The 60,948-nt window shown below is 43.4% G+C and overlaps 1 protein-coding gene across 4 annotated transcripts; it reads right to left on the bottom strand.

Annotated features, from left to right (window-relative positions):
- Positions 1 to 1,024: 1,024 nt before the first annotated feature.
- On the bottom strand, positions 1,025 to 44,359 carry LOC117426478 (synaptotagmin-6-like). Of its 4 annotated transcripts, none has more exons than XM_034044075.3 (7): positions 43,990 to 44,359; positions 14,117 to 14,477; positions 12,946 to 13,504; positions 4,015 to 4,135; positions 2,755 to 2,926; positions 2,330 to 2,480; positions 1,025 to 1,606 (listed from the first exon to the last, which is right to left on the bottom strand). In XM_034044075.3, the coding sequence occupies exons 1-7, from the start codon at positions 44,144 to 44,146 to the stop codon at positions 1,535 to 1,537; spliced, it is 1,593 nt and encodes a 530-aa protein (XP_033899966.3). In that variant the 5' UTR covers positions 44,147 to 44,359; the 3' UTR covers positions 1,025 to 1,534. The 4 variants fall into 4 exon arrangements, with proteins under 4 accessions (XP_033899966.3, XP_034773417.2, XP_058860050.1 ...); XM_034917526.2 differs by having other exon boundaries at positions 14,117 to 14,394; XM_059004067.1 differs by lacking the exon at positions 43,990 to 44,359 and adding an exon at positions 29,574 to 29,949 and having other exon boundaries at positions 14,117 to 14,394.
- Between the last annotated feature and the right edge of the window lie 16,589 nt (positions 44,360 to 60,948).

Below are 60,948 nucleotides of genomic sequence, written 5' to 3'. Positions count from 1 at the left end.
ATACAATGCAATAATTAGGCAGGTTGAAATAAGGCAAGTCAACCCTGATATTGTCACACACCCCTCTTTCAAATGGGCAGCCATGCGCGCCCGTTCATGAAACCTCATTTTCCCCTCGCATGCTTCAAATGTATTGAAATGTATAATCCTGAAGACGTGAGGGAGGTAGATCTTTCATAAAGAGGGTCCGCTGAGGTTGACGAGATTCCTTTACTACAGATTTTTCAAGGACAAAAAAACAAATGTAAAGAAACTACTGCTTCCTGGTAACTGATCACTTGTGTTGTGCTGTAGGTCATACATAAAGCTGGACCTCTTTTTAGTGAAAGTGACCTGAAGTCCAGGAAGATGATTAGGTACCAGGATGCAACTTTTTATTCGTTTATTTTAAATATCTGTGTATCGCAACTTATTATGAAAGAAAAGCAAAGGACCAAAAGAAGATAAGAAAAAGGGAACAGAAGAGTGATGGAGCTCAAATTGATTTCCATTCCCTGGTTATCACTCCCTTTTTAAAGCATTTCTTTCAAACACATAATCCCTTCTGTCAAACCCAATCAATTCTGTGAGCTATGAATTTCCTTCTCCATCCGTGAAAGAGCTCAATGTGGAGATTGATTCTACAATCAAATGTTAGCAACGCTTCCCAGGAGCCAGGCCCTGTTTCTGCCACAGGTAACCTTCCCCGGTCTCCTAAAACTGATTCCTCTCTTCTCTCTGTCCCTTTAGACCCCTCGGGTGCAGACCAGGTGGGACGTCTGTCCTCTTCCCAAGGCCGAGTCCAGCGGGGTGGGAAAACATGTCCACCTGATTCCACTGTCTGGCAGCAGACACAAACCAAGGCTTCAGTGGCCATTCAAGAGCTGTAGTCTCCACTCTCACAGCAGTGCCCAGCTTGGAGCGGAAAGATTTTGAACAGGCCCTATTCACAAAGCTTATTACTTATTTAAAAGACAAAACTGCTAAATTTCTAAGACAAATGTTATTTATTTATTTATAGGTACCGGCAGAAATCTACAGCTAGTTTAATAAAAATCCAAACTTTTATTTAATCCATCAAGAACAACAAAAACATTTTTAAAACACTTTCTTTAAATAACTCGCTAGTTTGTGAACAGAGCCCCGATATAGGAAGAAATACTTTGAGAGAGAAGATTCTCCTGTAATACATGAGCTTGGTCCTGGGAGAGATCTACAGGCCTTTAAAATGAAATTAAAATTACACTTCTCGCATTCAGGATTAATGAAATACAAAAATATCCACTCCGAGTGCAAACGTGGGTTCTCAAATGATTCCAGCTCTCGTTGCTGCGCTGCCAGGAGCAGCACGTGTTGAGGGTTCAGTCTGCGATTTCCTTGTGCTTGAGGAGAGTTCTGTGGTCTCTCTTTGGAAGTGAAGCTGGGATGGGTAAGGAGGGAGTGTTTTTCCTTTTTCCTCAGACAGACAGGGACACTGTATAGTATGTTCACAGCCGTGCTGGCGGCGATGGCCAGGGCAGCTCCTCTCACTCCTCCTTCACTCTCTGGGTCTCTCTCAGGGGGTGGCAGGAGGCTTGGGGGAAGGGCAGGAGCACTGGCTGTCGAAGCTGGCAGTACGACCCTGCCACTGCGGGGAGGAGAAACAGCAGAGATGAGCGATTTCATTACGAACTTTAAAAAGCATAAAATGAATCAAACTTGAAGGGTGCTTTAAGAACCACTTGTTTTCGTTTTCACTTTAAATTTGCAGGCTTTGCAGCTTAAAACAGCTACGTTTGCGTTACATTTTTTTGTAATGTTTGAACTTCAGTACGAAACATGTTGAAACTCCTTGGGAATGCTTTCTATAAATGTTTTTTTAATTGTATAAGGAAAGGACAGTGAAGTAGCATTGCATGTGAAATGACCTGCACTGTACTCTTCACACTATATAAAACACTAAAGCTCACACCTATATTTTGCCTGCATATTTTTGACAATGGTTTAACGTCTAGTTCATTCCACACACTTCCATTAGCTCTTGCACTGTGGCATTGTTAAACGCTGTACATTCTTAAGGGTGACAGGTTGTGATTTATAGAGTTTGATGCAATAAAGACTGAACTGTAACGGCTGAAAGAGAAGGATTTAAATTAGTATTAAACCTGGTGGGAATGGAGTCCCTGTCTGCTAATCTTATTGGAGAGGACTGATCGTTGGTCATGTTGTCAGTTTTTTAATTAATGTACTGGCTTTTAAAATCAGAGGAGACTGCATGGTCTTGTTTGCGGCATACAAATTTTATTGAGAACAGAAAACATGCACAGCTTCACCCAACTTGGCGGTATTTGAGGATCTATTTGGAACAAACCTCTTTGACAGATTTCTTGGACTCCACCAGGGAGTGCCAGTGAGCGATGGGTTTGCGGGGGTACGCCAGCATCTCGTTCCAGTGGTCTCGGCCCAGCCCCTCAGCCGTAATCCCCACGCGGTTCACCCCGATGATCTCATTGTGCCCCACCCTGCATAGAGAGGGAGACAGCGACAAACATCAGCCCTGTGTCATCTAAACATTTCAGTTTCATTGACCCCTGGCGAAGGAGGCCCGGTCTGGCTTGACTTCACCAGCAGGGGTCACTGAAAAAGGACTTCCTCCCCAACCCACTGGAGTGCAAAGGCCAAAGCAATGTCCCTATGGGCCCCTGTGCCAATATCAGCAACTCTGCATTTCCCCCCAGCACTCCAAACAGCAGTGATTGAAGTAGGATGCGTTGAGCAGGGTGGAGAGAAGGCTACCGGTCGTAGTCCATGACGGAGATGAGCAGGCTGACTTGGTCCATGTTCTCAGGAGGGATGTCGAAGATGATGGCCTCGTTGTAGGTGGGGTTCAGTGTGTTCTTCTTGATCGTTGTCTTCTTCTTCTTCAAGCGTCGCCCGTCGCAGAGCAGGGACACCTTCACGTACGGGTCTGGAGACAGAGACAGAGACAGAGACAGAGACAGAGAGTAAAGCCCAGATTTAGTTTTTATTGTTCTTAATGTTCAACAGGTACAATGTTTTATTTTCTGCAATGAAACGGAACAGTTTGTTTAGAAATCTTAATCTCGCAGTGTTCAAGGACAAGGCTTTTCAGCAGTTTGCGGTGTGTCTGTGGGTTGATTCTGTTCTTACTATAGACTCCTAATTAGAAGGTTTTTTTTTTTTTTTTTTTAAACAAAGAGTAAGCAGCTTTAAAAGGTTTTAATTTCTTTTCCCATTTCACTTCAGCAATGAATAAATCTTGCATTGCAACTGGTCTATTTCTGTGATCCGAAGCCCAGAGATGTTACCATCTACCTGCTCAGCAATATAACCGAAGTGTCACAGCTATCCACAGTCAACACCACACACTGCTGATGAAGAGTTTACTGCAAAAAAACAGGCTGCTCCAGGGCGCAGTTTAATTGCTGTAGTTCTGGTTCATGATTCCAATTAAAAACAAATTCAAAGCTGTCACATCTTCAAAGAGTTGTTGTAATAATGTGTGCAGAAAGAGGAGAGTATTACTACCAGTGTTCAAAATGATCGAGGGAGCTGCTGAGACTGCACTGTCACAGTCATTACATGGAATATTGCAGAATTCCTTTCAGCTGGTTTCGCAGATCCCAGTTTGCACCAAGCGTTGCTACCCTCAGACCACCGTGGCAAAACTCCATTTCCTTATTAGTTCCTAATAAAGTGGCCACGGTGTTGGTTTAAAAGCTAGTTGCATTTTGTTCTTGCGCGTGAGTCTGCAGTAAATAATTCAGGACCCTCTCCCATTGCTGTGCTGCTGGTGCACTTTGAGGCACGGGATTGGACAGCACACGGAGAGTAAAGCCTTCTATTCTAGCTGTAGGATGGATGTGTGGATCAGAGGCAGGCATTGTGATGAATTCAGTGTTCATTGGAAGAGGGAATGACAGCCTGTCAGGGGCGGAGGCTTGCAATCAATCCACACGCCGCACAACAGGTATGTGAAACACAGGTGATCACTACCATAGCAAGTGCTCCTTAAAGCACCAGCCTGCTCCATACCTGAGTATCCAGTGATGTCCATGGCTTTGAGGTTTCTGCACTTGATGACAGTGAGGGTGAGTCTCCCAGCAGTGGGCAGATAACACAGAGAGAACATGATCTCCCCCAGGTCCACACTCTCCTGCAGAGACACAGGGAACACAACACCGATTCCTTATAGACACAGCAAACACACACACCGATTCCTTATAGACACAGCAAACACACACACCGATTCCTTATAGACACAGCAAACACACACACCGATTCCTTATAGACACAGCAAACGCACACCCCGATTCCTTATAGATACAGCAAACGCACACACCGATTCCTTATAGACACAGCAAACGCACACACACCGATTCCTTATAGACACAGCAAACACACACACCGATTCCTTATAGACACAGCAAACACACACCCCGATTCCTTATAGACACAGCAAACACACACCCCGATTCCTTATAGACACAGCAAACACACACACCGATTCCTTATAGACACAGCAAACACACACACCGATTCCTTATAGACACAGCAAACACACACACCCCGATTCCTTATAGACACAGCAAACACACCCACCGATTCCTTATAGACACAGCAAACACACACACACCGATTCCTTATAGACACAGCAAACACAACACCGATTCCTTATAGACACAGCAAACACACACCCCGATTCCTTAGACACAGGGAGGTGAAGAGTTGCAACAGTAATCAAATTTAAATCCACATGTATATTTTTAGGTTCACAGAGGAGGGAATAAGATCCAATAGTCAATATTCATCATTCCAATCTGAGCCGCTGTGCAGCAGTGAGCTGACGCTTTCTTTATCCTGTCTGAACAAGCTGAAATTCTGCTAGGGAAGCTAGCCCCCCAGGATTAACATCTCATAACAGGTTGACAGACACATTTGGCTAGAGGGGTCAAGTCCTCGCACACAGAAGACTTTCAATTCACTTTCATCCAAACCGCAGCTCAAAAATAATTGCCTTAACTCTGCCCTATACTTTCTTTCCACTCGACGTGAACTTGCATTGACCTCAGAATTACTTATTTTCATCTTGTATGAGAAGGCACTGTAATGACACAGAACGTAGCCCTGGTCCAGTAGACATGTCTAAATCTCATTCCAGCTTACAGACTTTTCCTGCTTGAAACCTATTATTAGCTTTATTAATATTATTGCTGTGGAGAATTCAGGAAAGTTTGAAAAAAAGCTATCCACTGCTGGTACCGTGCTGTAGGTCATGTGATCTGCGGGCATCTACCATCGGAGTTTGAACACATGAAGTGATTAGGTACCAGGAAGCAGAAGCAGCTTCTCATCTCTAGCGCAGCCTTTGAAACATGTGGATATCCCAAACTGAAATCCAAACTACAAGCAAGGAAGCGAAAGACCTTCGAGAGAGTCGAGGAGGAGGCCAGGGACTGTGCTGCCACCAGGCGTGAAAATGGATTTTGAGACCTTGGTTCGTACTCCTTTAAGGTAGAAGTTAAGATAACATTTATGAAACAGGGCCCCTGAGATGTACAGTTTCAATGACAGGCTGATCTTTACATGAGAAGTGGCTGAGATGCTTGCAGGCCAGTGTAATAATCATCTTGTCAAGTCAACGGTGACAGCCTATTTTCCGTGTTGGCGCTCTCCCCTCGCTTTTGTATCTCTGCCGATTTTGCAAGCCGGGTCACCCTGGGGGAGCTTATGAAGCACACAGCGTTACAGACAGCTAGTGAAGCCTAGCAGGTACTGTATACAGGACAGGACTGGGACAGTTATACTTCCATCCGATACGAATTGTAAACGCTGCCCATAGGTATTGCCCCCTGCGTTTTCAATCAGCACATGTTACGAGTTGAAGTTTAAAATGTCTTTTTTTTCTGTAAAGCTACTCGGTGCTGAAAGAATAAAATGTTCTTCTGTTAGAGCTACAAAGAGTAAAAAAAAAAAATCATTTTTTTCCCCCACTGAACAGCTGACTGCTGATTGCTAGCTGTTCACTGCGCAGTTTAAGGTTGCAATTAAACTTAGGAAAAGGTCAACGCTTGGCCACCAGTAACTAGCATTATGGCTCTTGATGGCAGATTCATGAAAAGGTCTTTACTGGTAAAGGCCAATAAAGAAATTAGCCCCGGGTTATGAAAGAAAAGCTCTGGAAATGCCACTGGCTGTCCATTTCCTGTATATTACTTTCTTAGAAGTCATGATAATTTGATCCCCCACTGGCTGTGTAAAGAGCACAGTGGATGAGTAGCATTGGAAAACCCGAGGCTGTCTTTTCAATGGCAGCTTCGTTTTGATTGTGATGTCACAAGCTATTCCAATGAGGCTGACCTGTAATCTCATTGCTGGAACGTTGTCTTGCTTGATAAATCAAGGGATGCTGTATCTCAGTAAAAACAGAAAGCGCTGCCATAACTCTGTCAACGTGGTGTAGGGCCACCATGGGCTCCCACAACCCCCCTGATTCAATGCAGGGAGCGCTAATGAGATACAAGACCGTTCCTCATCAAGGAGGCGCATCTCGGATTCTTTCACTTCCAATTTCCACGACAGTCTCTGCTGGACTGCCTCAGTTTCCTTTGTTTGTACGATTATTGAGTGTCGATCGATAACAATCTGATGGTGTTATTTAATGTATAACCTGATCAAACTCAAACTCATTTATATTGATAAGCAATTATTGGACTTGCCTTTCTTTTATACTTTTGATATGAAATCATTTTGAAATCACTTTCCTTGGAAAGGAGCCATGTCTGCAGTGAGCTTAATTACGTGGGTTCCTGGCTTGCTGTTTTGTTTTGTTTTTAATTATGCTGCAATTAGCACTTGTAGGGGAAAATTAGTCTCAACACAAAACAATAGGCTTCTACGGTAGGCCTGTTTCCTTCTTAAAGGGCAGTCATTTTCTTTTGTCTTTTTTTAAAATCAATTTACCAATGATTTTTTTTCTACAGGGCTGGGACTGATCAATTTCAAAATCAAATGTGATGGAAGTTAAATACCTTTATAGCCTTCTCACAGAGATGGATTTACCACGTCAATAATGGGGTCTATTGTAATTATTTAAACAGCACCAGTAATAATTAAAATGAAAGATCCTGTTATTTTCACTTATTTAAATTGTCTTTAAAAAGATGTTAATAACACGGATCAATAGATCAGAGTCATTGAGTTAAGTGCTCATATATAATATTGCCGCTAGCGATAATGAAAGAATTTTTTTTTTTTTACAATTATGCAGATAATTCAAAGAAAGGTCATATAATTCAATGACAGCCGTTTCCAATTGAAGAGAAAAACATGATCCTGCTGCGAGGATGTTGCAGTACAACACATGATAAACTGTGAGTCGTATAAAAACATCCAGCTGCTGCCTCTTCAATAAAAAGTGATCTAACCTCCTAATCTAATCTCGCCACACACACACACACACACACAGAGCCCAGCGAAGCCCCAGTCCTGTTTGTGAATCACTGCCTCTCCCGGGTGCCATGTATCCTAGCTCCCCGTGTGCCTTTGTTTCCGGCTGACAGAACGTCATTACTCTCTCTGTTCACACAGTGTCGCACTACTTAGTCCAAATAGCTCTGCCATCCCCTGGCACTTCATCATGACCCTACAGACTGTAGCTGTTGCATTTTCAGCTCTGTGATTGCCACACAAAGACTGCTTCACGGGCTGACATCTCAACCTCAGCAGTACTGATGATGCTAACGATGGGCTGTGCACGCTCGCCGAGGTCCTAGGGGTCTCCTAGCCTCACATGCACAAGTCATTATTCTGCTCATACAGTGGACTTGTGCGATTGACAGGAGCTGCCCTGACTTGCAACGCAGCTTGCTAGCGCAGCTCTTTTTCTCTTGTCAACACCTGCTTCGTGCTCATTATTAAGGTTTGGTTAATGATAGAAAGCCGAGAATGGAGAGTTAAATGAGGAGCACAGGTCTAAACACTCCCTTCTCAGATCTCCACCACTGTCATTACCCTGCACCTTGATAACGAGCACAGGTCTAAACACTCCCTTCTCAGAACCGCTCGCCTCCAGGACAGTCTAATTGTTCCTTGAATGACCCCAGTGTTTTAGCTGCTACAACCTCACTCACTGCTTCCAAACTTCTAAAAACAGTTTCCCCTCTGCTTTCATGTCCTCTAGTCCCGTTTACAGAGACTGGAAAACTGACCTTTCCTAGGAATTTATTACCTGTCCTCGCAACCCATACCCTCTGCATGCTGGCGTTTTATTCAATCATGCCGTGTGTGTGTGTCTATGTGTGTGTCTCAAACTCTCCGAGACTTTGATCGTTTCACATTTGTGATCTTCAAAAAGGGTTTTCACAAAACCACCTTAAGCCGACTCAGTCCGATGAAAGGCTTGTGTCTATAGCCTCCCCGCGCTGCTCGCTCGGATCTCCATAGTGCTCTTTGTGAAGCCGTGAGAAGCGCTCTGTTATTGATGCATCAGCGGCAGTGTTTATGCAGGTTACATCCAGGCTGTGGAGAGGTCGTTTGCTGGCACCGCACGCGTCAGATCTGACTGCTTTTCCATCTTGATGCTTTGATAGAGGTTCTTGAAGCCTGAGCCACTGGACACCACCACAGAAAAGAGTCTCCGATTCAAATGTAAATACAATTGGAGATGCAGCAGCAGCAGCAGCAGAAGCCTCCCAGCCCTTTGTTTGGTTTGCATCTCAATTCGTTCCCAATCAGCAGGTGCATTTTCAAAGCCTGCGTTTGTCTTTGTCTTTGTCTTTGGAAGCTGTGAATCTCGAATGCTCTCCCCCACTCCCCTGGCAGATTAGCCGTTTCAGAACGTTAGGGAGTTCTCAGCCCCCCTGTTTTGCCTCGACCTCAGCTCTTAAAGTCTTAGAGGGTGCGTTTCAGTCACAACACTACTGTGCTATATGAATGAATATGGTCATTGTTACCACTGTGTATTTATCAAGCAGGGTTTGTTTGAATATTCATGTATTCGTCTCAACACTGAGCGGTCATTTGACAGCTTATAACAAATGGGGAAAAAAAACAGTTTTAAAAGATGTCAAACCACTGATATATAAATATAATTAATCTTAAATGAGAAGTCTTGCATAACCTTTAGGCATCAATATATTTATAGAAACATGTTGAATGTGCTGTTTTTTCTTGAAGGATAGAAAACCCTTTTTAATAAAAATGGATCCGTCAAATACATGACTAACATGACATTAAGCACATTTTCAGACTTCATTCAGAGAAAAATCACGGATATTATCGGCAAGCAGACAATGGTATTCGACTCGATGGTAAAAAGGCTTTTAGTGAATTTGCAGTGCTTTCCCGTGGTCGACGCGAGCTGAAACATGAACCACTTTGACATGATGCATTAGCTCAGGAAGGAAGAGTAGCACATTCCTCTTCAAATCACTGATAGTTATGATAAAGGGGTTGAACTGCCTCTTAAGCAAACCTTCATCACAACTGTCCGAGGCATTCATTACTGGTTATAGATTTATACAACGGTTGGACAAAAAATTGGAAGCACCCGCTACATGTAGCAAATACTTGTGTGTCTCAATTGGAACCCCATTGTATGCAATAGATAAAGGCTTTGCTAAGTGTGTGTTAAGATGCTGCTCTGAAGTTGTCGTTGCTGTCAGACGCGTGTAACGTAGTTTTATTTGACAGCACTGCCTCGTAATATAACCCAGTTACGTCTCCATTAAAATGAAAGCCTGGGCCGGCCTCTTGCACCCGTGTGTCACAGCATACTTTATGGCACCAATTAAAAGGTCCATTTTGTGTCTGCGGCAAATCGGGCTTGCTCAATAAAAACGAGCGCAGTGTGCAAGAGCCTAACTGCTTTCTGCCACTTCAGCAACAACTACAAGATTACTGAGCTCTCTCCCAGGCTCCGGGACGGGTTAGCATCTCTGTGATGAATGTGTCGCCGTGGAGAAATGACGAGGAGTGCAGTGAGGCGAGAGTGCAGAGATCACAGGCTGTAATCCATCCAGAGCTTAGCATAGACCTCCTGTCAAAAACCAGACTGGGACTCGGATACACCAACATGTAGCGTACTGTGCAATCATCATTCCAATAAGAACAATAATCATAATCATAAAACAATTATGAATTGTTATGTATGTGTTTTAGTAGAAGATTAGTTGGCTAAGCAGTGTGGAGTAGTGGTTAGGGCTCTGGACTCTTGAGCGGAGGGTCGTGGGTTCAATCCCAGGTGGGGGACACTGCTGCTGTACCCTTGAGCAAGGTACTTTACCTAGATTGCTCCAGTAAAAACTGTATAAATGGAAGGGAGTTTTACAGCTAACAACTTGATGCATTTTAATCTTGTTTTTAAATGTCAAATTCAAGAGAAGAATCACTTAACATAACTCTAAATGCAGGGTAAAAGCTGCTTGGATTGGGTTTTCTTAGTTGGGTCGCTACAAAAGAAACAGAGTTTCATTTCTCAGGTGCAGTAACTGATGAGCAGGGTGGGGTAGGTTTATCAACGGTTTTTATACTTTCACCATTATCTGTGAAAGTCAAATAAAAAGGGATGAGGTTATACAACAAATCACAACGTGGGCAACCTTGAGCACTTGAATTAACTGAAGAATGCATTTTGATGTGAATAAATAGCTGGTGAATCTGGTCCACATGGTTACCCATCCTAGATCCATCCCCCCCAACTCGTTTAATAAGGTGATAAGCGAGAGAGCTAACAAACTGAAAATCAATACCTTCCCTCTAATCAGGACAGGAGCAGGGCGGCCCGTCCCAGCTATCATTGTGTGCAGTCTGGGGCTGGATTGATTTATTATCAGTGCTATCTCCGTCTGGCCACTTGTGCACTGAGTGGGATAAAACGAGCCGGCCTCCAGCACACACAGTTCAGAAAGAAGATATTGATAGATCTGTTCATTTCATAATATTTTTATTTATTTATTTTACTTCTGGATAAAAGGTTAGTGGCTATTTTGAAGAGATTCGACTTGGTGTAAGACAGGTTAGATCTGCAAGAGTCCTTCTTCAAGAGCCAGTATCACGTCCATATAAAACAGTTACAATACCTGGAAGATGTATTGGACCTTGCTGTGCTGTTTCCCGGATCACGTGAAATAACTCACAGTACTTTTCCAGCATTATTAACTTGATAGCTTGAATATGAAACTGCTTACACCCTGTGCTGCTGCATTCTACGATTCCCGTAATGAAGTTCCATTGCGACTATGAAAGGCGCTATATATAAATAATGATGAAAGACTTTTTATTAAAATGAAGGAGTTAGGAGAGGGTGGCTCCTTGTATATTCAGTGTCACAGTACCCGATCCTCTAATCGGATTAGGTGAGACACACTGACCTGAGCTGTAGCTGTCTGAATACCAATGCTTGTTAATACAAACAGCCTGGGCACCACTAAATTCAGCTGGGCTGGCAGAAATTAATTCAGTCTGAGACAGCCAGAGAAAGAAAAGACAACTGTAACTGAACCAGTATATCAGTGACGTGCAGCTCAGCCTACATCACAATTAGATCAGAACCATGTAGAAGTGAATCACCACCACCTGCATCAACAGCAAGCATAGCACAGTACAGTACAGGAGCAATTTGAAGGGGGAATTAAGCGGTGAAAGCAGGGGGTCATTATAAATGAAATAATTGCATGTCATTCAGCTCTTAAGCCATTGTGCAGAATCGCGTGTCAGTTTCACTTGCGAACAGCTGGGTTGGATCCAGGGGTGTGATAGATTATGAATGTGCCACCTACTCTTCTAATGACAAACAGCAATGTGAAAACCATCTCGCATTTGAGCCAGCATCACCTACACTTTATAAAATCAGTCCTGGTCTTCACTGGTGAATAGAACACGCAGGCGCTCGGCTGAAGCGACCTTTTGTTCCGGTCAGGGTCCTTCGCAGACTGAAATGCAATTTGCAGAAATGCATTCTCCAAGCTGTAATCGGATTCACGGGAGAGATCTCATTGATTTTTGGATGTAGCGCGTTATTTGGCTCCATCTTTAATGAGAAACGAATGGCATGTTATTAAATGTTACAATGTAACAATCCTGGGTGGATTGGGTTTTTTTTTTTTGTTTCCAAGAAGTCTTTGTGCTTCTGATACAAATGCTCAGCGAGGTGAGAGCTTGTTTCCTATTCAATATGTTAGTTTCATTAGCGGAGGTAGGTCACGCATGCTAGTGCCAGCGACAAGGATCAAGTTTGATTTAAAAATATATATATATCTTTCCAGCAGGGATGGAAATAAGACTCCTATTGCATAGCAGTGTCAGCCCCAGTGTGTCTAGGCAACAAGCTCGGGTGTGTCTTATTATTAAACTCTTGGGAGACTCAAATGAGATTGTGACTGCTATCATACTTTATATACACACACACTAAATAAAAATCAGTAAAAAGATTCAGCACCAAAATCTATAATCCTGTGACCCAGCTGACAGGGATATTTATGGGTTTTTAATGAATAACCGCACAACAATGCTCATTCTCAATAAAGGAACTTCCAAGGTTACCATGGCGACTGGCTCACAGCCTCATAGCAACAGAACCTCCGAGTGAAGCCACACAATGACCGGTGAGACGCCAGCATTCTAATGCTATTCCATGCCTTCCGCACATGCATGAGGAGAGTGCAGCACAGTGAATGCGGGTGGGGGAGAGGTCAACAGGTAAATATTAAACTAGGACCAAGCCCGTCTTTTCACGTTCAAAGACAAAAATATAGAGCAGTGTCCAAGCCCTCTTCTTGAAATGATTTAAAAGGACGCCTGGATTCAGATTCACCAATTTTTAGATCAACCGAACCCACAGCCTGCAATGGCTCTAATTCAACAATACTGTATCATGGATACTAACTCAGACAGTCCTACAATAAGTGCCAACCCCAGCATCACCCCTCCCCCAGCGGAGCCCATTATAGAAAGCAGCGATCTCACCGTGGTGGCGTACTGGATGTCCTTCCAGAGCGACGTCTCCCTCGACAGGTCGGAGGCCTCGAACAGGTTCTCCAGGATGACCTCTCCGATCATGTCGTGCCTGGAGAAACGGTCGAAGTCGAAGACGCTGAGGTGCAGCTTGCGGTTGGCAAGCTCCTCGTAGGGCAGGGGGAAGTGGAAGGCCTCGTCGAAGGTGGGGTTCAGGGTCTTGCGATGCACGCGCGTCTGGAACTTGCACTTGCGGTCGGGGAGCAGGTAGATCTTGACGTATGGGTCCGAGCTGCCGCACAGGTCCTTGGCGGGCAGGTCTAAGGCCTTGAGGATGCGCACGACCAGCGCCTCGATCTCGTAGTCGTACTGGAGAGAGAAGTTGATGGTGCCGCAGGGCTTGAGGTTGGCCTTGGTGGACTCCTCCGCCTCCACAGATTTCTGCTTGTACAGCTCCGGCTTGATGCGACCGATGCTGGTGGGCTGCTCGTTGACATACAGGAGGTCCGTGTCGTCGTCCAGGCTGGAGACCTGCATCTGCCGCGGGAGGTGCCTCTTGAAAGAGCTGTGCCTGTGGGGTTACAATCCAAGACATCATCACAGCACTAAACTCTGAGCTTTATAACAGGTGACATTGTAGGGACATTGTATGATCCTTTACTAATTACACCACCCTGAATATAATTCAGTTGTATTGCCCTGACCCTAGCTCCAGTCCTAACCATTATTAGCAGTTATTGTACACGTCAAGTATTCTCATAGTTCTCGTCTCACTCGATGCAGTCAAAACTGCAGAGTATTGGATGAAAGGTAACATCCACAGCTGGGAGTCACTTTTTTGTCTAATGGGAACAACACACAACCTTATTCTATCTATCCAGGATAAACAGGCTAGAACCTTTTCAATGAAGTCACTACATAAAGAAGTCTAACATGCAGTATAACCCCAAAGTTACTAACACATCAGGGTGTATACCATGTGTACTGTGTTCAGAAAAAGGTCTACATCTTTAATATTAGGAATAAGATGAACAGCATAAGCCTGGTGAACCGTTCAACTTGGTCCTAGACTGCATGCATTTTACAGCAGGTCAGAGCCCCGTTTCTGGTTTGAAGAGGTATGTTTGGTTGAGCGGTCAGTTTGATTGTATTGCAGGTGTTCAGTATGAAGCGGGGCTCTGACCTTGTGGAGGAGGCTGGCTCAGTCGACTGCCTCTGGATGCGGGTGTGCCTCATGATGTGCCCCTTCATGGAGAGCTGCACCTCAGCAGGGATATCCGGGGAGGTGTGGCTGATCTTCACCGCTGCCTCCAGGAAGCCCATTCCGCTCTGCTCCTTGAGCTTGTCCGTCGCCATGCTGTCCTTCTCAAAGTCTCCGCCTCCAGCGGGGGCCTGGCAGGGCGGGGCGAGGCCGGTGTCGCTCGACGAGAGGGCCTTGTTCCTCCAGGGCACCCAGCAGAGCTTCCAAAAGAGAAAGAGAAAGACTGCCACCAGGGCCAGGCCACACACGATAACTACCACAGCGAGGAGGGTGATCGAGAGCTCTGCAAGGGAGGAGGTGCAGGAGGTGGGATGAGGGAGGAGAGGAAGGAAGGAGGTGGGATGAGGGAGGAGAGGAAGGAAGGAGGTGGGGTGAGGGAGGAGAGGAAGGAAGGAGGTGGGATGAGGGAGGAGGGGAGGAAAGGAGGTGGGATGAGGGAGGAGAGGAAGGAAGGAGGTGGGATGAGGGAGGAGAGAAAGGAAGGAGGTGGGATGAGGGAGGAGAGGATGAAAGGAGGTGGGATGAGGGAGGAGGGGAAGGAAGGAGGTGGGATGAGGGAGGAGAGGAGGAAAGGAGGTGGGATGAGGGAGGAGGGGAAGGAAGGAGGTGGGATGAGGGAGGAGAGGAAGGAAGGAGGTGGGATGAGGGAGGAGAGGAAGGAAGGAGGTGGGATGAGGGAGGAGGGGAAGGAGGAGATGGGATGAGGGAGGAGAGAAAGGAAGGAGGTGGGATGAGGGAGGAGAGGATGAAAGGAGGTGGGATGAGGGAGGAGGGGAAGGAGGAGATGGGATGAGGGAGGAGAGGAAGGAAGGAGGTGGGATGAGGGAGGAGAGAAAGGAAGGAGGTGGGATGAGGGAGGAGAGGAGGAAAGGAGGTGGGATGAGGGAGGAGGGGAAGGAAGGAGGTGGGATGAGGGAGGAGAGGAAGGAAGGAGGTGGGATGAGGGAGGAGGGGAAGGAGGAGATGGGATGAGGGAGGAGAGAAAGGAAGGAGGTGGGATGAGGGAGGAGAGAAGGAAGGTTGTGTCAAGTGGAGGGGGAAGGAGCATCGTGAGGAAATTGGGTCAGATGGATCAGAAAGAAGGAAAAGGAAGCATGGAAAGTGAGAGGGACAAAGGGGGCAATGTAGGCAAAGGGGAAGTAGAAAGTGCAACAGGGAGACAGGAACAGAGCAGTCAAAGTGTGGACCAGAGAAATATGAGGTGCAGAAACAGGTGGAAGGAACAAGAAGTAAATGAAATGAAAATGCAAGGGGAGGAATGGAGGGCGGGGTTATGGGCATTGGCAGGAGAGGTTGGTAATATTTCATACAATAGGGAAGCAGAGGACAAGAGGGAAGGAAAAGGACAGAGAGAGAGAGAGAGAGAGAGAGAAAGAGAGAGAACAGAAGAATTGTAAGGAAACAGGAAGATAAGATTTGCTGCAGCAATTACAATACTTGGCCACCCAGAGGTACTGTCTAGTATGCAAAACAATATTATTATTATTATTATTATTATTATTATGCAATAGTTGCTGGTCAGATGACAGCATGCTGAAGACGCTTCTTGTGCATCTTATTTCTTTGTCTAATTGTAAATCATGAACGCTTGACTGGATCGCTGCTTTTACCCTTTTGCTTGCTTAATAATATCTTGGTAACCCCTCAACAGACCCTCACGCCTGTAGCGACATCCCTCAGGTAAACCTTGCTTGAACTTGAAAAGGTCACTGAGCAAAAAGACAAAAAAGAACCGAAGGAAATAGGGTGGAAAGACTAAAGGTCTTATTTTAAAAAAGTGCCCAACTGGAACACTCAGCACTAAGCACGCTTGACAGAGGTATGAATGTATTCGAACCCAGTGCATTGTGGGACAAGGTCCGAGCAGAAGAAACATGAGAGAGGTCTCAAAGCACAGCGAGCCGAAGTGAGGTCTGGAGCGTTCTTTACTGCAGATATTGGAAGATGTCAGATGGCAAGGGTGTATATTAAAAAGAGAAAACGAAGAAAACACTTGTTTTGTTTTTTACATCCGATCCTTCAAATGGAATTATGATATTAAAAACGGTTTTGATTAATTAAGCTTACAAATCGCAAAGCCTTTTTTCAGTAGGTTTAGAGAAGTTTATTCCTGGTTTTCAAAAACAGTCCTTAACAAAACATTCCTCAAAACGGTCCTTAAAATGTGTTGTGAAGAGAGCCCACTGAAGAATTATAATAGGTATTAATAAAAAAAAATAAAAGTGACGTTTAAACACTCTTCCTGGCATGAAAGTTTGATCCTGTTCTCTCATTTATCTCAACTGATCTCAATCGATATTTGCATTTAAAATGAATTCTGCTTTTCAAAGTAAGTGGAACGTACTGCAATTTGAACAGCTCTCAGTGGAGGGGCTGCAGTGGCTCTGGATGAGCACAGAGTCTTTCAGACTCCACAGTTTATTAATGCGCTCACAAGAGAAGCTACAAACACACTGCCTGGGCTGGGAGGCTTGCCAGAGGTGGGCAGGATCCGAGACGTTTCCATAGGCCATGAAAACATCTAATGGTCCTCTGAGCCTTTCAATTAAGGGTGCAGGAATGAAGGTTTACATTTCTGTTTCTATCCCTAATAAGCTCCTGCATAATTCTCACACAGCCTCTGTCACTATTCAGTTCAGCTGACAGCAGGGTAGATTGCAATAGTCTGTTGCTACCCTGAAGCAGACAGATCTCCCCTCGTCTCTGAAACCCTGCCGCTGTCACAGAGCTCAGAATGACTGCTGGTGGGCTCAACGTCTTCGCTATCTTCCTCACCCATTAGTCTGGCCACATCTCCTCAGACCGTCTCAGATCCTTTTACATTGGCTTTGGACTGATTTGCACGTTACCAAAGGTATTGTAGGAGGCATGCCCACTTCTGTTTAAACCTCTTTCAAGGACAGGATTGATCTCTTCCTCCCAGCACGTCAGCTGTGCTTGTGTTTTGTGATCCGATTAGCCAGGCTTTTCCCACTCCGGCAACATCTCAGATTGCAACCAGCGTGGATCAATCTGAGGTCAAGTGAGGGTTTTCTAGGAAAACTCGGAGGATTCTGCCGACGAATGGACGATCGGTGTACCCAACATCTCCCTGAGGCAACGCAGCATGCAGCATAAATACTGTATCAGCAACATTAAGAAACAACTTGAGTCTCCTTTACAAATAAAGTCACTAAAGTCTTACTCTGCCCGATCAATGTCCTTTTATTTCTCAATTTGAAAAAAAAGCAATTAGTTAAAGGTCACAGGAATGATCAGAGCGTTGACCTTAAGAAATATACAAATGTGGCCGTTGCCAAAAAACTGTGCGGAGCGCTGATAGCATTCTTACAGATATCAACAGAAAAACTACAGGGTCTATCTCAGTAACATACATCCCTCCCCACCATGGCTATTCAAAATGAGAGCTATCAGTGCGACGAGAAAGACAGCCAGCAGCAGCAGGTACAGAAGATCTGGAAATAGATCGTTGTATCGAAGATGTCATTAGGGATATATATTATAAAATAGATCTGGATAGGAAACTTAACATGGTGCAGTTGTGCACACAGTGACTAAAGGGGATATGCACAGACTTCACTGTAGTTTCTCTCCCTGATTTCAGTCCCTCAGACGCTGGGTGCTCCATTGAGCACAGAGGTGAGATTAGAGGAAACAAGAGGCTTTTTCAATAAGACAAAACGCAGACAGAGGAATGATTGATGCTCGCCATGTCATCATTCTCTCTTATCTGTGTAATGGAATTGACCACAGTCTCGTGTAATCACACTGGTGTGCAGTTTATGGCAATCCTGGGCAACTGATGTAATTAAACCCTGTGACCCTCTCAAATCCCTAGACCAGTAAAGCAATCCGCTCTCTCTATGAGGGGTGCCAGTGCAAGCACTGCATCTACACAACAGTGTAACAACCCCCTGTCTATCAGGGGCGCCAGTGCAAGCACTGCGTCTACACAACAGTGTAACAGCCCCCTGTCTATCAGGGGTGCCAGTGCAAGCGCTGCGTCTACACAACAGTGTAACAACCCCCTGTCTATCAGGGGTGCCAGTGCAAGCACTGCATCTACACAACAGTGTAACAACCCCCTGTCTATCAGGGGTGCCAGTGCAAGCACTGCATCTACACAACAGTGTAACAGCCCCCTGTCTATCAGGGGCGCCAGTGCAAGCACTGCGTCTACACAACAGTGTAACAACCCCCTGTCTATCAGGGGTGCCAGTGCAAGCACTGCGTCTACACAACAGTGTAACAACCCCCTGTCTATCAGGGGTGCCAGTGCAAGCACTGCATCTACACAACAGTGTAACAACCCCCTGTCTATCAGGGGTGCCAGTGCAAGCACTGCGTCTACACAACAGTGTAACAACCCCCTGTCTATCAGGGGTGCCAGTGCAAGCGCTGCGTCTACACAACAGTGTAACAACCCCCTGTCTATCAGGGGCGCCAGTGCAAGCACTGCATCTACACAACAGTGTAACAACCCCCTGTCTATCAGGGGTGCCAGTGCAAGCACTGCATCTACACAACAGTGTAACAACCCCCTGTCTATCAGGGGTGCCAGTGCAAGCACTGCGTCTACACAACAGTGTAACAACCCCCTGTCTATCAGGGGCGCCAGTGCAAGCACTGCGTCTACACAACAGTGTAACAACCCCCTGTCTATCAGGGGCGCCAGTGCAAGCACTGCATCTACACAACAGTGTAACAACCCCCTGTCTATCAGGGGCGCCAGTGCAAGCACTGCATCTACACAACAGTGTAACAACCCCCTGTCTATCAGGGGCGCCAGTGCAAGCACTGCATCTACACAACAGTGTAACAACCCCCTGTCTATCAGGGGCGCCAGTGCAAGCACTGCATCTACACAACAGTGTAACAACCCCCTGTCTATCAGGGGCGCCAGTGCAAGCACTGCATCTACACAACAGTGTAACAACCCCCTGTCTATCAGGGGAGCCAGTGCAAGCACTGCATCTACACAACAGTGTAACAACCCCCTGTCTATCAGGGGCGCCAGTGCAAGCACTGCATCTACACAACAGTGTAACAACCCCCTGTCTATGAGGGGAGCCAGTGCAAGCACTGCATCTACACAACAGTGTAACAACCCCCTGTCTATGAGGGGAGCCAGTGCAAGCACTGCATCTACACAACAGTGTAACAACCCCTTGTCTATCAGGGGTGCCAGTGCAAGCACTGCATCTACACAACAGTGTAACAACCCCCTGTCTATCAGGGGTGCCAGTGCAAGCACTGCGTCTACATTTGACATTTCTTACACAATAGGCTGGCTCACACACCGGCACACAGCAGCGTTTTGAATAAAATAGATATCATTCACCTTTCATTCATGCCAATAAAGTGACTAGACGGTACATAGATTAACATCATACCACGACTGACAATGTAATGAAGGCTGTGGGCTTCTACAGCACACACAGTTCCATTGCTGTCTGTTGTATTTTTTATTAGTATTTTCTTAGCCGGTCAGAGTCGGGCAGCCAGCTGTTTATAATCTTGCGTAACAATACAAGTGTGGAATTTGTATTTGAAAATACATCGTTAATGGGGGTCTTGATCTTTAAATGTATTATTCATAACATCAACGATATTTAAAAACAGTACAACTACCAGACCATTTAGACCAGTACATTCCTGGGATGTCAGGGAAGGAGAGACATCACCTCTTTTTAAACTACTCTTTGGTTTTCTGCGCTTTCGTGAGGCTGAAACTGAAAATGACTGAACAGGAATTAAAGTCTCCCCCTTGTCAGGCCGCAGGGCGCATTACAGGACGCTGATATTAATTGCAGTTTTTAAAAATCATAAAAATGTACAAAAGCTCTTGCCAAATACTCTGAGAAATAATGAACAAATTGCTCTTGGTTGCAAAAGGTCTAACTTTCCAAGCTGAAGCTGTTTGGCTGGTGGGAGGCAGCGGGTGCTACAGGAACTCAAGTGGTCACATTGAACTGCCTCTCCACACACTCTCCAGAAGGGCAGCTAAGGGACTGTTCAAAACATTACAGTGAATAGCATTTCAAAACCTTTTCATTTACACTCACTTGATAACGGACTATTAAAAAGGACAGCAGGGACGCCCAGTTTTCACCGCTCGGGCTCTCATGCACAGACATTTCCAGTGATAATAATAATAATAATAATAATAATAATAATAATAATAATAATAATAATAATAATAATAATAATAATAATAATAATATCTGCTGAATCCCAGTATTGCAAGCAGGAGAACATTCTCCACTCCGAAACCTTATGAAAATCTCACTTTAATTCTGTGCACCCCTTCAAATCTTACAGACTGTCCCACCCCCATTCAGAGCCGATCTGTTACTCCTTCACTAAGCTTTGAATCGAGTAATGCTTGTTAAGTACTCCAATGTGAATGTGTAGATTTAAAAACAATTTCACAGCAGCAACAAGCAGGTGAGCCAGCTACACACAAACAGATAAATCAATTAACAGAGCGATCGGTCTTACTGATGAAAAACAGCCCCATGATCTACACCAACACACACATGAAGAAAGGGAAGTGGGACAGATGCACGTGCATACTGACAGACTGACTTTCCATGATAACAGAATACATTTCATCCTAAGAGGATAAGCTGTTCTCTAAACCCACAACATGTAAAGGATCATCATTCAGACCAACGTGACACCCACATTCTCTGTAGTGCAAGAATCCATGTAGTTTGCATTTAACCAGGGGCTCATTTGAAGGTCTTCTAGATCAATTAAAATATGCCATGTTGTCTCATCTATCTGCACAGATCATGACACTGCCTCGCTAATACTGCTGAACTAACAGATTGATTGGCACGCTGTGGGTCCGTAGGTTATTCTCCTAAAGCAAAGTGAGACGCACATTTCCAGGCACTGCTGTTAATATGAGAGCCTGAGATCGCTCACAGTACAAAGTAAGGGTTCGCAGGACAGGATGGGAGAAAGCAATGAGGTGCAGTTGATGGGTTTTGAACAGCTCTCAGAATGCTTCAATACTTCAAAACCACTCAAGAGGCATAACAAGGCAATAACAGAAAGATCCGGTCCATTCACTTTTCAGAAGGAATGAAAAACGTTCCGGTGGTCTACAAAATGCTCGCGAATTTCTCAAACTAATAATAATGAACGAACCCAGAAAAACTGTAACCCTACACATACAGCATTGCCGTGACCGTTGTAAACACAAAACGCCTTTGACATTCCTGCCCACAATTTATAATCTTTTATCTAAACAATTTATAGAGCTCTGTGTGCGAGCAATCCTTCCTGCCGAGGGACTTGCCCGGACTTGTTTTTAAACTACAATGACCAATCAGACAAGGCCCCAGCAGTCAGCAGCGCTTACCTTTAAAAAGCTCAGGTGCCTAATTCCACACGAAATCCTTAATGGATTCACTTAAAAGCCATTGCTTGTGGCGCGTTTGCTAATGGGATGTTTTAAACATTCAAAGCCGGGAGGGAAGACTGAGAATTTTAATTAAGCAGCGGAAGATAATTATGAACACATTTGCTAATGTTTCGGGAGGATGTCATCATAAGCAAGTTTGTATCCTGGGGTGACAAGTACAAGCTGTCTCGTGGATGTTTTGTTGATGCTGTTTTTGTTACTGCAATTAATGAATAACGTATCTCAGAGTTGCATCAGATTAACAGCTGCGTCAATATAATCAGTACTTTTAAAATCAATTTTGGTAGCTTTTATTAACACCATTATCACTGAACTCCCCTTTTCTCATGCTGAAAAGCTTCTGGTTCTTCGCTTGTTCTAGAATCGGGGATACGCTGATGTTTGAAACGGTAGCTTATCACTTCACGTGCTGCAGTTTAAACTCAATCCAGTAGTGGAGCTGTGATCTGCAACACGGGTACGAGGATGCAGCATTTGCATTAAAAAAAACAAACAAGCAAAGTACCACAAGGTTCTCAGCACAATAACCCTGTGCAACAAGGAGCCCTTATATAGTATAGTAATGTATCATATAGAAGGAAGAGGCTGCATGTTCTACGCATGGAATGACATGAGTACTCAGGATAAGACGCACTGGCATTTTGACAAACCCTTCACTGATTTTCCCGATACGATTTACAAAAAAAAAACACACAAATGAATTCCTCATGTGCTACAGATGGTGGTACTTTTGTCTAACCACTGCAGACCAGCAGGTCACCACCTCCTCATCTGTGCTTCTCAGCAAAGCAAGCGGTATATATTTCAGCGACAGATGGTTGGGCCAGTTGCTGAACGACGTTGGAAATCCATACAGCTTGCTTAGAAGTTAGAGTCCCTAAACTGGCACTTTGTACTCTGTGCTCACACCATTGTAAAAGTCGCTGAGCTTCGTGAGTCCTTTCTTGAGGCAAGTGAAAAGGGGCTGGAAGGAATGCTTTTTCTCTCACAATAGTGGGGCTGTAGCTGCTAATGCAACAGGCTTGTGTGAATTCGTTTTTTGGTTGTAGCAGATTACATGGTGTGAGATTGAGTGCGATGCAACAGCTTCATTCAGCTGACCTGCTTATGTCTGTAAATGAAAGAAAGGCATGTGGATGAAATGTAAGAGCTGTGAGATCGATAGTAATGGAATCTTTAAACCCACAGCTTCCTGCACAAAAACACCACGAGCCGCCACACTGATTTAACACACCACAGAAACTAATGTAGTCACGCAAGTTCCAGCCTTCAAGCCATACTGAAGACAACTGCAGGACAGTCATGTGCACATGTATTATAACCCTCAGGGTGTGAGAATTTCAATTTTGGGTCAGTAATCAGTGATATAGAAACAACAGGCACTCATGTGTGAAAATGTTAGACCGCTTTGTGCTTTAATTAGGCATGTTAAAGAACTTCTAAAAAGTCTCATGCATTTTCACTTACTATTTTAAATGAATTCCAGGTGTGGCATATTAAAGACTTCAATTAAATTAGACAATCAGTGATTTGCCTGTTTTGACAGTTCCAGTGGTATCATTTCATGTGCACAACAAATCAAAGGTACAGAAGCAATGGGGGTGTTCACAGTGTGCACACTGCTGTATTGAAGATCTCGTACTATGATCCAGTGAGCTCTTCATTTCTTAGCAGACGGTAGGCAAGATGCTCTGTTAATCTGTTCGGTTTCTGCCTAGCAATCAATGCATTTTAAACCAGGCTTCTGATACGCCTCATGCATACCAGTTATTAAGAATAGTGCTAGTAAGAGGCGAGAACATTTTAGGGGCCACGTTAAAAGATGGGGGATCCTTATCCTCCGCTGGCATCAGCCTGTAGCACGATATCTGTTTTTATTTTGCACCTGTCTTCACTGCTTATAGCCTAGACGGTTCGGATTCCATTTTGCCATCATCCAATAGAATCTGGATTTTATACAAATATTTGAATCCTTTCAGGCGCTGTGCAGCACTGGTTAAAACCAAGACCAATCTGCCTAGCACTACAGCATTAACCCCTGTCCATGGTGCTGAACACAAGACTGTATCCAATTGCTGCTGGCCACGGTGCTGAAATCCAGCTGGCTCAGTGCTGTCCGGGGCTATAAAGCTGCAGAACCTGCTCATTATCACTCTAGGATTTACAGGCTCTCACACAAACAGCTGCTGTAGCAGGATCGGAAATTACATTTTATCTCCTGAGCAGATAAATTCGCTTTTTTTTTTTTTGTTGTTCCCTCTGCAGATATTTCTCAAAAGAATGCACATCAGCAGAATTTTTTTTTCAACCTTATCTCCAGTGTGTGTTTAGATACCCTTTTTATTAGTGTTTGTTCCTGCCATGCACCCGTTGCTAGCCACGTGTAGTGTGTAATCTGTACTGCCGATTTCTGCACCTGCTTTTATGAGAACATCCGTACACTGTACATACGGCCACTTGACTTTACTGTTTTTATATCACCATTTCACTCATTATAATAGAAGTTACTCAGTCCCTGTGCCAATATTATATAGATGTTGGGATTTTCATGAATGGTCAAATACGATAGAGTTTTTCAGGCTGGGAACTAGAATGTGTGATGATCTCACTTAAATGCATTGAAAAAAAAATGCCACGGCATGAGAAAACTACATAATGCGAACATGGAAGCCAAGTTGTACTTGAATATGGAAATGGTCACATGTCAATCATGTACCTCAATCTGACCTCACGCAAGAGATAAGCTAATAAAGCAAGCTGATGTCTAATGAACCTCTGCACTGTGGTTTAGTATTCCTTCACTTCTTACAGCGGCGCTACTAAAACCAGACTGGTTTATACAGCCCTAAAATGAACCCCAAGATTCTCTACACTATAAAAGGGGGGTAAATAAGAGTGAAGAAAGCGGATTTTAGACCATCAGTTAAGCATCCCTTTAAGATGAGATTTACAATATAGCATTTATTGTAAGATTTAGCAGATTTCACACACACAGCATGCATCAACCCCATTTTAAAATCTCAATTAGTTTCAAATCCAGCCTAGGGCTCATTTTAATATTTCTTCTGCAGTAAATGATACCGGATGAAACATTTCGAGCCAGGACAGTCAAACTGATTTAACTGAGGTGTAGCCCCACATTTAAAAAATTGTTTGTAGATTTCACAGTTCATTATGGATGGAGTACATACAAATGTGTGTGTGCAATACAAGGCAGCTACGCATGTGTGTCTATAGCCTTTAAAAAAAAACAGCTCTTTGAAATATTCAGTCACTACGACCTCCAGCACAACCAAACAAGCAGCTTCCAAGAAAACAGCCAAAGCGTGCTTAGAGAGGCATCCTGCACCACGCTGCTGTCGCGGGGGTAGAACAGCGTGCTGTCAGATCCGATAATAAAGACAAAGTGATCTTTATAGGTGATTGAGTTCAAAATCCTCCACGTCTTAAAAGCCTCTTTCAGACAGACTTCAGATCTTTCCAGTATATCTCATTTTGGATGCAGTATCATCTCCTGCACAGTATATTACCCAATGAAAAAATTCTAACAGGCATAGATCGTGGTGTTATTACTGTATTGTGTTCTTTTTAATTCAAACATTTAGAACACGTTAACATGTACAGCTGACCTGGTCTCTTATGTGTTCCTGTTTTGCAGGTGTGTTGCTCAGGAGGAGACTCTCATTGTCATACGATGGTTCTGTCATCGCTGTTGCAGGGTATAGGCATGGAGGTGACTTGAGAAATATGGTACCTAATACTCTCTAATCAGCTATCCTACACATACCACCACAATACTAGTTATGCATCTCCCAGTAGGCCTAATCACTAAGCTAGGAGACTAAAGAAGTTATTGCCAATAAATCCTATAATGCAATCTTGAAAAACCAGCTAACTGAAGCCATGGGGTTAAGTTCTCCCAGTTGCCAACCATTGAACCTGGTTTCCATGACAACCTGACCATTTCAAAAAAAAAAAAAGGAGGATAAGAAATCAACTTCAAATAAAAGAGATGCACCAGCCGGCAGTGTTGAGAGGATTGAAGAGTTAAAACATCACTGCGGAAAAAACTGAACCCAGCCAGCCTTGAAATGACACGGCAGTTGATTTAAGCAGATCGTGGGTCAATACAGCTGCAAGATGGAATTAATGGGGGAGTAATTGGTGGAGGAGCCGAATATGTGTGCGCAAATCTGATTTATCGAGCCGCGACCACCTGGGGAATGCAAATACGTTTGTTCTCCTTAAACAACAGGCAATTAATATTTCAGTGGGATCTGTGTATACTCATACTATATAAATATTTTTTTTTTTTTTTAAAGCAGAACTGGCTGCCTCAGGCACTGTAAATACCAAAGTGTAATTTCAGATGCATGGCCTTATTAGCGCAGTGGTCATTTCAAGCTGTTGCTCCTCATTTTAACAACAGCAGCTCCCCCAGGAGCAGAGACTCCCTACAGCCAGGCAGAAAGTGTGGATCTTTTAAAGCTGCAGTGCGCCACAATCACTGTGACGTTCCACTCGGGCCCTTGCTTCTCCTCTGTGCTTTGCAGCCAGAGAGACCCAGCAGTTCAGCTCCATGCTCAGAGACCGCATGCCTACAGTATCCAAAAACTACGCCTTGTGTGAAGAAATGTACCTGATCCTTGTTTAAACTTGTGACTTAAAACGGATATAGAAAAATCAATTTAAAAAAAATCATACATTGCATTTTACTAAGAATACTAAAATATGTTAATATGAATGAGGAATTGTGAACAGACACTGAAACAAAAATACAAGACCAAAGCATACATCTTAATTGAGATTGCTTGCACTTTAAAAATGGTACAAAAGCTATACGTTTATTTATTTGTAATTTTAAAAATCCAAAAGTTCTACAGTTCTGGAACTAGCATGTCGGAGCTCTTAAAATAACCCACGGAAGCTTTCAATAAATATATTAAAAGAACCACCCGAGTCCCATCGATGTAGATTCTGATGAGAATTCTGACCACAAGGGACAAGTCCATTTAACAGCACAGTGTACACACATGCTTATAAATGCAGCTGTGCAATGCCAGCCCCACACTACACCCCCAGAGTTGTTCGAGCTGGAGGGGTGTCTGCCCTGGTCTTACACTGCCATTGAATGAACAGGACCGCTGCCCGTTCCCCAGACGCCTCGAATTAACTTTGCACTTGATTTGGATGTTGACTCATAAGTATTCATTACTGAACACACATCGATTACCAATCTGTGATCGAGTCTCAAATATCATTCAGGAGTCGAGTCACATCAGGTAATTCAGCCTGGATTATTAATAGAGGGCAACAGGAATGGGAAATATGAGCCAGTAGAAAATTAGGGTCAAACCTGTGGTTTAACTTACTTTTAAAGACTTGAAATACACTTGAGAGACTCACACACACTGCGTTAGAGATCATTTTGGTCCTACGCGAGGACTTCAGGAAGATGATCAGCCGTGTAGCGTGCAGTATGGGTGAGCTTTTTTTAATTGTATTAACCCAGATGAATTCACTTTTTCTTTTGTATTTGAATCTTGCATGGCTTGATTCGCCTGATGAAGACGGCACGGCTCCTTTCTGTTTCTCTAATGAAGCGCAGCATGAGAAAATGAAAGGTGTGCCCTGCTGTGAGTGATAGCAATGACTTTACTGAACCTGCAATTTGATCCAATCTCTTTTTCAAAGTCTTGGCTGAACATATTTGACCTAAGTCATGACATTCCCATTTTCCTTCAGTGCTGGGAGAAATATAGGAATGGTTAATCACATGCTGCTTGAAATTCATTGAGCCAGGCAAAACAAATCCCAATGAACTAGATTCTCAAGGCCATTTAGTATCACAAACCCCCATTAGCACTGGTTTAGGAGAGCCAAGACCAGTGCTAATCAGGGTCTGTGAAAGCATACGAAAACGATGCTACTGCTCATTAACAGTAGAATTATCCAGCAACACAATGAACTGGATAATCGGGTTCTGCCCTACATCTTTAACACGGGATTGAATACAAATGATCACCTGTCTTTTAGAGGCAGTTTCAACAATAACATTTCTGTCCAGTCCCTCGGAAGTCATGTTAAAAGGGGTTTGCGAGTTCACACTTTTCTGGCGACACTGGCAGATTCTCTCACAGATTCCTTCCCCAATTCCTCCCCAGATGCCAGGCTCTGCCTTGTGCTAAATCACAGCAAACGTGATGAGTGCTTCTCCTCCTGGACCGCTGTTGCGAGGCAGGTAGCTGTAAATCCTGCAATCTATCAGGCAGAGACTTTTTACACTGCACGGCTGGCTAGCGTGACCAGATAAACCAACGCTCAGATAAGACCTGATTACAGCAGCATCAGGGTTTGACAAGAAAAGTGATGAAATAATACTGTAGCTCGCAGGCATAAACTATGCCAGGCATGAACACATCACAAGAGACTCAAGAACGACCTTTCTTCATCAAACACATGTGCACATATGCAGTCTATATATAGACATCTCTACATATGGAAAATATTCAGAGAATACCATATGCCTTAAGATATTTACTGCATACATACTGTTAGGTACTCGAGCTGGCTCTTTGGAGCAAAGGAATATATTTTCAAGCAAACAACAACATGAAAAATTCAAGTACAGCACACAGCTCTCCATCCACAGAATACAAAATACTGCAGAGTGTACGGATTCAGAATCCCATAGGACCTAGAACCAGCCACTAGATATTAGAGAGGAGTGATAGCAGAATCTCATTGACTTGGGAGTGCAATGCAACAAGTCACATGAGGAGAAACGCTTCAGTCCCAGCAAGTATTTAACATCTTTCATTTCCTAAACGTTTAAACTTCAGGAATAACCCTGTTTAAAAGGTCTTAGCAGATTGGAAGCGGGTAGGGATCGTCACGGTCTGCCGATTGATATTCAGGAGGGGTTCAGGGTGGCAGGATCAGACAGTGTCGCCATTCAAACGCCCAGGCGGGTTTGTGTGCAAAAAAATAACTGCATCTCTACATGGACTTTAAAAAGGCAATGTTTTTGGATATCCAAAAATATAACGATAGATTCTAAGATGAAGCTAAGGGACTCGTTTCCACAATTAAGGGTTTAATTACTTTTTTTAAAAAAAAAATAGAGTTATAAAAACAAATCGAAAGTGCTTAACAGACTGAATTCACGTTTCCACAACGTCAGCGAAACTTTTTTTTTTCTCCAAAAATAGGAGCGATTTATGACTAAACCGTCATAAATTTTCACTGCGGAAGATGCATTCGGAAGGTAATACAGTGAAACTGACTGACAGGTATATTATATTGCAATGGTTCCAGAGTTCAAATTACACTGTGTTCCTTCATTCAGTCGAATCTCTTAAGCATGCAAATCTCATGCGGCGAGGACCAGAGTTTCCTTCGTTTCCTGCCTATTTCCATACAAATAACATTATGATGTTTTGTGTTTGTCTTCCCGAAAATAAAAAAACACAACAGCAGCGCCACATCCCTGTATCAAGCAATACAATGATCTACTTTTGCAAGAAAAAACGTTTACAAGGGAACACTGAAACCAACGACAACAGATGCATAGAAAAAGCCACACTCAGACAGCTCTGTTGCGGCTGTAAGGTCACGCATTGTTAAGTTACTATTTTTGTCAAATGAATGTACTTTTTTTTTTAGTTTGTTTTGTTTCATTTCCAAGTTGCCCATCGCGTATTTAACATAAAAACACCTTGGTTTGCTCTCCTAATACAGTCACCCACGCTCCACCGCGTTCCCAACGCGTTTTAAATACGGCGGTGTTTACATACTTGTAGTGTTACCTTGTGGTTTTTTTTAGGATAGTTCATTCATTTCGCCGAGGTGGATTCTCCATGCCTCGTTTCTGTGCCACTGCCACAGTACGTGCAAGGCTCTTCGTTTACGTCTCATTCCTCCCCAGTATTTTGGGAAGCCTACCTGGAAATTGCAAACTCCGCACAGACACATCTTGTCCTCGTTAGTCTCTACCGACCTGTCCGAATCGCACCTGTGACTGCTTAAACTTTACGATGAACTCGGTTCAGCACCGTGCAGGTCAGGAGAAGTCTGTTATTTTGTGTGCCGCGTTTATATAAAAGGTGTGTGCATGTTCATCATTGGCGATTATAACGTGTCGTGGCAGCGGCGGTTTCCCGCAATCCCGCATGTATTAATGTATGTAATTCGGTTGTGACTGTGCAGTATTTGAATTGCCTGTCTGCTGAACTCAGTTGCTAATGGCCCTTTTCACCTTGACTTGAATTCATCAGTCATGGTAGCTAGTTGTCAAACACCGTGTTGTAAATTAAAAGCGGCTTTGCCCCTCAGTCATGTTCGGTTTTACACTGCTATCCCATCCCGCGGCGTCTCTTTACTGCAGTCTTACGAGGTTTGAACCGGTCCAGTTTGTGTACGTTCCCCGCCTGTTGTTTTATTGTACAGACGTCCCATTTTAGGTTAAACCGTGTAAATTGCAATTCAGTATGTATCTTCTTTTAGAATGCCTTGGGGGAAAAAAATATATGGATTTTTAAATTTTGATAACTGTCAGTCATTTTTGGAGAACTATTTTTTTTTCTTTGTTCAGGGAAACCAAGATATTGATTAAGAAAGTTCTCAGAGAAGGCTAAACTGGTAAATGTCCCACCACACTTTATCCAACACTCTGCGCACACGTACCTATGCTGACAGATTCAAATACATCATATCGTATTGTTTTGTTGTTGGGGAATGCAATGACCCAAAAGGAACACAAGTCTGAAATATTGTCATGTATTACAATCCCTTTTGCTTGGGTCGATACAGTGCCTAAGAAAAGGCATTAGCTCATTTCAACCTTTCAAACAATGCAATTAAAAAGCCTGATTAACACAGTTATATCTCGTACACTTGCCCTGGGGGAATTACAGGGCTGTACTGTACCCTAATTGGACAACAGTCCTGGCACCAAAATGAAAAACAGTACTCAAAAAGTAACCCACACAGCAGGCAAGTACTGCAAGGGCTTTTGAAACTTGAGTCTTTCTCCATGGTAACCGTCCTGGTTCATTATTGGACACAGAACATTCTGAAACTTCTGATTATTGGACGCTGTGACAAAGAGGCTGGTCATATCAATAATAAATATAAATTCTATAACTGACAGTGTTTAAGAAAATGATACGCCAATCTGCTTTCGCGAAGGACACAGTGTAAGTTTTGTATTTAGGACATTGCCAAGCATGCTAACATTAATGCCACACCAACAAACATGGGTTAATGGTATTAGAAAGAGGATGCATTAAAAATATATACAATTAAGAATGACATAATTATTTACAATAATTAATGAATTAAGCTGGATTGGAATTGATCAATTAATTAAATTCTCTAGCCACTAGCACTGTCGGTCTGGGTTCGAATCCAGCCAAGGTCGTAATGGAAATTAATTTGGCAGTCTGGAGCCCGGTATATTAGTCTTCATCCCAAAAAATCCCCCAAACAATTCCTCCCAGTCCAGCCCCTTTGCTGGGCTGTCCCGCTCTACGGACAGGGCAGTGGAGAGGGGGTGTATGGAGGCAGATTGCTGCTGTCTGGGGTGGGCTGTACCTGCCCTGTTGAGCAGCAATGTGCCTTTCACAGGCACTGCAATTCATAACCAATATAGAAATCAGTAGCTCTCCCTGTCTGTCCCAGTGTCGTGATCATTACTTGCACAACTCCTGCCCAAAAGTTGCACTCGGGAGATTTGTCTTCTGAGAAGTAAAGCGCCTCCCGCGTCTTAATTAGTTTGCCGTCTGAGTAAATTAGGGGAGATGAGGTGTGTGTTTTCAGTGTGCTCAGAGATTTGAAATGTAAATACTATAGAGCTTTTGAAAGTCAAGGGAGCTGGAAACACAAGGGTGGGGGGGAGAGAAGAAGATAAAGAGGGAATCGGGAAGAGAGAGACATCAAAAGAGAATTGTAAAAGGATGTCAAAGCTAGTGTAGTTTCTATTGAACAGCTGTATCTATAAGAGCTGCTCACATTTGACACTTAAGACTGGATAGTCATAGATTCTGCTCCTTAAGGATGGGCCCTCCAGTCCAGGGCAGGCTTGAGGCACGGAGACTGACTGCTCCCTCACCTCCTAAGAGAAAGGGTGCTCCCTCCAGTCCAGGGCAGGCTTGAGGCACGGAGACTGAACTGCTCCCTCACCTCCTAAGAGAAAGGGTGCTCCCTCCAGTCCAGGGCAGGCTTGAGGCACGGAGACTGAACTGCTCCCTCACCTCCTAAGAGAAAGGGTGCTCCCTCCAGTCCAGGGCAGGCTTGAGGCACGGAGACTGAATTGCTCCCTCACCTCCTAAGAGAAAGGGTGCTCCCTCCAGTCCAGGGCAGGCTTGAGGCACGGAGACTGAACTGCTCCCTCACCTCCTAAGAGAAAGGGTGCTCCCTCCAGTCCAGGGCAGGCTTGAGGCACGGAGACTGAGCTGCTCCCTCACCTCCTAAGAGAAAGGGTGCTGCCTCCAGGGAAAGATTGAAGTTACTCACAGAGAAAGCTAAAAGCGAATCTCAGCTAATATTGGCGTCTTTGTAACTCTGCTACAGCAGAGGCACCCGAGCATAATTCATTATCACTGACAACAAACAAACAAACAAGAAAGAAAGAAAGAAAGAAAGAAAGAAAGAAAGAAAGAAAGAACAAAACCAGGAGACAGAGAAAGAGCAGAAAGGAAAGGAAGGAGAGACTTTTCAGAACACTGCTTGAAAAGGTACTTCTAGTACCACTCCAATCTTCAGATAATTCACTTCAACGAGAACAAAACACCATGATTGTGTAGTTTGAAAATAAATCTGGTGAACTTCACATTGTTTTGCACATTGCAGCTATAAAAGGTGACAGTGTAGGGATTTAAACCGAGGAATGCAAAAACAAACTTGAATTTATTAGGTTTCTTTTAGTCTTCCTAAATTTAGCACTATTGATTGTTTCATAGTTATGGGCAAGTACTTGTTATGATGTATTTTAAATATGTTTTATAAATAATTAACCTTCAGAAGTAAAGAAAGGCTGACAGAAAAGAGGCAAGCAAATACATGTGTAATGACATGAAAAATGTGTTCTTAATAAAAATGCATGGGGAAAAAGGGTAAATTATTAAAGCATACAGCAGATGAAGGGAAACGCAGCACCTCATACTGAGAGTAAAACACACACACACACACATTCAGAAGAAAGGCAGTGCATTCAATGATATTAAAAGATATCAGAAGCGATCATTTCCCCTTGATGTAAAGCATCAAATTAAACAACAAAACAAAATAGATGTTTTTTCCACCCGCGAGGGAGATCAGAGTGTACAACCGGCCTTTGATGTAAGAGAGAGAGAGAGGGGGGGGGGAGGGAGAGTCGGAAGACAGCTCAAAAAAAGATTGTCAGAACATCAATTAAATAAATAAATAAATAAATAAATAAATAAATAAATAAATAGACAGGAGACCAACTAACTAACTAACTGCTCGTCCCTAAACTCAGAACAGACCTCAAACCGCATTTGTTTCCATCATTTAAAAAAAAAAAAAAAAAAAACCTAACAGCTTTCTTGAAAACTGACAAGCAAAAAGACTAAATAAAATACAGGTAACGTTTAACACGCACACACACACGCACACAGACACACATACATATATATATATATAGTACAGCTTACCAGTTTAAGGCTGGAGTCGTTGTTTCTGAGCTGCTGGTCTCCCTGCTTGTCTGCTAGTCTGCTCTTAGTCCTTGCTTGCTCTCAGACTGAGCGAGCATGCACAGTTCCTACCACTTGGTTTCTATGACACTGTGCGTTCTGGGCTTGTGTGCAAGCAAGGGAGACAGTGTGTGTGTGTGTGTGTGTGTAAGTGGCTTGGAGCAGATACTGTACCTGACTTACCCTGGAGAGAGTCTCTCAATGCTACCCTCTCCATTAATCCCAGGCGCTGTTGTTAACTGCAGCTAAAATATATCCCTTCTTTTCTCTCACTCTCCTCCCCCCCTGCTTTGTGTGTGTGCATTTTGTTTAAATCTTTGCAAAAAAAACAAAAAAAAAAACACACAAGGAAACAAAAACCCAACCTATGAATATCAAACAGCGGCCAGATGAATAGACTCCTAATTTTAGAGCCAGGCTTTGCTTTTATTAAAAGCGAATTAGCAGAACTGAAATAGAACAGGAGGAGCATCAACACAACTCTGATCTTCAGTGGCAATGCTGTATTCAGGGGCAATGGTAGAGCAAGGGCTGATGCAATGGGACGAGGCTGCTGCTGAATGGTACAACAGAAAGGAACATACTAAATTGACATCATAATGGTATACATGCTGGATCAAAATAAAATAAAGAGAATCGCCGAGAATGAAACACACACACGTGCGATTTTAGCAGAGCTTGTGTTTAGCCTTCAGTCTGGTTCTCGGGTGGTGTAAAGCAGCTTGACATTATGGGAACGGGGCTGGTCCTTCGATGCGTGGAATGAGTTTAGCCCAGCGCAACAAACCATGTGTTCTCATCCCCACGTGGATGGACTGCAAGCGTTCTCATGCCATGCATTTCTGATTGCCAGCTGTGCGGGTCGCATATGGGCTGATCGGTCACGTCCTACTGTGTGTGTTATCAAAGTGGCTGCTTATGCATTAGCAACATGGGCATGGACCTTTCCAATTCGTGCTAAACAGTAAACATGCCCCATAGGAAAAGACAGCAGGATTTAAAACCATTGCCCGTTTTAAATGATTAAAAAGAATATGAAATGCATTTCACATGAATGCAATGCGCATATAGATTAGATTGGACCCCACGTTCCAGGTCACACAGTACATGGTGACATTTTAATTACTGACGCTTACAATATTAGTGTCAGCGCTTTAACATTATGAATAAAATATCGAAACAATTGACGTTTAGTCCCATAAGGTTTTTAAATCAATGTGCCTACCCTGAATTCTCTTGTGTGCCATTTGTACTTCTCTCGTCATAATTGTGTAGTTGAATAACAATTGAAACTAGAGGGGATCCTCCATGTTGATTAGCATTTTTTGTGCAGGACAAGCATGCAAAACATTTACTGCACTATGCAACTTACTCCTAGTTTAAAAAGACCCAAACAATCAAGCACACAAGCCCCTTCATCACTTCAGGGCAGTACACAAGCAATCATGTGACCAGACTGTCCCAACTGGGGCTTAGCAACCCCTCCAGAGCTACAAATGCTACCTTAAAACCCGCAACCTATAAATCATAAGGAACACATTTAATGTTGAATCCTACATTACTGCATCAAAAATGCACTGAAATGATATCTCTGTGCCGTCTTTAAATATTCATCACATCTCATAATGTTAAACACCACACTGTAGACTGAAGCTGTGTAAAGGGTTTAAAAGATGGGGGGGGAAATGGAAGTGTCTAAGAATGAAAAATGACCTTAAAAATTAGGAAACAATGTGGACCTGCCCAGTACAGGATTCGATACAGAGAGAAACAAAGAATAAGAAGGTGACAAAATCAATAATTTCTGCACATATACCCTGCGGCGGTTCCATTAAATATTTCGTTTCTGGCCGTGACTTGACTCTGAACTGGCTGTCTCAAAACGTTTTCGACTGTTGTCCTTTCAGGACGAAGGTAATGAGATCAGTCACTGTTTTAATAGCACATGGGATGCAGTACTAACTACTGCCACGCAAGCATTGAGCTACCTGTTACTGTAGCCCTTGCCTTGTCATGTAGGCACAGTGCACTTCAATGTCCTGTTACTGTAGCCTGTGCCTTGTCATGTAGGCACAGTGCACTTCAATGTCCTGTTACTGTAGCCTGTGCCTTGTCATGTAGACACAGTGCACTTCAATGTCCTGTTACTGTAGCCTGTGCCTTGTCATGTAGACACAGTGCACTTCAATGTCCTGTTACTGTAGCCTGTGCCTTGTCATGTAGACACAGTGCACTTCAATGTCCTGTTACTGTAGCCTGTGCCTTGTCATGTAGGCACAGTGCACTTCAATGTCCTGTTACTGTAGCCTGTGCCTTGTCATGTAGGCACAGTGCACTTCAATGTCCTGTTACTGTAGCCTGTGCCTTGTCATGTAGACACCGTGCACTTCAATGTCCTGTTACTGTAGCCTGTGCCTTGTCATGTAGACACAGTGCACTTCAATGTCCTGTTACTGTAGCCTGTGCCTTGTCATGTAGACACAGTGCACTTCAATGTCCTGTTACTGTAGCCTGTGCCTTGTCATGTAGACACAGTGCACTTCAATGTCCTGTTACTCAACAGAAAGACAAGATTACCGCTTCAATTATGTTTTACAAGCGGCTGAATTCCAGAGCTCCCGGCTGCAGTATTTCAAGCAGTTATTCTACGCGGTCTGTAGGGAATTCGGATTCAAGGCTGTGACACATAAGTCATGCGTTCTGTGTGCTGGCAATACCTCTCCAGCTGCTGTTACATTGCCCTCCAGTCGCGGGAGCCCTGCAATGAAACCCCTTCTGTTTGGAGTGGAGTTGCGCTGGAGGCAGTGCACTCACGTCAATGCGGTCTTATTATTACGGTCAGTGATTTCGTTAGGTTTGCTTTTTTAATTTGTTAACCTGAGCTTATGTAACGGTATGCATTGTAATATATGTTTGGATAATATTAGAAGAGGGGTGGTCTTGAAAATCTCCCTGCAGTTTCATGATACTATTTGAACTTCATTGCATGCATGGCCTATTAAAAAGTCATCAATTACATTAAAGAATCACTAAATTTGCCTTTTTTTTTTTACAATGTTTCCAAGATTTTCAGTTACATTGGTTTGATATTCAAAACAGAAGCAATGGGGTGTTCTAATACATTAGCACACTGCAAACCTGCCTCCACAGAAAAGAAAGACAATTAGAGGAGCAGAGAGCTGGACTGTAACTGTGAAGAATAAGACCGCCTGTGAGACGAGGAACAGCGATCAGGAGAAGGGAGCGCTTTCAAAAGGGCTTGGTGGTGAAAAATCTCATCTCCTAGCTTCGCTGGTACTGTTGTGGCATTTCGTTCTCCGTGTACAACACATTCAGATGAGTGTAAAACTGGTCTGAACTTTCAGACAGGAGTGAGTCACAGTGCCCCCCCTCCCCTCCTCTCTCTGGTGGATTATATTCCCTCAATGCTTTGCTAACTCAGCGAGGCAAGCCTGCATGGGATTACCAATTAGAATATAGGCGTACGTTTAGAGGTGTGACGTCAATACAAGGTAAGACTACCAGGGGGTTACATTCAATTTAAACTGCATTTTATTTCAGGAGAATTAACTAAACATGATGTACTCTCTTGTTGATTATGCCCTGCTAGCTTACATTATTCTCAAATCAATAACTTGCACATTTTTCCTTCAATATTTAAAGAGGCTCCATTGGTCTCCCTTTGGAACAGATTCCTTGATATTCTGAATAACATTTACTCAGTCCAATGTGTTTGACTGCTGGGTTTTCTTCTCCCCTCCCTCCCCTTGGCTTTGCTTCCTTCCTGACTATCCACCAGTATGAAACAAGCTACCAAGCCTTCATCTGGCAACAGGGAACTGCCTGCGTATTAAGAGCACCCAGTAAGACCATTGCATTTAATCAGGTGTTAATGGCTTGATGTGCAAACACGGAGCATCTACTGCATACCCAGCACCGAGGAAAACAAATCTGCACAGAGAGAAAAAATACAGCTTGATTAATACGATAAGCAGGGATTCAGCTTTCTATAAATCCGCTCATGGATTTCTCTCAAGTACGCGGTTCAGACCGAGAGCTAGCAGGGGGTTATCACTTTCCAATGAGAAACCATGAAGATAATGTGCACCATACCCACGCTAGAAAACCAACGGCACTCAGTTCCTTGTGCTAGCGCTGCGCTTCCCTTATCACTGGCTTTGCAGCACCGGCACTACAATGCCTGCCACTGAGACAGAGGCACCACAGCGCTTCATGATTTCACAATGAGCGGACAGTTTCACTCTGGGTGTAAAGACTACTTGAAAGTAAGGCATGCAGATCCTACTGCGAGGCCAGATATTTTTAAATAAATATAGCAAAAGAAAGGAGGAAGGAGTTGAGGTTGATGGAGTTATTTAATTAGCTTCAAATCCCTTTAAAAAGGGTATTGTCATTAAGAGATTCTAATGGTATTTTTTATTTATCTAGAAGGCCGATAAAAGCAATTCATACTGGAAAAAATATATAAATGTACTGTTGATTAATGAGCTTTGTCGAACCAGCTTATTAAAAGTTATAAATCACACAAAGACTGTCCTGAAAGGGAGACTGTGTTTATTCAATTGAGCCGAGCAGTGTTAATAAAAGAGAAATCAAGCAAAGGGTTTAAGCAATGCATGATTAAGGTTAGGCAGCTTTGCTGAGAAGATGTTGGAGGTGGACCCCATAGTTCATTTTGCCAGCGGTCTATGTTATCTGTACACAGATCATGTGACTGGGTGTTCAAACAACACTGGTCAAAAGGCTTAAGGATGACGCACGGCTGGTCTGAACCTCTCTTCGGTTAACATTCAGTCCTGGACAGCATCCTGTCGCATTAAAAACCATGACTTGGGTGAGCAAAACTAAAGTGCAAAAGGTACTTGTGTCAGTTGGTTTGTATTTTGCGCTGTGATGGTCCACCAATTAAACTGCTCCTCTGGGATTGTGGGTTAGGTCAAATTCTCCAAATACAGGGTGTTGCTGCATAGGAACCATCCAAAACTGAAGGTGCGGTATACAAATGATTAGGCACGAAATGTGTATTTGTGCAGCACACTAGGATCTTACGCTAGAGCTATACTTCTGTGCACTGCGCGTCATGTGAAACAAAAGAAGACCTTATTGGCTTACCAGTTTGTTAATATTCTCTTGGGTGCTTTTAGCTGCAGGTGTATGAACAGGGTGGGGTAGGGTCTGGATGGGACAGCTTTTTTTTGGTCTTAAGTAAGCCCATTTAATAAAAATGTTGCTTATAATTAGGGAGGCAAACCCGGCAGGGACTGTTTCTCCTCATCGTGCTACAGCGCACCCTACTGGCCAGGTGAGCTCAGGCGGACATCCTAGAGGGCTGACCTTTGCCCTCCAGAAGCTGGTATCTCGCTGCAGTAAGGGACAAATAAATGGATTTACATACAGCTCTGCTTTATAACCTGGGTTATTTATTCATGAAGCTGTTCAAGGAAGCTTCCAAGACGCACACCAAAGAAGGGATTACAGCCAACAAAATCATTTTAAAACAGGGAGGTGGTTTAAAAACAAAACAGCTGTATTTTAACAAATTTGATTTTTTTTAAGAAATTTGAAGGTAATGAACAGTGATAGGGAGTCTGACATTTAGAAAGTTGTGGTTTATTCCATTTTGCAATCTTATTCTGTGAAAAAAATTTAAAAAAAGGTGAAATTGCAAAATACTATAAAAAAAAGCCTGAGGAGACCTTTGCCTGGCTTTGATTATTGAGCAGATGGGCCCCAGATGAAGGGATTTTTAGAAGCATATTTTTTATCATTTATTTATATAGGATAGCTCCACAGAGACAGGGTGATAGTGAAGGCCTCTACATACAGATAATATTAAGGGTACCAGTACACTTTCCATATATCTGAACAGGAGATTATCTACACAGACCGGGCATGCTTAAGCAAGAGGTCTGAGTGGAGTAAAGCATTCATTTGTCTGGAGGATAGTATATTTAAATTACACCACATATATGCAGTCCAAATACAGTAAGGCAACTGCATTATTTACAAAAGCTCAATCCACTGCAGTCTGTCTCTTTTCCACACGGGGACAGTCAGACAGCTTTCTAACACCGTGGGTATGGATATTAATACCACGCTTCCCACTCCTGCGGAAGTGAAGCTGTTTACTTATTTATCTGTGCAAACATATTACACCCAGAGAAGCTCATCGAGATGAACAGCCTTGTTTACAAGAGGGTCCGAAGAGACTTTTTATTCGCTTGCTACGCCTTCAAATTGAATTCAGCGAATCTTACTTGTCATGCACTTCCATTCAGGATGCAGAGCTGGTGTGGTGAAACGGTACTACACTAGGGTAAAGAAAGCTCTCAGATCGCAATGCCTCTCTTCGGAGTTAGTCTGTTAGTCCTGGACTATCTTGGTCATTTTGCAGTGTGTTCTGCGTCACTGACTGCAAAGCATGACATTAAATTAGGGAAAGAAGCTGGATGTTTGAAATAATGAGCTGAAGGGGGAGTGGGGGGCAATTTCACTTTGCAAGCAAATTGAGCTATGCATGAAAGAGGGGCAGGCAAACAGAGATTTCTTGATCCGGTCCCACAGACATGCACACATCTGACCTGCATGTCACTTCGGTTTAGCGCTATGGTATTATTGTATTAGCTGTAACCCCCCTTAAGCTAAAATACAAATGAGTTTCTAAAAGTAGTCAAGGGACGCAGGCAAGATGGAGAGCATGTCAAATGCCAGCAAACAACCATTATTATTATTCGCATTAAGGCACTTCTCCTGCTGCTGCTTTTTCTTGTGCTGCTCAATCAGGAATATGTTTTGGAGGATAACATAAAGAGACTCTTGCCTACCGCAAGCAAATTTCATATAACTCACAGCAAAGATTGTGTTATTACCGTTTGGCATTCAGATGATATTTTCCTGTCTGAAGCTGTGCAGCAGTTAATAAATCTGTCTGGGTGCATTTAGCAAGACATCAGATAGGGGGATTCTGATGAGAACAGATCACCACCACACCCTCACAAAACTAGCACTGCAGTGCTGATGCAGCGGGATCTTTTCTGGAGTGCCGGTACTGCAAAACAAGGGGGCGTGGCTAGTGTGGGGTTTGGGGGCTCAAAAACCTCGCATCCAAATGTGTTGCATGGTTGGAAATAAGACTCCCATTGCACAGCAGTTTGATGCATTCCTGGTTTTCCTACAAGTTTAATAGCACGCATTTGTGCTTGTTACCTAAAAGCAAACATGCACTAAAACCTGAAAATGTAGTTATTAAATTAGTCATTTAGCAGACACTTGTATCAAAAGCGACTTACAGAGACTAGGGGTTAAACTATGCATCAGCACCAACTGCTGCTGCTGCAGAGTCACTTCCAATAGGACCTTGGTTTTACATCTCATCCAAAGAACGGAGCACAAGGAGGTGAAGTGCCTTTCTTTAACCACTCGACCCCCAAGCCTCAATAAGCTTTAAGCTCTCAGATGCTTTGCAGCTCTGTCCCATACAATTCCAATCCTTTCCCCTACGAGACAAGGATGTGATAAGCTTGTATTATATCATGTATTGGTCTTTTAGGAACGTTAGCTGCACAGTCTAAAGCAAGAAGGGAATGCACACTTGGAGAACGCCTGCTCTAAATGGATTTTTAATGTAGAATACTAGAATTCTCTTTGACCCAGAGAGTCTCATTGCCCGCCGAGCTTGTAGCTTTGCAAAGAGGGGGGTGTTCTTTAAGTAGAAGCCAGTCTGCTATAAAACTAGGAAATGCGATTAATCCACAAAGATCCCTGGCTGCCTCCAGAAAACCTTCCCTAGGCAGGATGCCAACACCTGAAGTGTGCCAGGCGCTGTTACCACTCCCTGGCAACAAGGCACTCGGACCAGCTGCGTTTCGGACTTTTCACCACCGTTCATCCAACCCCGTTGCATAAGTTGTTGAGCAGTAATATGCAAAAATAAATAAATAAAAATGAATGAATTTCTCATTTACAATTTTTGTCCTTAAAGAGCAACTTGGTGCGGGTATCAGTTACCCTCGCTACTGTATCCCACTACTTGTTTAGATTTGCTTAGTATTAACAATCATGGGGGCTTTTTAAAATGTGTGCACCCCCCCCCCCCCCCTTGTGGACAATAGTACTCTAACATGTCTTCTCTCTAAGTAGTGCCGATACACCAGAGTGTAACCGTTAACCTATCCCCCTGCTACACTCCAACAGTACAGTGGGTTCCATGGAAAATGCCAACACATTTTTGTTTCAATTATCTTAACAGACCATGACCATTTTAAAATCTTTTTTTTTGTTTAAGTACTGGCACAATCTCCAAAATGCCAGGACTATAGGAAATGCATTTATTTCCCTCCAAGGGTATGAATAACACATTAAAAGGTGTCGGTACCAGGAAACAGTATGTTACCATGACCTGCACACAAACAAATAGAAAATGAAAGACTGAAGGATATGCTTTGAAAATATCGCACAGTTTTTTATCAGGGACCGTCATTCTGGCTTCTGAATGAGCTACCTGCTGATCAAAAAACCATTTCAAACCACAATAAAACAAGCAATTCTGTGCAGGTACAGCTGTAGAAATAAAGCTGCAGTGAACGCGTCTCAGAGCTCCTTTAGGATGCTGCAGTCTCGCTGCTTCTCCTGGAAGAATAAATCCTAATCTGCTGTCGTGTGCAGAGACCCAGGAAATGAAAAAGAAAACCTCACCTACAGATGCAAGGATTACTGTCAGCCACCCTGATTGAGACAATGAGGCAGGGAGAGGCGAGCGTATCCACACTCTCTCTCCAGGTCTCGGTCTCTCTAGACAGGATCACACAGCCTTCGTCCGGCTGAATGAAAGCGCAACAGTAAACTGGCTAAGAGAGAACACTACTTTGTTGTATCAGCAGAGGAAAGAGAAGTACTTCACTACAGCACGGCGGTAACCAAGTGTTTTTTTTTTTATTAAGATATTGGAAGCTGTTTTTGAGTAAGTTGAATGGTTTATAGAATAATCTGCATATTTTAAATCAAAAAATATATTGCCTTCCGTTGTAATTTTGCTGCTTAGCCAGCTTTTCATATATTACGCACTCTGCCTAAATGCTCTACACTTTGCTACTGGGTGAATTAAACAATTGCTGGTTTCCAGCTGGATGTACTGGTTTAGGAGACTGGGTGCTGGTTGCAGAGCTCGTAAGCTGGTCCATTAAAAATCCCTTTACTGTAAAGTTCTGAAGTAAATTGTTGTCTGCTATCCTAAATGAATCTATTTGCTGCAAAACTTGCTTGGTGATGCATATACCTGCTGGGAGACCAGTAAGAGACCAGTAAATATGTCTTCCAATTCCCAGCTCTTAGTTGGTCGCTATCTCATCGGCAGTTACTGGAATTCTTGCGCCCCTACAGCTAAAATAGACAGCAGCAGTCCAGCTGTTTTTCTGGTCAAGTGAAGTGAACAAACAGCAAAGCATTTGATTGCAGTGGAGCACTGAGCACATGAGTGGTTTCTTTCCTTCAAGCTTAAAACGAGGAGAACAAGGAAAAGGAAACAACGACAGCACTATCCTCCTCTCTGCCTGAAGACTGCTCTATGAAACTGTGCACGTTGAGATCCTCATGTGTCAAAATCCATTGTGCTTTTCAAAAAGACCCCCCCGACTCCATTGTGACAGCTATGACACTCGTTCCCTCAGGCACGGTTTGACATTCAAAAGCCCTAGTTTAAGATGCCTGGTGATGTGAATTAAATTCTAGGCTTCAAACCCAAACTTCTCCAAACATAAAAACAGCTCAGTTTCTCTCTGAACTCGCGGCACTAATTAATTAGGAGCAACTTCACTTCAGGCCCCAAATCGCCAACTTGCTGGCTGTAGCAGAGTCCGTGAGACTTTTTAGAGAATCTATTTTTCAACCTCAGCAGAGGTTCTGTAAACGGCTCTGGCTTACCTTTGACCTTTGACTGTAACCCCTTCAGATGCTGAGATGCCAAGGGCATCCGATTGAGTGAGACGTGAAATAAAAAAACAGGAGTGAGGTTTGTGAATACTGCACTAGAATGCACTGGCTTTTCCTTTAGGAGTGAGACTGCTCAAATTGACATAACGTTTGCATAAAGAGTGAGCCTCACTCACTTGGCCTGCCAGCCCATACCTTCGGACAGCCTGACAAAAGGACAACTTTCCAATGAACCTCTGGAGTACCTTTTTCTAATCCCCTTCCCATTTCACGATGCTTGGAATCATTCTGCATGGTTTTTACTGCTATTACTAACAATCAGGATTTCTGCTCAACTCTGGAGAAGGCTCTTCCCATGCTATTTGTGTCGTTTAATTGAGACATCAATTCGTTTGATTAAGGGGTTCAAAGTAACAATCACACAACAGCACTGCACAGTATATAGTACATGTTCAGATTCAATCCAACATACAGATGTGCTCAAGTCTTCTTTTACAGCTCAATTCAATCAAACCTCCATATAGAGCAGGACACACCCTCAAACACACCACTACAGTATCAAAAACTGTAAAGCTTTTCATTTGAAAACACTTCAAGTTAGACTGCATGCTGTCCTTATAGATCAAGTGCTGCAGTGTACCTTGATTGAACCTTCCAGTCTCAATTTAAATGCCAGCGCGGCCCGCACACAACGTTACCTGGATCGGTGATACTAGGGCTCTGGTCCGACGGCAACAGCAAGAAGTCCCGGCAGGTTTCGAGGTCCAAGCTGGGGCTTTTCTTGTGGCAAAGATCAGTGATGAGGTGGACTGCCCTCTGACACAGCACAGCATGCTCCTCCCTGAGACCACTCATCTCCCAAACTGCATCCTCGTGAAAACTGCTTCAATTCAAAACAGAGCAAAAACTGCAGTTATTCCTTCTGGCTAGCTGTATCTAAAAAGCTGCCCTATGCAGCTATGAAGTCCTCAGGCACGCAGTCTCTCTCTGCATCTCTTTAGCTCTGTAGCACTAGATTGCAGCACCTAGCTCTCCCAGTAACAGAGCCACGCGACTGCCTCTCTCCTCTCCTCTCCTCTCCTCTTGTTGCCTGATTGCCTCTGAGATCAGATATCTGTTTACTGACAAGGAGTGGTCCCTCCTGCAGCACCTCCCACTAAATTCAATTTGGTGATCTTCTTTTAATGCAACATGTTGGTGGAGCCCAGCAGAGTCCTGTAGTGCAGACTGAGTGAATAACCCTTTGCAGGAGCAGAACTTAAAAGAGATCTGAGCAAGTGCTTATCCAGCTGGGCATGTTGGTGCATAACACTGCACTCTGCCTAATTGTAAGGCTTCCACGTGGTGTTGTTTGATACTGTTGAGCTAATCTGAGTCTTATATAAATTAAAACACTTTATTACAGTATATATACAGTGTGTGTATCGGGGATGGAAATAAGACTCCTATTGCACACACTGTGGCTAATCAAGCTCGTAATAAAATCTGGAATTGGTGAAACTACAATGGGAGTCTTATTCCCATTCCTATATATACATACTGCATTTAATCCTGTACTTCAGAATACTGTAATCTGCCAAGTGTTTAACTTGTAGTACTTTGTATTTAATCACATCCTGATGTAACTATCACTATTTAATCATATCCTGATGTAACTATCACTATTATCTGCTGTATTATTGAATTGTGGTTTGTCACACTTGTACTTTGCTTGAACAAAAGTTATTGTATTTCTTGCTCTTATTGTATTACTTGTATTGCAACACTTGAAATGTATTTGCTTACGATTGTAAATCGCCCTGGATAAGGGTGTCTGCTAAGAAATAAATAATAATAATAATAATAATAATACATACACAGTATATATATGTGTTAAGTTGCCTCAGGAAGTGCAATTGCAACATTTTTTATATGAAAAAGGCACAGAAAATAAGATCTTTGTGTTTGTAAAAGATGATAACACGTTTGCTTCAACATGACTTCCTCTTTAAAAACTGCACCTTTCAGACCTGTGCAGCTGATCAGGTCAGATTCATGGAGCTGTTGTGTACGCTACAGTTACTTGCAATAGAGTCTGGACCGCAGGTGTGGCTGTGGAGCTCATCTCACCAACAGGGTCAGAAACGCATCACACGACACAGCCCGATACACAGCCCCACCTCCCTAAGAGACCACCCCTCCAAGCGGTATCCCAGGCAATCCCTGTCTCTATTGACAAATTGTATATCGATGAAGACAAAGAACACTGCCTTGTTTAACAGTTTGTTTTCGCATGATTTCGAAGGTAATCGCCTCTTGTGAAGGTTACTAAGGGTCAGCGAGCAGCAGTCGGCTAATCTGTATGAGTTTTGATTTTCAGGGATAGGGAGAAAAGGTCACAAGAGTCCCAGAAAGATTTCTCATAATCAGGGTGAAACCTCAGTGCTGTAGATTGTGTCTTGCCAGGGTATAGGATGATCCAATCAACCCATAGGCAGGCTGTTCTATAATAAAGACGACAAGTCCTGTCAGCTATGAAACGTCACATTTTTAGACATTACGACCGATACGTAGTCAAGGCTGTGAAATTCCCTCTTTAATCTACTCATTTTGATCATTTTCAGTGATAAAATGTCATCCTATCTCTGGAGCCCCCAGTATATTTAGCTTGAGCTGGCTGGAGATTCTCTGTTCACAGTCTTCATGTTATCCAAAACCCTATTGCCAGGGCAGCATGTGTGAAAGGAAGTGATGAGGGGAGATGAGAAGGACCTTGCTTAAAAGCTGCATCTCACTTCCTCAGCGGCCTCCTTTATCTGCTCTCCCAGCCGATCTGCTCATTATCACATGTATTTACAGGCCCAGGGATCCAGAACTGATTGTGCTTTGGGTGCTTTATACTTGACAACTCGGACTAGGCAGTACTGAAATATCATGCGTACGCGCTTACAAAACCCTAGTCCCAGACTACAAACTAAAAGCATGATGGCATAGAGCATTTAAATAGCTTGACATTGCTAGCCGGTATAGCTAACATTGAGTTTGGTTTTGACCGTTTACAAACGGTGCTCCCACATCACTTGATTTAATGAAGGGCTCGTTGTGATGTCATTTTTCCTACTTTGCATCGTCCTGTAATGTGGATCACATCTCCAATCCCTAAACCCCACCCTGCACGCTGATGTTATTTGTGCACGGTGCTCGCATTTAAAAGCTGGGGCTCCAGACTGCAAGTTCATGCAAATTACTTTCAAAACAAGCACAATTGCACAAGTGGGCCAATGCAGGATGAAACACAGAAAAAAAAAACACAAGAATGTGAAAATAGTTCATTAGGGTAATGTTACTGAATTAGCCATAAAACAAGCACGTACTGTTCTTCATATAAAACAGTCCTCAAACGAAAGCTGGCACTTTCAGCTGAATTCACACAAAGCAATGCATAATACACCAGTCCTGTGTCAGAGTTAGAGACTGCCTTTCCAAAAACACGTCACCTTTCATGAATGCGTGCTTTCCTCTGCACCAGAGTAGTGTTCTATGATTCATCTCATTCCCAGTCCAAATTGTTTTAATGCATTTTCTTCTGTGATTGTGCTTGTTGCTATAGAAACAGGAGGTGCAAATATAAGACGGGTTTTAGTTTTGCATTGTGTCGCAGGGCAAGCTCTTGGTAATTGTCTCCGATATGTATAACTGTATAAATGCACCTATCTTTGCATGGCTTTTACAGTGCTGCACACGAGAATGACCGTTTGCTGAACTCTTTCTCCTGTTGGCTGGTGTTAATAATGTAAGGGCAGAATGCTGGAGGGTGTCTTAGCCAGCAAAGCTTGTGAGGTATGGTTTGAGCTAGATCTCTGTTCTATATCGCACTGTGTCTCCCACCACAGCAACCCACCCCCCTGGGCAAGAAACAATCAGCCTCCCGCTGTGCGCTCAAACGCTCTGCCAGCACAAGCAATCTGAAGGCAGATCATTGGACGAGCAGCGCCTGGAGAGATGCACCTATGAAAACTCACAGAACTGCGGGAAGAACGTTCAACAACATTCTAGTGTTACTTTCCAAGTGGGTGTTTAAAATGCCGTTTTAATATAACTGTTCTTGTATAAATAAATATGTAAATAGCCGTGTGTTTATTATAAAATCCTTATCGTTATACAATAAAGAGAATAAACTAAGTACTTAGAAGCTTTAGTCTGTGTATCATTATAATTAGAATCCTTCTTGGGTAACACTTTATATAAAGTGTCTCCATTACTGTGCATTTACATTGTAATTACATGGTAAATACAGTGTACTTACACAATTGTGATGTTATTATGCAGAGTTATTAAATGTGTATATCTTTTTGCATGTTACATTTAAGTACACAATTGTATCAGAAAAGGGTTAGGGTCAGGTTTATGTCATGCAGAAACTGTGCAGACCAAGTACATTGTAACTATGCATGATGACTTTGTAATTATGAGTATCAAACAGAAGATGTGTTTGAATTTACCAGCATAATTCTGCTGTTCTATTAATATAAATTGCCCTGCTGCACTCAGTTACACAGTTTTTTTTTTTTTTTTACTATGACGCCTACATATTTTCTCCCACTAAATTTCAGAACATCTAATTTATTTGATTAAATGAAAGCAGAGTACAGCACACCACGCAACAATACGGAGTCAGGTGAATGTATCACCGGCTGTGCCTGGCTTAACTCGCAATTACAGCAGAGGATAGTATGAAATATACTGAAAATGCAGAGGATATAAAAGCACCCCATTATTTCAAGCTTGAACCAGCCTGTCTATGGACAGTTACCCCTAAAGCCGATTGGCTTATTGACACCCGAGCCAGGCGCAGTATTGCTGGAAAGCTTGCTCCGAGCCCCTGTGGGATGACTGGGACCTGCCTGCAAAGCCCTTAGGGGAGCAGGCTAGTGCAGACTGTAAGGAGAGCTGCAGGGCAGCTGACTGGGGCTGGGTGGAGTTGCTGGGTGCATTGGCTGGCCTTTTCATAAACCACAGTGAAGAGCTGTCAGGTCACCAGCACTCTACCACTCTATAGTGTGTTGCAATAACAGGGGGCTGGAGCAGCTTTGCCTCTTTGTGCTTCTGCTAATGAAAAGCTATTTCTAACAACCGTGAGTGATGCCACCTGTCAGGGAATGTTGTGCACGCTGCATTCTGAAGGCAGGGGGTCATTCTGCAGCAGGTGGGTCGTTTTCACAGTCCCTGTACAGAGCAACAGATAAACATGGACAGACAGATCGAGACAGACAGCGCAGTGTTTCATACGGGCTGTGCTCACCACGTTCAGGAGCTAAACAGCGTCATATAAAACGCACGCACCACATTTTTCTTCAACTTCATTCCATTGTATTTGAGTGTATGCTAAGAAGTGGGTGTATAAAATCACCCCAAGGGGGAAACCACTTCCATTCATCATTGAATTTATTATTATTATTATTATTATTATTATTATTATTATTATTATTATTATTTTAAAAGGTAGGTTTCTTTTAGTATTCCTAAATGTGGCACTATCGCGTGTTTAATAGTCATGGATGGGTTCATATAGATATAAAGAGCGCCCTGTTTAGGTCCATTACTGTTGGATCATTCAATTAGACCACACTGTGTTTTCACAAGGGGAAATTGATCCATGGCTGCAGATTGCTGTTATACTCGGGTATTGCGCAACAGAGCTGTAACCTGACCGACTAAAACTGATTCTCTGTAATATATTAAAAAGCACTGCATGTTTCCTTTTTTTTTTTTTTTACTTGAGTTGAATATGCAGGTTTATTAAATAGATGGTACCTCATCACTTTTTGTGTTCTGTAGTTAAATCTCAAACTTAGATATCAAGCTGTTGTGTTTTAAAATCCTTTGCTGTTTTCTAGCTTGTGTGGAAATGAACACAAAAAAAAGAGAAAAGAGAAAGATTGGTCTCCTTGACGACTACCTCAGGACATGTGATTGAAGTTATGAATGGTTTTCATTTCAGCAGGCAACAAACCCCTATTGTGGTCTCCGTGATGTCAACATCAGAGCTGTTTAAGATTAGCAGTATCTTGAGATCACCGTTACTCTAAAGGATTGACTCTGCGTTACTGATCATAATCTCGCTTTCTTAGAAACACAATGCAATGGGGATTGAGGGAAGACTAAAAGTGAAGCCCAGTGCTGCTGAGCCCGGGAATATAACAGGCATGCATACTGCAAACCTGAAACAAATGGGCATTATCCCTCACAAAGAAATCCCAATTGAACCAAAGAGGTCCTACCATCAGACATACAGTATAAACAACATCATCGACCAGATGAAGGAGCAATTGAGAAACTAGAGTCTGTCTGGGGTGTGCAGAGTAAAGCATGCTAGATATGTGAACCTAGTTTTGTATTCTCTTTTTTTTAAAGAGGGTGCGTAGCTTCAGAGGTCGTTTTAACTTGACTATTTGAACGGTATTTGCAGTTATTCTGTGATGGAGTTTTTTATCATGATTCTCTAAATGTGCATCCCCCTGTAGAATGAACTCATTTTGCTTCATAAAGTCGAATGAAACCTGCTGAATAATGTTACAGTGACATGTTGAATTACAGACCGCTTTGCAGTTTTCCCAAATAAAAAAAACAAACAAAGACCAGGACCTAATAAATATAATTTTACAAAAAGAAGGTGGACCCGACAGAGCACTGTAAAGGATTTTGAAATGCTTGCAGATAAAATGAATGGAGTTATTGCTGTGAGCTAATGGCTGGGATCTGGACTGTGTATGAGAGGAGTGTGACAGTCCTGCAATGTGATTATCTGCAGCTCCCCATCACACAGCGAGAGGTTTCCAGGAACACAGCACAGCGATGCTGGGAAGCAGGGCCCGGCGCTGAATCAGACAATATTTTTCTACAGTATGAGTCTCTGGGGGCTTTGGGATTATTTTCAATTATTTCCTAAATCTTCAGTTTCTTTAATTGCAATGCAGAGAGTCATGGCTAGAGTATAAGCAATGATAGCTCCAAGCCCCTAGCCTGTCTTTTACAAAAGTCAAAAGTGCGCTCAAATGTATGCAGAGCAGACTCTGGCTCTTCCCCTCCCATCACACACAGTATTGATAGAATGATACTGCAGTGTAATGGGCTGTATCATTATCTAGTGTTTGTATGTGTGAGGGGGAGTCGTACAGGGGTACTGCCAATGCCATTATTAGCTTAGTGAAGCTTGATCGCAATCCCACATCTTCATAAAGTGCATTCAAACAGTAAAATAATTCAGGTTTTAATTTTAGAATGTGAATGATAGAGAAAAAAAAACGCAAGACAGCTTTATGTTGCAAGTGACTGTTCTGAAAACTGCCATGCAGTTATTTATTCAGTGAAGCTGGATTGCAGATTGCAGGCACACAACCACAGCCTTAAAATGTGCTTTCTTTTAAAAGACTTCTGAAAAGACTCCCCAAGGCTGATGTGAGGAAGGGCATCAGCGTTGAAACAACGTGCGCCAAAGCATGTGCAGCACTGCCCGAGCTACTTCATAACGTGCCGTCTCATTTCATTTCTTTGCTGCAGTGTTTGTGCCAAATCTGCTATTTCTGTTTAATGTCTCTGCTTAATTTGGCGTGCTTGTCAATTAGTGTTCTAATTGGCAATCTGTCTGCGTATTTGATCTAATCGTTGTAACTAATGCAGTGTCTCTTTTTAAATCACGTTGATTAAACATTGAAACTGACGAGGTGACTTCAATTTTTGTATTCTTAAGAAATATTTGCAATGCGTATGTTAACACAAGCATGGCATGACAGTCAGCAATCATATGTTTTGTAAAAAAAAAATGTCTTGATCTTTATTATAGCTCTGAGGTGACTTGGCAGAGCATTAACAAGCTTTCTGCATCAAGGGTATCTCTTTCTCAACAGATCATCTTCAGATACTCCAGTTGAAGGCTACCTTTTGTTCAACAAACTGTTGAACGCAATCCAGCAGTTCTCAATTAGATTCAGAACTGGAGCTTGACTGGGACGCAGACCATGGTTATAGACTGTTCATATGGCAAGATTGATCCCTTTCACAAGCAGACTTGACATGCAAACAAATAAGAAAGCAAAGCTCACTGCAGTCAAACTCCTGTGTCTGGACTGAGTAATGGAATTGACGGGGGACGAATTCCTGTCCAAACAATGTTACAGCTTTGTTGGCATCTGCCCTAATCCTGAGAGAAAAGGAGTCCAGGGAGACTCAATAATCTGTCTAATTGGATAATATCCCACTGCTGCCACCAACCAGACCCCTGCAGGCACAAACAATGCCACACAGTTCAGCCCATTGTTCCGATAATGCACAGGCACACTCCCACACAAACCGAGGGCAGTGAATCTGAAAGCTAATGTGACTCAGAGCACTGATATACATTTGCAAGCACTGACCCCTCCTCAGATTCAAGCTGCCGGGGACAGCGCAGCGACATGCCACCCCCACCCACGCATGCAGTCACACAAACAGCTACAGCACATGGGTTTGGAGATTATTTCCTCTGAGCTTAGTACTCATTCAAATTGAACAAGAGATCACAGACAATGTGTATATAATTATGTATGATTTATTCTGGAAAAACTCTGTACTGTATACCGACCTTAAATACTGTAAGATTCCTGCCGCAATTGCTCGTAAGATATTTGGCCACGAGTGGCTTTGTGCTTTAAGCTCAAATCCCTTCAATAATACGTTTAAATAATAACTGTTTGATTAAACGCTAAACTAAAATGACAGAGAATAAATCTGCATCAAAATCAAGTTGTCATGAATGGTCGAAAAACAGAAATCAGATTTTCATATAAGATGTAACTTCATTAATGAGAGCTGACAGCGCCCTGCAGGCTCCATGGATATGAAGGCAGTGTATGGAGGTCTGTCAATGGGGTCTGGTTGTGTTGCACAGTGCAGGGGTCGGTAAAACTTCACATTAAGTGTGTAGACCCTTCCATTGAACTGACAACAGCTAGCAACACAGCTAGCCTGGGTTCCAGCGCCAGTGTCTCTAAACGCATTCCTAGAACAGATCAGAAAGCAGCCCTAGAAACAAGGGGGAGTCATTAATTGGAGTGTACGGAATCTTAAATTGGTACAGATAACCCACACATTTCTATTTCAGTCTTAACACAGAACAAGAGGTCACCAATAGAAGCTCAGTGCTAACAGAACAGAACGAGAAGCACTGGGGATAAACACACGGACAAAGAAACACTGAAATCAATTAGCCACTGCCCCAGGGCTAGTGAACCATCTTGCTGGGCTAAATGCCGCCTTCTGGTATGTCAGACTTCTGCCTCGATTCCAGGTTGTTTGGAAGTTGTTGAGTAATGTCCCCCCCCTTGGTCATCGTGTCTCCAGCCGATTGTGACAGATCATCTCATTTTGCATCGCAGTGACCACCGCAGTGACCACAACGATCCACTCAATTGTTTCTCCTCAGGGTATGACAGAAATGGATTTTCAGGAGTACCTGCATCGTGCAAAGCGGTCTTCAATATCAGTCCCCTCGAGTCGGGCATTTGTTGTGTGAATAACATCCACCTGTCAAGTGTGTCCATTTGGCTTAATGAAGAGAGTGTTTCTAACACGTATACAGGGTGCTTTGAAAGTCACATGGGGGAGGAACAGCGAGGGAGGAGAAAGGAGCATCAATCACAGAGAGCAATGCAATTCCATAGGAAGTGCTGTGGATTGTGACGGCTCGGTTTCTATCCAGACACTCTTCAGTGATTTCCATTTGTTTCAGTTTGTTTGGAGCTGATCAGAGCATCATATCTGAGAGCTGGCATTTCCACCTCGCTTCAGAAATCCTTCATTTAGAAGCAATGTTTGCTGCAGTAGCTGGTAAGCACGCATTCCCCCGGTAGCCCTTTCTAACAGACCATTACAAGGTGGCTTATATCTAATCAGTTAAACACTTAGTAAGCGAGTGCTGGGTATACAGCATGGTGCTCTTGTGTTTGACAGCAATGAGACTGCTGGGAATGGAGCGGATGACTCTGACAGGGGTTCTGTCTCTGTTTTATCCAGTAATATCACAGGCATTGGGAATGCGAATACAAGACTTTATTATAATCCCTGTATAATACTGTAACTCCTTAGTGAGTTAGTGAATTCAATGCTATCACTCTACACAGCTTTCAGAAGAGATAGGAGAAAAATAACGTTTCCCTTTACTTGGGGACTGTGCCATTAAAACAGCTCCTTTATAAAGCCAATGAAGATCCTGAAAACAGCCCTTTCACTGCACTAAATAATAATAATAAATACATCATAACCAACATAGCTGCATTCTAGAAGTAGAACACTCGCTGGTAATAAAAGCAGGGAGGGCTACAGGAGACAAGAGCGTGGCCGGGTTCCACACAGTAACTGCGTATTACACAGCCGTTACAATTCGGAACACCAATTTAAAGAGAAGCTTTGCAATGGAAAGGAATGAAATGCGAGTGGTTTGACTAGGCTCAAATTACAACAGCAGAATCCGCTTTGCTTGAAAACTATATTCCTTTATAAAGAGCTCCCAGGGCAGCGACACAAATGTTCATAATATAATAACAGGTTACCACTGTGCACACTCTATACTGAAATTATATTAGGAGCTTGTATTGCTTCAGCCCATCTGTGGGGGGGGGGGCTTTTAGAAAGGGATGCGATAAGCATGGAGGGAGAGAAAGAGAGAAGGATACTGAGGCACTGTAGGGAGTCGCCCTGTTTCATCACCGACAGGAGTGCTCCCTTCCACCTGGCACTCGCATTGAAATCCACAGTTTCCATGCAATGCGAGCAATTCTTTTATTTCCTCCCTTGGATGTGATCAATCACAGAATAATAAAACTCCCGTCTCTTCATCCATCCTTCCCCCGGCTCCTCTTCTCTCTTTGTTGTCCGAGCCCAGCAGCCAATTCGCCGCAGGGAGTCTGTCAGCTGCATCTCTAATCAGTTCTATTGATTTGCCATTTTGGGTTTTGCAAAGAGAACAAACAGGGCTTTGAGAGCCAGGATTGAGTTCTGTGACACCCCAGCCTCCACTCCTACTGGACTAGATGATCTGCTAGTGATCCCTAAAATCAGACCCTAAAGCAACACAAACAGACAGAATGCCATGGACACGTTAAATGCATCATTCGCTGTCGTTTCGCCATTCAGTAGGAAAGCATGTGTTCGCTCACATTGTAATGCAATTTGAACCACAGCAGGTTCTCCCCAGGACTCGTGCAGCTCCACCAGAGACCTCTTTAGGAAGGTAAGCGGGTCTGCAGTGTCACCACTTTCAATCTGCAAACCAACCAATCAGCAGTTTCCAGCCCCCAGCCTCAATTAAAACAAGCACTGTCACCCAAGCAGTTCAGCAAGTCTTCAGCATGATGAGAATCAAGGGATATATGGAGTCTGTGCAAAAGTATGCTCCAGGTACCCACTTAGCAGCGGTCCTGTCCTTGTTGTGTCACACTATGTGTATAATCGCCACCTCGGACACGTTGGGTATTCACACTCTTGTTAATATATATCGCACACCTTTATAAAAGTTCTACAACTGATTTCCACCCCCAAAGACATGGAAACTTTCTTTGGTCCCGAATATCAGGTTTTAAAATGATAATGCATTTGCTGTAACATATGTTGCTTTCAAAACTTGACATGTGAAACCTCGCTCCCTTTGAAGACTTATGCAATGGGTTTGGCTGCACCTTAATGATACCAGATTGCCTTTGTGATCTGCCGCTATTTTTCCGAATCCCAAAGCGACCCGGGGAATGGAGCTTGTTTGCTCAAGCGAAGGAAACCATGCTCTGTTAAATGATGCTTGTTTCTCCTTGGCGGTTCCCGTCTCAGTAGCAGGGTTAGTAACCCACGTTCTCGCCGTACAAGGGAGCGTGGGCAAAGTGTTCTGGCATTTGAAAGACAGCATCGTTTTTAAAACTCAAAGAACTGCACATATAAAGAGCTTTCGCTCAGAGAAATCATAAGAAAAATCTACAGACTGCACACAAAGGAGGTCATGAAACAATGGCAATTTGAATCTCTAAATTAGACGGTGTGTTTCCACTGTGCTTGAGACAGGGCAGCAGTGCTGGAGAGCTGAGGATGTGCAGTTTAATATGCTCGTTAGGGTGCAGGACAGCGCTGAGCAGCAGAGAAAGAACGCGCTCCATCCACAGGAGCGATCCCCATAACGCTTAATGAGAAACAGGGCTCGGAATTAAACAGCAGCAAAGCAAGAGGAGAGAGGATGCCAGTGCCGGGTCTCGTTTATTACTGCAGACAAGCAGATTGTGCGTTTGGAAATTTATCATCAATAAAAAATGTCTTTTTTTTTTTCACTGTAATAGGAAACATGTGATTTTCCTGCACAAATCCTAGACAAGACTCCTAACAGAATATATTCAATTAGCTTTCTCTGTTCGGAACAGATGGCACAAGAGAAAACACAGTCATTTATCTCTTACATTTTACTCTCTAAGAGAGACCATCTTCCCAACCTTTTTTTCTTTGCTCGTGGTGCCAAATCATGAAAAATCACCCCCCCCCCCCCCCCAACAACACAGCCATGCTCAAGACAGAGGGGTCCACATTATTAATGAACGCAGAGCATCTTCAATGGGCATTGCATTCAAACCCTCTTAAAAGAGCACAGACTCCTTCCTATACTGCAAGTGTTTTACCAAGCCCCGAGTCCATTAAGGAAATATGGAATACAATATGGAAATATGGCCATCATTGAAGAACTAAAGCATAGCAAGATGCATGCTAATTTACACCTGAAGCAAAACCTTCACATGAGAGCCCTGATGTGGCATTTAAAAGCATTAGAAGAGAGCAGAGGGAGACACTGAAGTATTTAAACTCTCTAATGTAACAGAATGTTATAATAATTAGACCCTGGATTTCCGAACAGACCCTAAATTGAAAGCTTTTCCACTTTGCATGTTGATTAGCTTCGTGAGAGGAGCGCAGCCAGACCCAGCACCGCACAGCCTAGTGCAGCTTTCTGCAGTGTTTTAATGAACAGCCGGCCTCACTGACTTAGGCACTAATAAAGGCCGTCTCTGGAGCGACTCTTAGCAGGTTTAGGTGGTTTACTGACAAAAGGAAATGAAAATCTCAAAATGATAGCAGCCGACAGAATAATGAGCCAGCGTTCACTTCTGTTCATTAGAGAGATCTGGAACGTGCAGGATTGAACGCGCAATACAGCAAGCATGCATTCTTCTTTTAAAATGCGATACCCAAATCACACTGCCAATGCACGACGATCACGTGCTTTCAATGCGTGGGGAGTTTTGAACACAAGGGCTGGGTGCAGGGCTGCCCTTACAAAAGTTACCACAGTAAATTTGTGAGGCAATTATTTTTCCCTATGCTTTTTCCGATGGTTATGCATTTACCACTGCGTTTGCTTAATATGCTTTACCATGTCTCTCTGTGCTTACCAAACCCCTATGCTCTGTTACACTTTGCCATGCTTTTACTATGGCACACTTGTATAAGGCTAGTGTGAGTTTGTAACCCCGCTGTCACTGGTTTTAATCAACGTGGTTTGGCTGCGGCGCCATATCCCAGGCATGATCCCCATGCTAAAAGTGAATCAGAAACGATCCTAATAAGATGATGAAAGATGATACAAGTCATGTGTACAATACTCCCTCTCACCTCGCTCGATACAAACTGAGGGGTCTAGGAGACCAGTTCTATTTAAATAGCAATATCATCTCATTAGTACATACAATAATGATTTCTTAAATGAGATCTAACATTCTGGTCCTTACCACAAAGAGAGTCTGCATCCAGTGATCAATCACCCCTTTATCCTCGCAGAACCCTTTATTCAAGGAACACGCTGTGGAGATTATTAACCAGGAGCTCAGCTAGGAAAGAGGGGATTCAAAGCAATGGGACTTCTAACAAAACCTGGTCTGCCTCCATCTGAGAGCGACTTTATGCAAGTATTATGACAAACATATCCGAGTGATGAATGGCGACTTCAATACCGTTTTTAAAAATATTCCCTCCACAATTTTTCAAAGCAAGAATAAAGATTCTCATCCACTGATGAGAGACAAAAGGTGAAACGGGAGCAGTGATAATGCATCTAGTTCTAGTAGGAGAATAGCTTCACAGCCACAGATGAATACTCATTTAAAACCTTAATGTGGCATTGCGTTGGGATCCACTGCTTTAGACATGCCAGCACAGTCATTTGATGTCAGATGGGATTTGTCATCAATTTCTCCACTGCTTTGAAACTCGACCAGCAGTGCGTGCTTATCAAGCAGGTGAGGATCATTTAAAAAGTGATATTTAACTAGGAAGAAACTCTGGAGTTGAGCGAATTTCCTGTTCAACAGTTATTCTCTGCAACAGGGCACATTTTATCAGACACAGAGCAACAGCATCAATTTAAAAAAAACTCCATTCTCTCTTTACATCACGCTGGTTTTAGTTAACAGAGGTTTGACACAGGTGGCCTCGTCGCTTGACTGGTCGGGGTTGTGGCGTACTTCATCCTATCCTGCTTTGGGAAAATGGTTCGTAAAAATATCAAGGGCAACTCAGATTGGCAGCCAATGGGTGAGGGGTCGGCTAAATGCACATGGAAACGCAGGATTGGGGGCAGCAGGGTTTAAGCCCGGGTTGAGGGGTGCATGGAAACGAGGTAAGAGACATCCTGGCAATGAAGAGTTTCATGTGAGCATGAGGGGACCTGACAGTGGATCACAGGCAGGGAGAGGAGTCCAGACAGAACAGGCTGCAATGGTGATGATCCCATTGAGAATACTAATTACGCACAGATTGGTGTGTGATTTACTTGCAGACATGCACTGATTCAGTCAGTCAGTCAGTCAGTTCGGTTCTGTTTAATTACCGGTTTTGATTATTCGTGTGATTAGCCAAGCAACCCACACAGTCACGACCCCGGGAGCTTTTGACGAGAATGGAGCAGAACAATGGTTTCCAGAAAGGCGTGGGCGAGAAGCTGTTGGAAGAAAGCTGCCTCTTAAAGCCATTTTCTCCTCCAATGATATTTCACTTTACACTGAAAACTAGTTTAGCTTTCCGAGCATCTTCTACCTCAGCAGAAACACACACACACACACATCTGGGACAAAGTTACCATTTCAGCTGAAGAGAGACAAGTTTGAAAGGGTGGTAACTGATGAAAAAACTCCATAAATCTTACCTGTTGTGTACTTCCGTTTGCTACGTAGATCTCACATGAGCAGTTCTGTAAAAACACATTGAAACTCTGCATAATAACATTGTAATCATGTGTAAGTGCACCTGGATTTACCATGTAACCACTAAGGAAATGTACAGAGCCACTTCATGGAAAGTGTTACCCAGTTATCTTAAGTTTATTCCTGTTGTCGTTCAGATTTGCTTTGGAAATCATTTTCTGTTTCAGTCATCACACCCTGGTGGAAACGTTTAAAGCATACCAGGCATCGGGGTGGAATCACATTTAAACTCTCAGTGCTTCTGGTATACCAGCGTGCGTCCATTAACTTGCCCCCCTGCAACAAGCTGTGAAGTCATTCAGATCCGTCTGGCCACAATGTTCTCTAAAGTCACGTTGGTATCTTCAGCATGCTTCTCATTGGACTCCGGACTCCATACATCAGAGATGGAGAGATAAAGATCTATCAACTCGCAATCCTAACTGGGTCTAACAGAGTCCCAGTTCAAACCAGTTTGATCTCGATATGCTGCTGATCAATACAAACAGATTTCAAAACGTGGCTTTCTGGTTTTATCACAGGAATTAATCTTGAAAGGGGTTCGGTACAAGGTGAATACATCAATACGCACAGACAGTGCCTCTGCAAAAGAAAACAGGCCATTCACCTCCCACAGGCCTGAGGGCTGCCCTCACGCCTGCCCTCGCTAACAGGGTTAGCATCGTCATGACGACAGACCTCTCGCCAATCAGCCTTGTTCCACTTTGCCATCCTGAGGAAAGCAGAGTTGTTACAATCTTCTCTGCTGTTTTGCCTTGGGGATACTTCCTTTTGAATTATTCATAACAAATTCCTCTCGCCTGTTTGGAATGAGAACTAGGTTGGGGATGAGGCGTTAAGAAGAATCACATTGTTAAAACGATAGCATCAGTGTAGTGCTCTCCCCGCGGACTTTCATATCTTTATTTATTTATTTATTTATTTATTTATTGTTCGCTGCGAGACTAGAGGAATCAATTATCCAATGTCTCAAGCCTGCCCTGGACTGCAAGGAGCACCCTTTCTCTTAGGGGGTGAGGGAGCAGTTCAGTCTCAAACCTGCCCTGTACTGGAGGGAGCACCCTTTCTCTTAGGGGTTGAGGGAGCAGTTCAGTCTCAAGCCTGTCCTGTACTGGAGGGAGCACCCTTTCTCTTAGGGGGTGAGGGAGCAGTTCAGTCTCAAGCCTGCCCTGGACTGCAAGGAGCACCCTTTCTCTTAGGGGGTGAGGGAGCAGTTCAGTCTCAAACCTGCCCTGTACTGGAGGGAGCACCCTTTCTCTTAGGGGTTGAGGGAGCAGTTCAGTCTCAAGCCTGTCCTGTACTGGAGGGAGCACCCTTTCTCTTAGGGGGTGAGGGAGCAGTTCAGTCTCAAGGCTGCCCTGTACTGGAGGGAGCACCCTTTCTCTTAGGGGGTGAGGGAGCAGTTCAGTCTCAAGGCTGCCCTGTACTGGAGGGAGCACCCTTTCTCTTAGGGGGTGAGGGAGCAGTTCAGTCTCAAGCCTGCCCTGTACTGGAGGGAGCACCCTTTCTCTTAGGGGGTGAGGGACCAGTTCAGTCTCAAGGCTGCCCTGTACTGGAGGGAGCACCCTTTCTCTTAGGGGGTGAGGGAGCAGTTCAGTCTCAAGCCTGTCCTGTATTGGAGGGACCATATAGGCAAGCCTGGGGGGTTTCCACTACCCGAGTTCGGTTTCCATCATATGAAAAAGTTTCCAAACACACTTCATCTCCGCTCACACCGTGTTAACACATTTCAGACCATGGCAAAATCCCAGCCTTTAACATCAAAGACCCTTCCGACCCTCTTTATACCAGGCAGTGGGAAGCAGAGATCAATACAGTGCGTTCACAGCAGATTAAAAGCAATGCTAAAAACAGAAAGTAATATTGCAAGATTATACTGAAAAAATTGACGTGCCTGTCTATTACTCCAATCTCACCCCCACGTTCTCGTCATATTGAGTGATAACAATGATTACCAAATAGAAGTCATTTTTCTCTGTTACAAGGTAATAAGGTTATATTATACAGGGTTCATGCATTAAAATGAAATATCACAAGGATTACCTGACAGGCAAAGATTTCTATCTAATAAAATAGAAAACTCTTCCTAAGTGGAAGCATGTGGGTTTAATGAAACTCCAGAGCAGAAGCTCTTCATGAAACGGACCTGGTGTTCTTTTTTTGAGACTGGCTCTATTGAAATGAAAGTTAATTAAAATGAGTTTCAGGACACAGTTCATATTTTTTTTTTTTTTGCCAGGGTATTTAATTGGATACTACTGGCATTGCGGTTCACTTTCTCTTCCAATTGTGGGAAGCTGCTATCTGCTATCTAGAATGGAAATCAAATTTTATTTCAGTCTTGTTTTTTTTCACATTTGCCTCTATGTTCTATAAATGCATTCTTCTACAGTTTAGCCTGTGCACTCATCAGAAACA

This window comes from Acipenser ruthenus, chromosome 29 (assembly GCF_902713425.1).
Source record: "Acipenser ruthenus chromosome 29, fAciRut3.2 maternal haplotype, whole genome shotgun sequence".
In the NCBI taxonomy this organism is placed as follows: domain Eukaryota; kingdom Metazoa; phylum Chordata; class Actinopteri; order Acipenseriformes; family Acipenseridae; genus Acipenser; species Acipenser ruthenus.
Note: the sequence above shows the minus strand (reverse complement) of the source record. Positions and strands in the feature narration are given on the sequence as shown.

What these genes read in the sequence shown, in the direction of transcription:
- LOC117426478 (XM_034044075.3), bottom strand. Translation starts at nt 44,146, where the DNA reads ATGAGTGGTCTCAGGGAGGAGCATGCTGTGCTGTGTCAGAGGGCAGTC. An exon ending in CCCTAGTATCACCGATCCAG is followed by an intron (nt 14,478 to 43,989) that starts GTAACGTTGTGT and finishes CCTCCCTTGCAG; the next exon opens with AGCTCTCGATCACCCTCCTC. An exon ending in ACATCCAGTACGCCACCACG is followed by an intron (nt 4,136 to 12,945) that starts GTGAGATCGCTG and finishes GTGTCTCTGCAG; the next exon opens with GAGAGTGTGGACCTGGGGGA.